Genomic DNA, 72,089 nt, shown 5'->3' on the forward strand with positions numbered 1-72,089 from the left:
GAGATTTACAAAGTCTTGAGTTCCTTCTTGACTGTGCTGCTGGAGGTGTGGAGTCTCATCACTGTCACTTCATGTGTTCTTGACACAGCCCTTTGTTAAAAACTGTTGATTTTCTGGATTAGGAAATAACTCCTTGTAGTCATGCTTGCTCTTTTAGCCAAAGGGAATTTGTAAACTATAATGAGTTGGACATCAACAGTAAAGTGGCTTAGTTACTGTAAAAGATCTGCCTCCTTCAAAAACGTTGACTCCTTCATGAAAAGTCTCTAATGCATTTCATGGCTCACCAGATCTAAGATAAGCTGAAACTAGAATGGGGAATAATGAACAGCAAGCAAACAAATCTCAAGCAAAGTTAAGATTCAGCAAAGGTATATGGCAAATTAACAGTGCAAACTATCAGTAGAATAAAACTTAGACAAGCAATAACACAAAGGTAAAACTGAGACTCCTGTGTAAGTTCAGGAGGTAATGAAGTTGTTTGGTTTAGATTTTCATTAAGAAACATGATCTGGGCACCTGGATGGCTCAGTCAGTTAAGCATCATGATCTCACGGTTTGTGGGCTTTGTGCTTACAGTGTGGATCCTGGTTGGGATTCTCTCTCTCTCCCTGCCTCTTTCTCTCTCAAAGTAAATAAATATTTTTTTTAAAAAAGAAGCAGGATCAATGTTGTCAAGGTAACCACTAAGGAATAAACATAGAGCATATAATTTCTAAATAATTTGGGGGGAGGGGTAAATAGGACAATGAAAAAAGCAAACTTTTTTAAAGTTTATTTATTTATTTTAAGAGAGAGGTGGGGAGGAGAACACAAGCCAGGGATGGGCAGAGAGAGAATCCCAAGCAGTCTCTGACCTGTCAGTGCAGAGCCCAATGCATGGCTCAATATCTTGAACTGTGAGATCATCACCAAAATCAAGAGTCAGATGCTTAACTAAGTGAGGCACCTAGGTGCACCAAAAAACCAAAGAATTATTTAATATTTTTTTTAAATGAAGACCAAAAGAAGTATCTTAACCATGTCTTTATTTCTGCATTTCTGATGCTGTGACATCTATGGCCCTGTTGTCTCTGGAGGGACTGCTTCTCTCAGAATTAGCTAATTCCTAGAAATAGTAAATCATTCACCCATAAACATGCTTTTCACAGGCAAATGAACCAATCTAGTGTCCATACCCCAGCCACTTTCATGAGTGGTTCTCACACTCTGGGCCACTGTCGTCTGCTCTAATAATCCCAGGGTCAGGTCCAGACAGATAGTGAGAGCCTCTGTACATCAAAGCCTGATGAAAATATTCAAATTAGTGAGTCCTAAACCTGCAGAAATCAAAGATTGAGAAAGAAATATTTTTAAAAAAATGTTTATTTATTTTGACAGAGAGAGAGAGAGAGAGTACAAATGGGGGGGAGGACAACAGAGAGAGGAAGAGAGAGAATCCCAAGCAGACTCCTCACTGTCAGTGCAGACCCCAACACAGGGCTCACGCTTACAAACCGTGAGAGCATGACCTGAGCCAAAATCAAGAGATGAATGCTCAACTAACTGAACCATCAAGGCGACCCTGAGAGATTGAGAAAAAAAAATCCAGAGAATACCAATAGAGGAGCAAGAATAAAAATCAAATGTGATTCCTCCTCAGAAACTATGCAAGAAAGAAGAGAATGAAGTGAAACATTTAAGGTATTGAGAGAGGGGAGAAAAACCCTACCAACCTAGAATTATGTATCCAGTGAAATTATCCTACAAAAAGAAAAGAGAAATAGACTGTCGCCAACAAGCAAAAATTGTGGGAATATATTGCAAATAGACATCCCTTGCAAAAATGTTAAATGTAAATGATAAATGTCAAAAATTTAGATCTATATAAAGAAAGGGAGAACATTAGAAAAGAAGCCAGTGTGAAATAAAATTTCTTGTTTTTCTTCTTTTAATCATTTATGTATATATTTAAATTTATTTATTTAAAATTTTCATGTTAACCACCTTTTGTTCATTATGACAAGTGCATTCCTTAATCCCTATCACCAATTTCACCCATCCTTCTAGCTTTCCCTTCTGGTAACCATCAGTGTGTTCTCTGTAGTTGAATCTGTTTCTTGATTTGACTCTCTCTAAAGTAATTATTGATACATATTTATTGACATTTTATTACTTGTTTTGTGATTGTGAAGATTTTCTTTGATCCTTTCATGGTTTGCTGGTTTTCTTTAGTGGTATATTTGGATATCTTTCTCTTTATTCTTTGCATATTTATTAATGGTTTTTGATTTGTGGTTTTATGCAAACCTGTGTGAACATAGGTTCATTGATTGTAATAAATGTACCACTCTGGGTCACCTGGGTGGCTCACTCGGTTGAGCATCCAACTTCGGCTCAGGTTGTGTTTCCTGGTTCACAAGTTCGAGCCCTGCATCAGGCTCTGTGCTAACAGCAGAGAGCCTGGAACCTGCTTCAGATTCTGTCTCCCTTTCTCTGCCCCTCCCCCACCCATGCTACATTTCTCTAACTCTCTCAAGATTAAAAAATAAACATTAAAAAATTAAAAAAAATAAATGTACCACTCTGTTGGGGAATGTTGAGAGTAGGGCACACTATGCATTTGTGGGGACATGGGAATATGAGAACTCCCTGTACTTCCTACTCAACTTTTATATGAACCTAAAAATTATCTAAAAATAGTATATATTTTTAAAAAGTTTATTTATTTATTTTGAGAGAGAGAGAGAGCACACACATGCAAGTAGGGGAGGAGCAGAGAGAACAGCAGAAAATCCCAAGCAGACTTCATCCCCAGTGCAGAACCTAATGTGGGGCTCAATTCCATGAATCATGAGATCATGACCTGAGCCAGAATTAAGAGTTGAACACTCAACCAACTGAGCCACACAGGAACTCCGAAAAATAGTCAGCTTTAAAAAAAAAAATCTTGCATAAGGTTTAATCAACTGCTAGCAACTTTTTCATATATTTATATATGACAGTGTGTATTAGTTATAGTTGTTCGAATAACAAAAGTAAGCAATACAAGAAGAAATAGAGTAGAAGAACCCAAAAGAATTGACTTTTGGATCTGAGCAAAATACGTTTTAATAATATGATGACATTAACTTATATTAATCTGGTGTTTGTAGTTTATAAAGGTGATCTCATTTACCTTATTTTATTACTCTCTGTGAGGTTCATGGCTAATAACATGTTTTCATCGTTTCATAGTAAGAAAACTGAGTTACTTGCCTAAAGTTGCAAAAATAGTAAGGAGTAGATTTTTTTTTAAATATCTGATATGTCCATTACTCCTTTACATACAAGATAGTAGAAAAAGACATGTTCTAAAAGTAAAAGACTGCAATCATTCCTGAGGTAATTTTGATACTGCAAAAAAATGATTTTACAAAATAGTCCATAATTTAAAAAATCTGTCACTAGATCTATAATCCATAATATAAAATGATTATTTGAAAGTTCTTGGTAGGAAAAGAATAATCATGTAATAAAATCAACCTTGAATTTAATTTTGTAGTCATATGACAGGAGCAAAATGGTAGCACAAAGAGTATTTAACAATGAGTTAAGAACTGACAATTCACAGTCTGACTCATTAATGTGCCATCTGGCATTCATTATATGCCTCAGTTTCTACTCTGTAAAATGACAGGTTGAGACTCAATGATCTCAAGCCCTAAAATTCTGATTCTGTGCTCATGGGGCCCTATATTTTAAAGCACATATGCCTCCTGTAAAGTGAAGTAAAGTGAATAAGCACACATAAATGGTACAATGATTAAATTCACTGAGAGCTAAAAGTCATAGCATATTAGCCTTACATACGAAAAACTCGCCTAATGAATCAAACTTGAAGGATCTGTCAGTGTGTAGTTGTTTGACAGAGAATAAGAACTGTGAAATTGCTGATTTTATCCTAATGATTTCTTGTTCCATGGGTCACACACAGGAAAAAGGGGGGTCAGTAAGTTTCTCATTAATACATATCAGCTTGTAAAAGAAAAAAAAAAGAGTATCTTTTGACATTGCAGTGAACTGTAATAGTCTTAATGAATATTACTGCTAAAGCACCCATGCAAATTAGCATTTCCTCTTATGCTTTAGCTTGAAAGAAATTAAATTTGGTCTAAATGAATTAAAAGAGTGGACCTAAGGGACATCTGATCATTTCTGTGTCTCAATTACTTTACCTTCAGTCAGATTTTCTTGAAAATGACTATTTGCTTTCAAACTCTGCTCTTCTGGCTGGATCCATCTCTGTACTTTATTTTGCAATTCAAGAAGCTGTGGACTGTGATTTCCACGTGTGATGCTCACTATGAAACACTGTACTTTCATGGGGATAATTTCAAAATCAGATTTATCTTGGATGTAGATATCTAGACCATTATTAAAAAGTGTTGCAATTACTTTCAGTATGATAGCAGTGTTTTAGTTTTAGGGAAACATAAGAGTCAATAGGAGTTGTCCAAAGATAATATACTATAAGACAATGCTTATTTAAGTACAATAATCAGATCATTTAAGATAAAAGCAAAATCATGTATTTCATATGGATATGTTATAAAACATGTGTTCTACAAATGTGAAATCCTATACACAGCAGAACACTTATAAAAACACATGTCAGGGTTCATGATTATGGTGAATTTTTGGCAATCGTGGACAGCGGTTGCCAACCAAATCAGTGAACACATGTAAAAGAAGATGATGTAAAACCAGTGTTTCTCAATCTTAGCAGTATTGACATTTTGGGCCACGTGTTTTGTTGTAAGGGGCTTACCTGTGCAATAGAGGATGTTTAGCAGCTTCCCTGACCCCTACCCATTGCATGACAGTAGTAAAACCATCACACCGAAGTTGTGAAAACCAAAAATGTCTCCAGACGTTGCCAAATGTCCCAAAGTGGGCAAATTCTCTCCCAGATGAAAATCAGTGACATAAACAAATATTCCAGAGAAATGAAGTAATCACCGCAGGAGGAGGTTTCTTGCATCTTATGTTTCACTCAGCTGGTGAGGTATGGCTAGTCTGATCTTGGTGGTGTCAATATCAGTAATGACTAAGAAAGAGTGAATTAGAATGGACTGTTATATTTGTGCCTGTTGTTGCTTGTTCTAAGCCCTAACATTATAAATGAGAGTGGTGGTTTTATTTATTTTGAATTTGCCTTTGTTTTGACACCACCTATAAAAAAAAGCATTGTGAAAAGATTTAGAATTTCAGACCAGTAACTCACTTGCATGCCTAACTGATTGGTGCAATATATAAGATAGAGTGGTTCATTGCACACTTAAGGAAGCATAACCTACATTGGAAGGGGGTGGGTGGAAAACATGTCACATTGTTACTCTGAAGGATAAATAGTATAAATCTTTCCTTACTAGGGTTTGCCAAGAGGAAAAATAAATGCATAGACCAAAGGAAGAGATAGCTGTCAATTACTGAGTTTTATAAGCCCTTGGCAATGTATCAAAATCTCATACCTTCACTAAACACTGGTTCCCTCCACTCTTGACATTAAATGTTAGAAGGCAGGCATCTTCATAGATACCCACCTACGTAACAGAAAAAAAAAGCAAACAAAGAAAAAGGATAGCTTATTAATTTTGTGGATGGAGAATTGTTTGCAGTAGGGTACCTGGGAGTATACATTGTGTCTAGACTTGTTTCACATTTTAATAAAGTAGTTCAGCTTCTCACGTAATAATTGATTTAAAAGAATATATGCAGAATGGAATATGTGAGTTTTCAGATGATACTTAGCTCATCTGAAGTAGTTACAAGCTGATGAAGATAAGCTGTGGAAAGAATTCATAAGGATATCACAGAGAGCCCAGAAACAGGCCCAACTACAGTTGAGTGTTATATTTAAGAGGAAATCTAAATAATTTTTGTGAAACAATTACTAGTTTTAACTCTAGAGAAGAACTAGAACTATAGTATTTAAATTGAAATTATTAGACTAATGATTTTGAAGACAGACATTAAAATAATATTTTAATAGAATAAAATATAGATGATAATACCAATACCAAAGCAATCATCAAAGACAGTGTTCTCCTTACTTCTGGATAAATTACAGTAAATCAAAACATGCAAGTGTATATTTGTTATAACTGCCCCTTAAAGAAGACATAATGATATTTTCAGTGGTTTTGCATCTCACAATAATATGATCAATAAATTTAAGAGTTGTATATAAGAATAGACTGCAAGTAAGCATTATTTCCACCTGCACAAAGGATGTAGTGCAGTTTATATAGTTTTCATATAAACTCATGGAAAATGTGATAAAGGTAGCCATGGACTTTTCAACAAAGCCTACAACAAAAAAATTAAGCAAGGAGAGGAGTTAAGATGGTGGAGAAGTAAGGCAACCCTGGGCTTTCCTCATCCCTCAAACACAGCTGTATTGAGGTGAGATCACTTGGAAAACCCAGGAAATTGATCGGTGGAATGCTGAAGGATCTCCACAGTTGGAGGGAGAAAACGTGTATGTGTGAGGTGTGTGAAAGTGAAGTGAGGTATAGAAAAATGTCGGTGCAGCAGAGAGGAGAAAACACTTTCTGTGGAGAGACAAAAGGGAGAGAGGGGTTGAAAGAATGTGGCATTGGTTTGCACAGGAGGAAAACCTATCTGGACCATGGACTGGGGTGTGAGAGGTACTGAGTGTCCCAGGGTTTTGGTTTTTTCTTTTTTTTTTTTTTTTACAAACAGCTTTTGGAGTTCAAACTCAGAGGGTTTGTAAGTGAGCTACTATCTCTGGAACTGAGCTGTGGCACACACTCCAGGGGAGGAGGGAACTCAAAGTGCATAGCGTGGTGTAGGGATCTCTGGGATGCATTGGGACAGAACATGCCCCTTCCTGGAGTACTTTTGAAAGAGGAAATATTGCCTTCCCAAGAACAAACAACTTTGCAGGTGCCAGCAAAAAGGCCTTTCATCAGCAGGGGACAGAGGCGCACCCACAGGGAATATAATCTTGCTGCTTTTAACGGTGCCACATGATAGATTCCATGCACTGTGCAGGCATTTTTCAGGGATAAAGGTCTTCAGGCAAAGCCTGGAGAGGCTCTACTGTGGAAAAGGACTGAGTCCACACAGTGCCATGTCCTTTAAGACTTTGAGTTTTAAATCCCAGCGCCTTGCCAAAGGAAAAAAAACTCAGGAGAGTTATGGCACAGGACAAGTTGACTGCCCTCACATATCTGTGGGAACTTCCTGAACAGCAGGGGGGTTGAGATCCCCAGTCTGGGGACAGGAGATTAGGGTGGTGCCATCTTCCCCAACACCCATACCTTGGGACTTCAGAGAGCAACACAGCGACCCCCAGTGGAGATAGGACCCACTTACACCAAGCCCTGCCTTCCTGTGCCTGGCGAGTGCTTATTTACTGGGGCAAGACTGACTCAGAGCCAGTGCACTAGGCCTTTCCTCTGGAACCAGCACACAGCCAGCACCCCCGATGCACTCAGTCCACTGAAAAATAGAATGCTTCAAAGTGACATCTGCAGTTCTGGTGGAAATAGGACCAGGCTTAATTCTTTTTTTCTTTTTTTGTATTGTTAAATCTTTTTTTTTTTTTTTTTTTTTTTTTCATTTGGAACCAAGCTCATAGTTTCTTGTTTGTTTGGTTTTTTTGTTTGTTTGTTTTTTCATTTCCTTTTCTCTTGTTTTTGGATCAGGCTTCTTTATTATTTTCTTTTTCTTTCTTTTTTCTTTCTTTATTATTTTCTTTTTCTTCTTTTATCCTTTCTTTCTTTCTTTTTTCTTTTCTTTTTTTTTTGAATCAGTCTTATAGTTTGTTGATTCTCTGGGTTTTTTGTTGTTCACTTTCTATTCTCTTTTGGGAGGGATCATGGGTTTTTTCTTTTTCCCCTTTATTCCAGGCTTATTTTTACAAACAAATCAAAGCACACATGTTTACAGGTCCAAACACTCACCACTGCAAGAAAGGAGGGGCTCTGCAGGGTTCTGACCAGTGGGAAAGAGTAGCTAAAACACAGCAGCAATTAATACTTACAGTTAATACAGCAGTTAATACTTACTCTCCTCAAACTGTTCCCATAAACAAAAACAAAAGGAAAGTGTCCAAACTCATTATATGAAGCTAGTATTACCATGTTTCAAAAACCAAAGACTCTACTAAAAAGGAGAACTATAGACCAGTTTCCCCAATGAACATGGATGCAAAAATTCTCAACAAAATATTACCAAATTGAATTCAACAGTACATTAAAAGAATTATTCACCATGATCAAGTGGGATTTATTCTTGGGCTGCAGAGCTGGTTCAATATTCACAAATCAATCAACATGATTCACCACATTAATAAAACAAAGGATAAGAACCATCTGATCCTCTCAATAGATGTAGAAAAAAACATTTTACAAAATACAGCATCCTTTCTTGATAAAAAATCCTCAAGAAAGTAGGGATAGAAGGAACATACCTCATCATAAAGGCCATATATGAAAGACCCACAGCTAATATCATCCTCAATGGGGAAAAACTGAGAGCTTTCCCCCTAAGGTCAGGAACACAACAGGGCTGTCCACTCTCACCACTGTTGTTCAACAAACTACTGGAAGTCCTAGCCTCAGCAATCAGGCAACAATAAGAAATAAAAGACATCCAACTTGACAAGGAGTAGTCAAATTTTAACTCTTCGCAAGTGACATGATACTGTACATGGAAAACCTGAAAGACTTCACCCAAGAACTGTTAGAACTGATACATGAATTCAGCAAAGTCACAAGATATAAAATCAATGTACATAAATGAGTTGTATTTCTATACACCAGTAATGAAGCAGCAGAAAGAGAAATCAAGGAAGTGATCCCATTTACAATTGTGCCAAAAAACCAAAAAATACCTAGGAATAAACCTAACCAAACAGGTAAAAGATCTGAATTTTGAAAACTATAGAAAGCTTATAAAATAAAATGAGAAGACAAAAAGAAATGGAAAAACATTGCACACTCATGGATTGGAAGAGAAAAATTGTTAAAAATAGAAAAAAATCTACATATTCATTGCAATCCCTATCACAATAACATCAGCATTCTTCAGACAGCTAGAACAAACAATTCAAAATTTGTATGGAACCAGAAAAGACCATGAATAGCCAAAGTAATGTTGAAAAAGAAAACCAAAGCTGGAGGCATCACAATTCCGGACTTCAAGCTATATTACAAAGCTGTAATCACCAAGACAGCAATTGTTCTGGCACAAAAACAGACACATATGTCAATGGAACAGAATAGAGAACCCAGAAATTCATACCACAAATACATGACCAACTAATCTACAAAGCAGAAAAGAATATCCAATGAAAAAAGGAGTCGCATCAGCACATAGTGCTGGGAAATCTGGGCAGCAACATGCAGAAGAATGAAACTAGACCAGTTTCTTACACTACACATAAAAATAAATTAAAAATGGAATTAAGACCTAAATGTGAGATAGGAAACCATCAAAATTCTGCAGGAGAAAATATGCATCAACCTCTTTGACCTTGGCTGCAGCAACTTCTTTTTTTTTTTTTTTTTAATTTTTTTTTTCAACGTTTATTTATTTTTGGGACAGAGAGAGACAGAGCATGAACGGGGGAAGGGCAGAGAGAGAGGGAGACACAGAATCGGAAACAGGCTCCAGGCTCTGAGCCATCAGCCCAGAGCCCGACGCGGGGCTCGAACACACGGACCGTGAGATCGTGACCTGGCTGAAGTCGGACGCTTAACCGACTGCGCCACCCAGGCGCCCCAACTGCAGCAACTTCTTACTAGACATATGTCCAGAGGCAAGGGAAACAAACACAAAAATGAACTATGAGAACCTTATCAAGATAAAAAGTTTCTGCACAGTGAATAAAACAATCAACAAAACTAAAAGGCAACCGATGGAATATGAGAAGATATTTGCAAATGGCATATCATATATAAAGAGTTAGTACCCAAAGTCTATAAAGAACTTAAAGAAGTCAACATTCAAAAAAACAAATAATCCAGTGAAGAAATGGGCAAAAGACATGAATAGACAATTTTCCAAAGAAGACATTAAGATGGCTGTCAGACACATGAAAAGATAGATGTTTAACATCACTCATCATAAAAGAAATGTAAGTTAAAACACCAATGAGATACCACCTCACACCTGTCAGAATAGCTAAAATAGAAAACTCAGGAAACAAGAGATCTTGGCAAGGATGTGCAGAAAGGGGAATACTTTTGCACTGTTGGTGGGAATGGAAACTGGTGCAACCACTCTGGAAACAGTATGTTAAATAAAATAAATTAAAAAATAAATATTTAATTAAATTTAATTTAATTTAAAAATAAATGCAGCCAATCTCATTATAGCTTGGATGTGAAAACAAAGAATAAGAACATCAGGTCTTACATTATACCCAACCTTTCATAGAACCTGCAAAATGCCCTAATATAATGTATATCAAACCTTTATTTATTCTTTTGTTTGTTTGTTTAACTGTCAATATAAGTTAGCTACATTTGGACTAGCCAAAAACATATTGAATTTTATATCAAGAAGGACAATTATGCCTTCCACATAGCAAGCATCTGATACTTATGAGACATAAATGACATAATAGACATGATAGGCATTATAAATTGTAAAATAATGCAAATAGGAGGTAACTTGTGATGGTGTTTGGGTCAGAACTTGATTGTGGTAGATTGTTCAGTAGCCATAAATTCTTCCTCTCCCTACATCCACACCTTTAAGAATTAACTCTTATACTGACTTTAAGTTTGGGTTTGTGACTTGCTTCAAGCAATGGGATAATATCAAACATAAGGCAAACAGAGACTTAAAATGCTTTTGGGGGGGGCTTGCCTCCTCTTGTTCTACTTAGAATCCTTCCACTTCCATAAAGAAAGAGCTAGTCTGTGGAAAGAAAATCTCTGAGCTTATCATCTCCATCACACCAGCAAACAACCAACAAGTGTAAAACATATGAGTGAAGCCATTCTAGACTTTGTCAACCTAAAAAGTGACCACAGACACATTCGCAGGTCTAGCAGAGATTATCCAAGTACCCAATTCTGAATGGCCCAGTTTATTCACATACTCATGAGCTGAAGAATTGTTTTAAGCTCTTAAATTTTGGCTGTTTTGCTTTACAGTAGAAGCTTATTTCTTAGCAGTTTTCTTCCTAAAAGTCAGATATATTTATAATAGATCCAGCCCTTTTGAATTTTACCTATGAAAAGAGTTGTACTTTCCTAAGAGCAACTCCCACCGGACTTTGGTGAGAAACACCTGAGAAGATAGGTGAGTGTTTTGCAATTTCAAGAAATATTTCATATGACAAAATGTCATAGATTCAGTTTTTCCTGTTCCTCCTCTCTAAATACAGCTAAATACTCTAGAAATAATTTTATAGACAGTCATAAAAGAACTGAAAGAAGATGTTGCCCTGGCAAGGAACCTCAAGACTAGAAGAACAAAACCACAGGTAATTTTCTAGATTTTCTTTTCATATATCATCTATCTTAGAGTGGGCACCACAGACGGCTGTGATCTGAAATTGCTAACTTGCATAGAAAACACGAAAAAAGAAAGAAGAAAAGCCTCCTCTCTATGGGCAAAGATTGGGAATGGGGACGCCTACCTACTCTGCCTCAGAGACACAAGCAGAGACTTCAGAGGACGAGCACTGGAACTAGACAGCTAAACAATAGGCCAGGGAAAGCACTCTCTTGTGAGTCCAGCATCCTTCTCCCAGTGGCCCACAGAAGTACTGTCCATTCCCAAGGTGACTCCAGCAAAATTCACTGGGAATTCAAACACAGTCAGAAGAATGAAGGAGACCAGATTAATGTTGCAAGAAATCAGAAAACAGAATTCTCATTAGGATACAGCCCAGAAAAGTAGGCAATAACCTGCTTGTTAAACCTTAACAGGGACTTTCTGCTAAAATAAAATATTTAAATAAGATGCAGGGTTTCTTAACATAGTATCAAGAATGTCCAAAATACAACCAAAAATCACGTGTTGTACCAGGAACCAGGAAAAACTTAGCTTGAATGAGAAAAGACTGTTGATGCCAATACTGAGATGAATTAGACATTGAAACTATCTGACATAAACTTTAAAGCAGCCATGTTTTCAATAAGTAATTAAAAATTCCCAACATAAGTGAATAAAAAGAAAAAAATACTAGCAATATTATTTGCTATTCTGAAAAATATCTATTCTAAAAATGATTTAAAAGAACGAAATGGGAATTATAGAACTGAAAATACAACCGAAATTGAAAATTCACTGGATAGACACAGTAGTAAAGTGAAGTTCAATGAGGATAGAATCAAGAACCTTGAGAACAGAACAGGGGAATTTACTTGATCTGAGCAATAGAGAGACAATAAATGAACCCCCATCCAGCAAAAGATAATGAACTGAACCTTAGGAAAATATGGTACAATGACAAAAGATGTAACGTCCATATTATTAGAGTCCTAGAAGAGAGAAGAAAGATCTTGGGCCTGAAAAGGCATTTGAAAAAAATATGGCTAAAAATTTCCCAAATCTGGTGGGACACCTAAGCCTATCTTTTCAAAAGCTTAGCATAACCAAACAGGTGAAACAAAGGAATCCAAGCAAGACACATCATAATTAAACTTCTGAAAAGTACAGACAGTGAAAGAAAAATTCTAAAGCAACCAAAGGGATATCAAATCAAATGACAGCCAAATTTTCATCTGAAACTATGGAGACTAGAATAAATGAGCATAACATTTTTCATGAGCAGAAAGAAGAGAATTGTCAGATGTGAATTCTATATCTAGAAGAAACTGTCTATCAGGAATGTATGAAAAACAAAGACATTTTCAGATATAGGGAAATTGAGAAAATGTGTTGGAAGCATAAATACCCTTAAAGAATGTCTAGAGGTGTGTGGGTGGCTCAGTTGGTTAAGAGGCCAACTCTTGGTTTTGTCTGAGATCATGATCTCAGTCATGAGTTCACGTCCCACATTAGGCTCTGTGCTCAAAACGTGGATCATGCCTAACATCTTTTGTCCCCTCTTTCTGCCCCTCCCCTACTCACACTCACTCTCTTTCAAAAATAAACATCAAAATATTTTGTTAATAAAAAATAACAAAAAAAGAATGTCTGAAGAAAACTTTCCAACATAAAAGAAATGATAACAGAAGTTATAAAACTTCATAATGTCAGAAGAAAAGAAGAATAATGAAATGATAAAAATAGGGGCACATATAATAAACTATTTTCCTGATGAGTCTCTTAAGTTATATTTGATGGAAGAAATAAAAATATAGAAACATTTGTTGTGTCATTCAATACACTGAGGAAATGATTAAAACAATCACATATATATAAGATATATATTATAATATTACATATAATATTGGAAGAGTAAAGGGGCCTAAAAGGAAGTAAGTTTTTAACACTCCACTTAAAGTGGTTAAATGAACATACCAATATACCATATTTTAATATTCAGAGCAACCACTAAAAAAATTGTACAAAGTGATACACTGAAAACTGCTATAAATAAATCAAGATAGAATTCTAAAAATTGTTCATGTAACACACTTGAAGAAATGAGAAATAGAGGAAAGAAAGAAGAAACAAATAAAACAAATCATAAAATGTCAGTAATGCAAGCATAATACAAATATATCTGGAATGCAATGAATTATGGAACAGAACCTGAATGTGGCCCATAACTTTTGAAATTCATGGACCAGACATTTCAATTAGCTTCCACTGTGTTTAAATTTGGTTCTATGATTTAATTTTTTGTGTGACAAATACACAGTATTACTAATTTTGGAAGAACACTCCCTTATTTAGCCATGGGTGAGAGATTCTTGACGGAAAACTTCATTAGGAAAACTTAATTTACTTTCAAATATATGGAAATGATTTGTGGCTCTCAGGTTTCAGGGTACTTACAAATGTAAGACTGCATACTTCGCTGATTTTAGGTTTAATTTTGTGAAAAATCATAAGGACACACAAGAAAATATGATAAAGTGGCAAATGGAGATTGACAATGAGACTTCATTTTTCACCCAATCAATTGGCATGCTTTTAAATGGTTGATAACCAGTGTCTAAGAGAGTTTGAGGATGGTTACTCTCTTTAACTGCTAATGAGAAAGTCAATCTATACAGTAATCCTGTAGGGGAATTTAGCACCATGTATTAAAATTTCAAACCTGAGTGTCCTGTGATCCAACATTGCTCCTGCTCATGTGCTCTAGAATAACAAACACCTGCAGTGTTCACTAATGTCCATTGTAGAATTTTTTATAAAAACAAACATTTTTTGAAACAACCTAAGTGTTCATTGATAAGGTGATGGAAATAGGAGCTGCCATGGCCACAGTTCCTCAGGCCAACCCAGAAAAGTAGTATTAGTGAACACAAGATCTTTTCATGAAGAATCTTTTTTGGAAGGAAATAAGACAGCAAATAGGGTATTGAGTCAAAGTACAGAAGAACAGACCAACTGAAGCTTAAGTGAAAGTGACAAGTTGCCAGAGAGACGGAATGTTTTAGAGCAAAGAGACCATAAGACACAGGTGCCCACCAGAGCCCTTTCAGGGTGCCTTACAGATACACCATCCTCTGTAGCGCATTATGGGGCAGCCTCCCAACAGACCAATTATATAAATTAATTGTAGACATCAGTCCTTATTTTTACAATGTACTTTCTCTGGAGATTACTAGGATTTTCATTCAAACCTAAATGTTCTGAAATTTCAGATATATACATATATATTTGGAACTAATTGGTTTGGATTTGTTTACGTTGTTTTGTTTGATTTGCTTTGCTTTGATTTTGGAAACCCTCCTCAACAATGAGTGTGCCTTTTATCTCTCACATCATTCTTTCCTTAGAGAAGTTCCTTTTTTATCTCTGTAAATATTGCCTGCTCTGTATTCATATTATTTTTTCTGAAGCTCCATTTAGATGACTTTTTCTGGAATATCTGGACCTATTACCCACGTCTTAAATTTTCTTTTGTGAACTGTTTTTTTTTTCTATTTTCTGTTTTCCAGCTTTCTCCTTTACAGCTATGTGTGTTTCATGCATTAGCCTGTTTCAACAAATTGGTTTTTATTTTTATAGCTTTTGTTGGTTCCTCCTTCTATCTATCTAATCTTATTATTGCATAAAATGTAGTCTCCCTTTAAAAACATTATTTTTAATTTTTCAAAATCTTGTCCTCTTTGTTTCCATATGTGTAAGTTTATCCCAATGGCATGGCCTCCCTGCAAGTGTTGAGATTGTGTATTCATCATAGTAGTTGCAATTTCCTCTTAGACTATATCTTTTATTCTTTGTCCAGCTCACCAGCTCCAGCCATGGTCTTTCCTTCTGTCACTTATCAGTGAGAATGGATAAGATACAGAACTAGACACTGACAGAACAGTTAGGACTCTGTAGTGATCTCATTCCTCTCAGGCATTCATTGCCAGATAACAAGGAACTGCCCTGAGTCTCTGATGTAAATTCACTCATCACTTCATCTTGGAAGCAGAATATTGGGTTTTCACTGCCTGTCCTAAGAGGCATTTGGCAGAGGTTAAACTGTCGGTTTGCTCCAGTGACCTAGGACATTGTCCATGGGTTTCCTCCCACTTTTTCTTAAAACCACAACTTTCCTTCTGAAATAGTGACATCCCTTGATCTTTCAGGGTGCAGTTTCCCTCTTCACTTTCTGTCAGTGGTTGCTCAAAATTCCCTTGTTCCATTTATTTTTTGAATATGACTTTTAGGAATGGGGTGCTATGGATTTTCCAGGTATGCTTAGTTTGCCACCCTGAAATGAATATCTATCATCTAATTTGTATTGATGTCTACAGGTCAAGAGCTAGGGCATCAGGGGTGTCAGCTTTTAACAGTGATGGCCATTTTAGGGACTTTTTTAAAAGCACTTAAAATGATGCATATGTATGTATTAAAATTTCAAATAAACATAACCTTTGACTCAGCAATTTAAAATCTGGGAATTTGACCAATATTGTTAATGATACCATTAAGTTAAGATTGTTAGTTAAGGACATTGATTACAGCATTTTTTGAAATAGCAAAATACTAAAAGCCATCTGGATGTCCTTCAGAACAGTTGACTACAACTGTTGGTATATTTTACTATGGTATATTATTATGCAGCTCTTCAAAAAATTGGGAAAACATACAAGCATTGACTTGCAGGTCTGACAGCAATTTACATTTAAGAGAAAATATCAGTGCTCACTTTGGCAGCACATACATGAAGTGAAAAATATCAAGTTATGAGTAGTCTATTGGAGACTTAATAAACGGACAATGCTAGACTGTGTGTGTGTGTGTGTGTGTGTATACACACACATATGTATGTGTATATATATATATGTATGTGTATGTGTATATGTGTGTGTGTGTATATATATATATATATATATATATATATATATAGAGAGAGAGAGAGAGAGAGAGAGAGACAGACTATATACAATAAGCAGGGGTGGGGGTGCTAACCCCATGTAATTGAAAACTCCCATATATCTTTTTGCTCCCCCAAAACTCAACTACTAATAGCCTACTGTTGACTGGAAGCCTTACTGATAAAATTAGCAGCCAAATAACATATTTTATAGCATGTTCTGAATAAATACCCTTTGCTTGCTCTCATTTGGTTGATTTTCATTTATTCCCACAGGTACAAAATACATTATTGTTTGTAAATATAAATTATGTAGCATATAAACAATTGTGTATGTTTAGATAAACAACAAAATTGGGGACATATGATTATAAGAGTGATTATATCAGTGATATAATTGAAATCACTAAAAAAAAGATGATATAATACATTAACCCACCCATGACGCACACAGCTTATTTCGTAAAGCAAATACATTCTGATAGTCATATTAAATGTAATGTTTTTCTATCTTTATAAATATTAGGTGCTCCATGTGACTTTTAGATTTATGACAGTTCTTTGTCAATGTGATTTCAAAACTAGAGAGTCCTTAAAATGACTAGAAAATAATTTTTTTGAACTGCAAATATTTAGAACAAAATTTTTTAATGCTTTCCTGCTGTTCTTTTCAATATTCACTCCATATTTTATTCTGAAGTTAGACTTGGACACACTCTAAAATGTACTTGAGTTTTATCTTAAGTATTGCTATATCCAAAGGAACAAAGAATTTTTCTTATCAGCCCCTTCCTGCTGGACTTCCTAATGCATTTGATTCCCTGCTATTAACCCAGGGGACCTATGTTCACGATCACTTTGTGCTTCTTAAGACCCTCCAGGTTTAGTCATGTATAGACATTCTCATAAAGATTATTATTATTTTTATACTAAACAGATGTTTGCCAATATCCCTATGGCTTGTGGCTAAAAGATGACTGGGAGATCAACCAGTCAAAACACTGGAGAATCTCAGCTATTCTCTGGAAACACTATTTGCTTGAGGGAGAAACCACCCCGAACTTTCAACAGTATCTTGTAGCCTTTTGTTAGGAGAGTGGAAAAGACTCATAGTTTAGTCAACCTGTAAGCCTAAGTCCCTTTAAAAGATTTTTCAACAGCTTTTGATAAATGAAAAATGTGTAATTATAGCACAATAGTTGCAGTCAAATAAAATAAAGTTCGATTCTTAGCCAGATATTTAAGGAAATTCATAAGTTCATCAGTTTTCCCAAACATTTTACTATCTACATGGGTAACAAAAAGTGCTTCATGTTGAAAGAATAAAAAAGGAGGAAATTGTTCTGTTTTAGCTTAAAGCTGTATGATTTTTTTCATCCCAAGAAAATTTTAATAACGTATATATACAAATTATTTATATGCCATTTTGACAAAAGATGATTTCTAATTACATTAAGTTTTTATCCCTCTGAGTTTAATTCACTACCTAATTACTCAAGGATCACTTGTTTTTATCAGAGGAAATAGGATTAATTGTATTTGGCCACAGAATTCTGGTAACTATTTATCCTCTTGTCAAAAAGCCCATGATTAAGTGATCTACATAAAATCTCACCATAATTTTTTTGCAGTGACTATGTTGGACTCCAATCACCAGAAATGCATATTTTAGGATCATATTTTTTTAGGACAGATTGTTTGGATTGACTACCATTTACGAAGATGGTGGGGATAGAAAAAGTACTTGTCTGAAATGAAGGTGTTGCATGCATTCTGAATTTATCTGGTTTTTGATTCCATTCCAATTTAATCTATGCATTCCTATGTCATTTATTGCCATGGTAACTGGATATTCATTTTAAAAATCACATCAAAATGTGAGTGAGGAAAGATGCAATATTTAACTGAATATAAGCTCTTAACCTGATGGAAAATGTTTTAGTGATGAGTGAATATTTAAGCAACTATCCTTGTCTGATATAAAAACTAATATATTTAAATTAGTAATTGCTGTTTTGTTCCCCATTCATAGAATTTAACATTATTCTAGTTTTTTATGTGATATTATTTTATTTTGACTTTACAAAGTAATATATGCCACTTAAAAAAAAAACTTGGAATTTTAACCAGAGAGGGGTCCATATGGCGTTGTTCTGGGTTCCCATCATAAGTTAAAGGGAAAGTTTCACAGTGTCTGGAGCCCTTGATACCAGGCAAATGAGGGAGGAGGATGTCCTCAAATTCCTTGCAGCAGAAACCTTGACACCAGTATTGACTTTGAAATGGAACAGTACATCTACAATAGGAAAGGTGATGGCATCTACATCATAAATCTCAAGAAAACCTGGGAGAGGCTTCAGCTGGCAGCTCATGCTATTGTTGTCATTGAAAACTGATGATTTCAGTTTCATATCTGATCTGTCAGTGTAATATTATCCAGGAATACTGGTCAGCGACCTACGTGAAGTTTGTTGCTCCCACTAGAGACATTCCTAATGCTGGCCACTTCACTCCTGGAAACTTCACTAACCAATCCAGGCAGCTTTCCAGAAGCCACAAGTTCCAGGGGATGCTGATCCCTGGACTGATTACCAGCACCTAACACAGGCATCTTATGCTGACCTGCCTACTGTCGATCTGTGCTGAGTGGACATTGCCATGTGGTACCACAAGAACACTCAGGAAGTCTGATGTGATGGGTCCTGGCCTGGGAATTTCTATGCATGTGTGGCACCATCTGTGGTGAATACCTGTGGGTGGTTGTGCCTGATCTCTGCTTCTATAGAGAAGCCATGGCTGAAAAGCCATGACTAAGGAGAGATTGAAGGATGAATAGACCACACCACCTCCTGAGTTTGTTGCTACTCACACTGTCTGAAGGTGTGCAGGTACCATTGGTGCCTTTCCAGCAGTTCCCTTTGGAGGACTGGTCCACAGCTTCCACTGCTCAGACCACAGTAGGAACAACCAGTAAGTAGTCTTATACTGTACTTGCTCAGACTCTTAAATAGAAAACAGAAATAAGGTTGATGGAAAACAAAGTTCCTTAAAAAAAAAAAAGCCTTGGAAAATACAGAATACATAAGGAATAAAAAGTACCCATACTTCCTGTATTCAAGAATAATTATTGCCATGATTTTGAAGTATTTTCTTCCAGCTTCAATAAACAAATAGCTTTATTCATTTAGGTTTTCTTATTAGACATGAAGAGCTTTTTAAGCAATAACAAAAAAGAGGATGTGATGAAAGCATTGTTGAGTAAAAAGAATAAATTAAGGTCTACATTATTTTATTGGAGAAAGGTTTTAAGAGTATGTATCAGGAAAACTATTGACTACAGGTGACTAATGGTTAACTGAGTGATTTTTATTTTAGGAGTTCATTTTTGTACATATCAAAGATATTGTGGGGATGCCTGGGTGGCTCAGTTGGTTGAGTGGTTAAGTGTCCGACTCTTGATTTTGGCTCAGGTCATGATCTCATGGTATGAAATCAAGCCCTGTATGGGGCTCCACTCTGGAGCCTGCTTAAGATTCTCTGTCTCCCTCTCCTTCCACCATTCCCCCACTTGTGTTCACACGTGCTCTGTCTCACAAACAACAGCAACAATAATAATAATAATAAATAAGAAACTGAGGTAGTCAGTAAAGTATTCATGCAACTGCTTCATGATATTATCATCTGGGACATTTATGTATTACCACTCTAGTATCCTTAATGGACCAACTTCTCCCCGCATGCTGCCAACATGGCTGCTAAAGCCCCTGGTTTGCTGTCTGGTTCAAGGAAAGAAAAAAATAGAAAGGACAGGGACCAGTGACATATGTTCCTCTTATCAGGAAAACTCAAGCTTTCCATGAAGTTCTCACAAAAGACTTCTTCTTTAATCTTGCTGACTGAAGTTAAATTTGTGTTTATATCTTTTTTAGTAGAAACCAATCATTCTTGAACAGTGTTCTGATTCCTCCACCATAATGAAGACAAAGAAAATGAATATTAAGTTTAAGTCTTGTTTGTTTGCTTTCTTGTTTCCAGTCCTTCTAGGGAAATGGGCAAGTGAGAAAAGGATTATGAATTGTATTAGTTTCCTAGGACTATGATAACAAAGTACCACTGGCTGGGTGGCTTAAACAGAAATTGAGCCTAGAAGTCCACAATCAAGGTGCCGACAGGGTTAATTCTTTCTTGGGGCTATGAGGGAAAGATCTGCTCCAGGCCTCTTTCCCTGACTTGTATATGGCCATCTTTTATCTGTCTCCTCACATCATCTTTTCTCTCTGCTTATTTCTGTGACTAGATTTTCCCTTTTTTTAAGGACGTCAGTCATATTAGGGCCCACCCTCATGACCTCACTTTAACTTTGTTAGCTCTGCAAAGAATGTATCTAAACAAGGTCACATTATGAAGTACTGAGGGTTAGGACTTCAGTATATGAACTTGAGGAGGAGACAGTTCAACCCTTCAACCCATCATAGGGGTGATTTACGTGGAATATGTGTGATTGGTTAGAGCTGTCTCCTTATAGAGACCACAGACTGCGAAGTGACTGAGCAATTCACACTGTTCACATATTCTCACATTGAGGGAAATTTGGGTCAAAGGGCTAAGGTGTCTGTAGCCCATTAAGTCAAAGTTGAATTGGCCTCCAGGTCTGTTATACCTTGGTATGACATCCAGTCTCAGCATGTACTAGTTCCTGTGGGGTCTCTGTGGGATGCCTTGGTATAGCTGATGGGATTGCTTCTTTAATGATCCAAAGAATACCTAGTTAGAAGAATTCAATAATTAATTGTAAATGCCTCATTTGAATACTTACTGATCAAGAAAATCATGTTGAACATCCTAATGGGCCTATTACGAGTTTTGAATATTGTCCAAAAGGGAATGCTATAGTTACCAGAGGTTGGGATAAGGAATTAAATAGGCAAATCTCTTTGTAATACAGGAAGTGTTCTCTTACCCTAAAAGAAAAAAAAAATATCATTCTCTAAATAAAATTAAACAACTTATACTGAGTGGTGTTATAGGCTTAAGTAATATGTGTATTTACATAATTATTTATACATAATAAAGTTTGTATCCTACTTAGGAAATTTATTCATTATCTATATCAAGTAAATTAAATATCACTGTCTAGAAAAACCATAACCATAAGTTTTGAAAATAATTTATTGGGGTGAAATTCACATAACATAAAATTTTAAAGTTACAGTTCAGTGACATCGAGTATATTCACATTGTTGTACAACTAACTACCATGTCTGTCTAGTTCCAGAATGTTTTCATCACTCCAGAGTAAAATACTTTATCCATTAAAATGTTTCTTCCAATGCCTCTTCTTCCAGAACTTGGCACCCGCCAAACTGTGTTCTATCTTTCTTGATTGACCTGTCCTGGATATTTCATACAAGTGGAATCATATGATATATGAACTTTGGTATCTGGTTTCTATCACGTAGCATAATGTTTTTGCAGTTCATGCATAAATGGTATTTGGGCTGTTTTCTTTTTTTATATATAATTTGAAAAACTGCTGTTAAGAGCATGTATGTACATGTATTTGTTGAGTAATTCTAGTTCTCTTGGGTATATACTTAAGAATAGAATTTTAAGGTCATATGATAATAATGTTTAACTTTTTAAGGAAATGCCAAACTGTATTACATAGTGACTAAAACATTTCACTTTCCCTCTAGCAATGTATGAGGTTTACCATTTGCTGACATCCTTGTCAATATTTGCTATTATCCATTATTATTATTAAATATTATTATATTGTTATTATCATTATTTTTGCCACCGTAGTAGATGTGGAGTGATACATCATTGTGGTTGTGATTTGCATTTCCTTGAAGACTGAAGATGTTGATCATCTTTTCATGTGCTTGCCAGCCATTTGTACATCATGTTTGCGAAATGTCTTTTCAGGTCCTTTGCCGCTATTTAACAGGGTTTTCTTTTGGTTGTTGAGTTGGGAGGGTTCTTTATTCTAGAAACTAGACTCTTATCGGATATATAATTGTAAATATTTTCTCCTATTACACAGGTTTTATTTTTACTTTTTTGATAATGTCCTGTGATGCATGAAAGTTTCAAATTTTGATGAAGTACATTTTATTTTTTTCTTTTGTTGCTTATGCTTTTGTTGTGTACATATTTTTTAATCACATACATACATTCACACACATGCAGTACTAGTAAGCAGGCAGTAATTATATATCCATAGGGTAATTTTTTAGAGTATTGGGATGAATATTCATAAGAGTATTACCAGTTTTTATTTTGCTTGAAAGTATTTTGACTTCATTAATTGTACAAAATACATGCCATTGTTACTTTGATGACATAGTTTTCATCGAAATGAAATAAAGTTACAAGGATATATACCATCTTTTCTGAGGTACATAATAACATAAAACGTAAGCTTTTGTCACATAGTCATTCATCAAACATTTTTAAAGTTACTATAATATGCTGTTTGAGACAATGGAGGCATACTATATTTGGGGGCTCCCGTATTCGGTGCATAGACATTTATAATTGTTAGCTCTTCCTGATGGATAGACCCTATAAATTATTATATAATGCCCTTCTTCATCTCTTGTTACAACCTTTAATTTAAAGTCTAGTTTGTCTGATATAAGTATGGCTACTTCAGCTTTCTTTTGACTTCCAGTAGCATGATAGATAGTTCTCCATCCCCTCACTTCAATCTGAAGGTGTCCTCAGGTCTAAAATGAGTCTCTTGTAGACAGCAAACATATGGATCTTGTTTTTTTTTATCCATTCTGATACCCTATGTCTTTTGGTTGGTGCATTTAGTCCATTTACATTCAGTGTTATTATAGAAAGATATGGGTTTAGAGTCGTTGTGATGCCTGTAGGTTTCATGCTGGTAGTGATGTCTCTGGTACATTGTCTCACAGGATCCCCCTTAGGATCTCTTGTAGGGCTGGTTTAGTGGTGACGAATTCCTTCAGTTTTTGTTTGTTTGGGAAAACCTTTAACTCTGCTTCTATTCTGAATGACGGACTTGCTGGATAAAGGATTCCCAGCTGCATATTTTTTCTGTTCATCACATTGAAGATTTCCTGCCATTCCTTTCTGGCCTGCCACGTTTCAGTAGATAGATCCGTCACTAGTCTTATCGGTCTCCCTTTATATGTTAAGAGTGTGTTTATCCCTAGCTGCTTTCAGAATTTTCTCTTCATCCTTGTATTTTGCTAGTTTTACTATGATATGTCATGCAGAAGATCGATTCAAGTTACGTCTGAAGAGAGTTCTCTGTGCTTCTTGGATTTCAATGCCTTTTTCCTTCCCCAGATCAGGGAAGTTCTCAGCTATGATTTGTTCAAGTACACCTTCAGCCCCTTTCTCTCTCTCTTCCTCCTCTGGAATTCCTATGATACGGATATTGTTCTGTTTGATTGCATCACTTAGTTCTCTGATTTTCCCCTCATACTCCTGGATTTTTTTTATCTCTCTTTTTCTCAGCTTCCTCTTTTTGCACATTTTATCTTCTAATTCACCTATTCTCTCCTCTGCCTCTTCAATCTGAGCTGTGGTCGCCTGCATTTTATTTTGCACCTCATTTATAACATTTTTTTAGCTCCTCCTGACTGTTTCTTAGTCCCTTGATCTCTGTAGCAATAGATTCTCTGCTCTCCTCTATACTTTTTTGAAGCCCAGCGATTAATTTTATGACTATTATTTTAAATTCATTTTCTGTTATATTGCTTAAATCGTTTTCAATCAGTTTGTTAGCTGTTGCTACTTCCTGGAGTTTCTTTTGAGGAGAATTCTTCCATTTCGTCATTTTGGCTAGTCCCTGCAGTGGCTCCAAACTGCAGGGCACTTCCCCTATGGTGTCCAGAGTAACTTGTGTTGGTGGGCGGGGCTGCAGTCAGACCCCAGCCCACCACTGGGGTTACAGTCAAACTGGTGTGTACCTTATCTTCCCCTCTCCCAGGGGCAGGACTCACTGTGTAGTGGTGTGGCCCCTGTCCAGGCTACTTGCACACTGCCAGGCTTGTGGTGCTGCTTCTATGGGATCTGGCATATTGGCTGCGGTGGATCCACAAGGTGCACAGGGGCGGGAAGGGCAGACTCAGCTCACTTTGCCTTTGGTGGTCTGCTTCGGGAGGGGCCCTGTGGCACCAGGAGGGAGGCAGACCCATAGGAGGGATGGATCCACAGAAGCACAGCATTGGGTGTTTGTGCGGTGCAAGCAAGTTCTGTGATGGGAACTGGTTCCCTTTGGGATTTTGGCTGGGGGATGGACGAGGGAGATGGTGCTTCCCATCACTTTGTTCCCCGTTGAGCTGAGCTCTGTCCTCCAGGGCTCAACACCTCTCCCTCCTGGTGTCCTCTCGCCCTCCCACTCTCCGAGCAGAGCTGCTGACTTTTAACATTCCAGGTGTTAAATCCCGCTGGCTGTCAGAACTCATGCAGTCCAGCCTTTCCGCTTTTGCAAGCCAGACTTGGGGGCTCTACCTTGCTGGGTGGGCTGCCCCTCCACCGCCCCGGATCCCTCCCGCCAGCCCATGTAGCGCGCACAGCCTCTCCGCCCTTCATACCCTCTTCCATGGACCTCTTGTCTATGCTTGACTCTGGAGAGTCCTATCTGCTAGTCTTCTGGTGGTTTGCTGGGTTATTTAGGCAGGTGTGGGAGAAATCTAAGTGATTGGCAGGATGAGGTGAGCCCAGCACTCTCCTATGCTGCCATCTGTCCATAGTACCTTCACCTTGATGCAATGGTGGCCTCCAAGTACACTGCAAACCAAGCTATCCCAGGGGTCACAGAACAGACAAGCTCAGAGACCAAATGGAGATTCTCAAATCACTCATCCCTCGTAAACAGTGCTAATACACCACAGAAGAGAACGCAAGTAAGAGGTCGGGTGATGGGCCCACACTGTACCACCTCATACAGACGTGGCACCTAACCTCAGAGTGGCTTCCAAGACACCTCTGTCGCCACAACATCCCTCACTGGGCCGACAATGCAGACCTACTAATGAAAAGACAGTCCACTGCCTTCATTGAGTTTACATTCTAGTGTATAAATCTAAATATATAAATAACTTCAAGTAGTCATGAATACTATGAAAAATAAAGCAGACTAATGACTTAGCAGGTAAACTATTTTAACTAGGGTAATCAGGGAAAGGCTACTGGAGATGTGACAGTTTAACTGAGATCTGAATTATAATTAGGGAGGAAATGCTAGGAGAGGAAGTTGCACATGCCAAATGTCATGAAGTGTAAATTAACATTGAGTTTTCCAGTGACAGGGAAAAAGCCGCTATGGCCCGTGGAGAATATGATGTTTACCTTGGGATAAGGCAATGCTAGACATAATTGTGTAGATAGCAAATATCTGTTGTCTGTTACATGATTTATTCAGTAACGGTAAATAGGACATGAAGCTGGGCACTAAATGCTGTAATATTTACCCAGGATGAAGGAGAAACATTGGGAAAGGGAACTGGATCAGAGAAGAGAGGTGTAAAAATAAAAAAGACATAACCTCTATCTGCATGGAATTGCATATTCTAGTAAGGATATTCTAAAAGCATAGCTAATCATAGTGTAAGACAGAGGAAAGGTCAACTAATTATGAAGAGCTGAATCAGGGAAGCTTATTAATCTTGAATTTGAAGTATATGTAGGATTTCTACACTGGTGGAAAAACGTTGAAATCAAAGGGAAACAAATACCCAGAGGCATGAATGAGCAAAGGGTGTTTGGGAAATGGAGTAGTGCCCTATAAATCAGAGATTATACAGAGAAATATGTAAAGATAAGGGTGTTAAAGTGGGAACTTACACCTGTTGCCTCTACACTAGAATGGAGTATTTCTTTTTTTTTTTTAATTTTTTTTTTCAACATTTATTTATTTTGGGGACAGAGAGAGACAGAGCATGAACGGGGAGGGGCAGAGAGAGAGGGAGACACAGAATCGGAAACAGGCTCCAGGCTCTGAGCCATCAGCCCAGAGCCCGACGCGGGGCTCGAACACACGGACCGCGAGATCGTGACCTGGCTGAAGTCGGACGCTTAACCGACTGCGCCACCCAGGCGCCCCTAGAATGAAGTATTTCAAAGAGGACAGAACACATTCTACCCTCTCTTTAATTTCAACCAGAACCTTAGTAGAAACTGTGTGTGTTCTGACCATACAGTGGGGAAAGCCATGCAGAAAGGTTTGTTATAACTCCATTTGAAATCTGATATAAAATAACCTTCAGTAATACTAACAAGATAAATATATATGCCAAGTATTATCAGCCATCTTGTTTTCTCTCCCAACTTCCTAAATTAAAATTCTAACTCTTATAAGAGGACCTCAGAATCTGACCTTATTTGCAGATAGGGTCTTTCAAGAAGGGATTAAGATACAGTGAGGTCCTATGGGTGGGCCCTAGACAATGTGAATGGTGTCTGTGTAGGAAGAGGAGATTAGACCACAGACATAAACAGAGCCACTTGAAGGCACAGGAGAAAATGGCCAAGTACAAGCCAAGGAGAGGGACCTCAGAAGAAGTCAACACTGCCAACAACTTGATGTCAGGTTTCTAGCCTCCAGAATTGTGAGAAAATAAATTTCTGTAATTTATTTAAGTCACCCAGTGTGTGGCACTTTGTTATGACAGTCCTAGGGAAAAACTAATCCACTGAGAAAAAACTTTTTGAATGATGATTATTCTCTGTACCACTGATATTAGATTTGAGCGGGTTAGAATGTCAAAAAGTTATGTAACTTGGCTGTCACATAAATCTTGACATAATAAAGAAAACATTTAATTTTTAACTAGAGTGAGCCTATAATCTTTTATCCTAACTGGGACATTTTTAAGAGTGTATTTGCTGCTATTAATAGTTACGATGAGACAATAGGTAGAAACCAGGTCAGATGTCTAAAAAATTGTATTTAAGGCTCCCTGAAAAAGCCAGCCGTTCTCTCTTCAGTGGATTTTTCTTTGACGTATTCTAGCTGGAAATGAAGATGTTTAATAAGCTTTTAACGGGATGTTACCAAGTCATACACTGCCTGTTTTATGAGTATCCATGGTAGAAATTTCTAATTTTAGTACTAAGAATAATTGTACTTCTCATGAGCAGTTAATTGGTTTGGTTTATCTTTTTGAGACTATGAACTGTGTGACTGGCTGTGTCTCCCTCTTCAAGTTAGGCTGCTAGAAAGCTTAGCCCAAATCTGTATGCTGACGCAGTGTAAAAATCCGCATCACAGGCCATTTTCTTAGTCTCATTTCATTTTCTGTTCTCGTTTTTGTTTTCCCTTTTTCTTTCCCTTATGTCTTTGCCTTGATCATATCTTGTTATGTTTCACATATCCGTGTAAGCTGCCTTAAATCTTCTGGAAGAAAGTTAGTTATATAAATCAATCAGCCACTCAAAAGATGACCTCCTTCTCTGCCACTGTTCAGACTTTGTTTTGATACCCGGAGCCAGTTACAAAACTCTGTGTCCAGATTCCCTCTTATTAGATCATTCTGTTTGTGCCCTAGATGTTGATAACTTCAGGGTTTCCAAGCCTGTGTGCAGTCATGTGGAGATTCCAAGGTTGGATAAAAATGTGAAAATACAGGGACCATCTGGAAGAAGCCCACATTAGTTTGTAATACCTGCATATGTTCCTCAGTTGAAGTAGAGGAAAAGTAATTTTCTTTCTCCAAAATAAAAACTAAACAATTACAAGATTTGGGGGGAGGTGGGGAAAAGAACATTTTCTAAACTACAACAACACTATAGGTTGTCTATAATTATAATGTGCCACTTTACTGAAATTACCCTAGATCAAAAAGAATAATTTTAGGTTTATTACATTGTACTCTGTGTGCCGTTACTAAATATGGAATTTCATATTGGTCTACTCCAAATATACAACTGTTGAAACATGGGGAAAAGGAGAGCAGTTTTTTGGCATGGTTTCAGCAGAATTCTTGCTGTGTTATTCTTCCTGGATACATTTTTTTAGCCATTTAATTGTAACACACCTGCCTCATTTCTCAAAGATACTTAGAAATTGTGTGTCCTACCTAGTGTGTTTGGATCTGAAAGGGACTGAATGAACAGCTGTATGTCTATTGCAAGTCTACCATGGAGAGCTCTCCTCTAATTATTACTTCAGCTAGACAAAGGAAGAGAAATAAACTCTGCTATACTCCTGTTTTCATTCAGCAATACATAGGTTTTGAGGCTTTCTTATAATCAGTTCATGAGGGAAATATGTGATGCTTGTCTCCCTGAATGTACAGTATACAATGAAGAATATGAACAGCAAAGAGGGTGTTATGGACCAAATTTGCACCCCCTTGCATTCATATGTTGACGCCCTTTCTCAGTGTAACTCTTTCTGAGATAGAGCTTTTAAGTAGGCAATTAGAGTTAAATGGGATCTTAAGTATGGCATTATAACCCAATACCTCTGGTGTCCATACAATAATAGGAAGAGACACCGGGAAGGTATACACAAAGGAAAGGCCATGTGAGGACCCAGAAATTCACTATCTGTGAGCCAAGGCGGGAGGCCTCAGGAGAAACCAGTCCTGCCAATTTCCTGATATTGGACTTCCAGGCTCCAGAACTGAGAAATAAATTTCTGTTGTTTAAGCCACACAGTTTGTGTTATTTTCTTATGGCAGCTCTACAGGGGAGGATAGATACTATATATGTGTATATATATCCATTTTGAGTTTATTTTTATGTAGGGTGTAAGAAAAGTGGTTCACTTTCATTCTTTTGCATGTGACTGTCCAAAAAATAAATATAAATATATACATAATGTTTTTGTCTAATGCTGCACAAATTATATTATATTTGAACTCTACTACAGACTAAGAGTAGTAGGCTACACATTCTTATATATATTCTATAAATGAGAAGATAGGAATAGAGGACTTAACCTCATATGAGTTAGTTATTGACTGGGAGCTATAAATGCACGAGCCATTCCTTTCTGGAATCCCTAGTGTGTATTTCTCATCTTCCAACACTTATTTTTCTATTAATATATTTTGAAGCATACATTCAAATACACATTCTTTTTCTACATAGAACATGATAGCTTTTATTTGGCCCCATGTAGTTTACCAGTTCACTTTTATACACAAGTGCAATATAGAAGCTTTGGCACTGGGAAAATATATTAGCTCCTATTTACTCTGCTTCAGAGTATTCTAACTAAAAATTATGCAGTGATTTTGTTTTAATTCCCACAAGATATGTTATAACTAAACTTAAGTGTGCATGGTGCAATCAGGACAGGAAAGTAAAAGTTGAAGAAGACAGTCAGTGCAATAGAGTAAATCAAAATGGCATAAGACATATGAGAACCCTCCAGTCACTATAAATGAGCACTAATTTACTTCTAGCATTCTGGTATGTTTGTATTAATTTAATCAAAACCAGTAGATAAACAGTTTTTGTAATGCTGTTTTGGATTACCAGCTACTTGCCAATGATTTGATAAGTTTTGACAATTTTCATTTTTTATAAAGATGCTTATAGAGTAATTTTTAATTGTATTGTAGAAAGAGATAATTTGGCCCAGACAGCAATGGAAACTCCACTTCCAGAGTAAGGAAGGGCTTTCCTGCCCAATTTATATATTGTTACTTACTTCTTACAGATTCACTTTTTAAACTGGATTATTTGGACTTTTTTGTTGTCGAGTAGTATAAGTTCTTCATTTATTTTGGATATTAACCACTTACTGGATATATCATTTCTAAATATCTTCTCCCATTTGGTGGTTTATCTTTTTGTTTTGTTGATGGTTTCCATTGCTGTGCAAAAGTTTTTTATTTTGGTGTAGTCCCAATAGTTTAATTTTGCTTCTGTTTCCCTTGCCAAAGAAGACTATGTAGAAAAATATTTCTATACCTGATGTCATAGATATCTTTTCTTTTAGGAACTTTATGGTTTCAGGTCTCACATTTAGGTCTTAATCCATTTTGAGTTTATTTTTGTGAGGGATGTAAGAAACTGGTTCACTTTCATTCTTTTGCATGTGGCTGTCCAAAAAACAGATTCATCCTTGATGAGGTTGAAGGTCTAGGTACAGGAACCAGATTTTTACCCTTTGACACTAGGAATTTTTAAGAGTCTCACGCCCTACTGACTGAGCTAGCCAGGCACACAGGAATTTTTAGAACCAAGTAAATATGTATTTTTCCTAGAAGGGTGAAATTAGAAAACTAGAAAATGGGAGGACGTACTGACACCTCCCTCTCCCACACCCCTATATCTAATCAATCAACAAATCTGGATGGTTTCCATTTGCGTTGCCAAGAAATCATTATTTTTTACATAGATTACTGCAATAGCCATGTATTCGTCTCCCTATTTCCTCCCTTGTGTTTACCTCAATTTATTACCAGATTGATTCTACATTAAAATGCAAATCTGGCCACCCCTTATCAAAACTTTTATTGGAATTCCCAGTGGTTTCTGGACAAACTGAAATCCTTAGCCTACTTGAATTTGCATGACCTGGCGCCCATCCTCCCTCATACAGAATTCTTTCCCCCTCTCTGTGATACAATCACAAAAATCTTTTTTCACATCTCCTAATTAACCTTGCTTCCTTCTGCTAGGAACCTTTTCACATTCAGTTCCTACTTTTAAAATGCCATTCACAGTCCCCTTCACCTAATTCACTTGAACTCTTAATTCACATCTGCATTCAATTATCATTCCCTTAGGGAAGGCCTCTATAATCTAAGTAGGTCAATTTCTTCCCATCATGTGCTTTCAAAGAACCTTGCTCTCCTCTGTCACACTGCTTTTCACAGCTGTGATTTACTTTATATGTATATTATGCGTGTTCATTTACCACTATAAATTTGTTAGTGGCCCGGACACTGTTTTTATATGCTATCCTATATCAGAACCTAACACAGTAACTAAAGCATGGTTGGTTCTCAGTCATTACATTGAAAGTTAATAAACTTTGTGACAATAAATTATATTTTTAAGAAGTTAATACATTTTATCTTTGTACATCTAATGACTCATTGAAAATTTATAACCCTTAGGGGCACCTGAGTGGTTCAGCAGTTAAGCGTCCAACTCTTGGTGTCAGCTGAGGTCATGATCTCATGGTTCATGAGTTTGAGCCCCACATCTGGCTCCACAGTGAAAGTGGGAAGTCTGCTTGGGATTCTCTCTCTACCCCCTCCCCCACTTGATCGGTCTCCCTATCTCTCTCTCTCTCTCTCTCTCTCTCTCAAAAATAAACAAATAAACATTAAAACATTTTTATAACCTTTGTTTTTCTTCCCTCCTGTGAGAACACAATTTTGTACATACAGTAGGCACACACAATCTTTTTGTGAAAATTTCAAGTGTAGCAGAGAAACATGGTAAGATCTTAATTTATGCCTTAGAAAATGTCAGTGGCATGATGTACTGTGCTACTTAGAAATGTCTTAGGGTATTTAGATCAATGTGTATTTCTTTTAAGCATTATCTTATTTGTCTTTTTGAGTCCCCACTTCAGTGGAGTTTAAATATTCACACAACAAAATTAATTAAAAGATGATCTTTTCAGAAAAAAGATCAAAGCTTGAATTTCATCAATAATCTCTTATGTCTTAATTACACATGAAGTTTCAAGGAACCTAAACATGCTTTAAGACCCATGTTGACCAATACAGCCCCATTTTCATGTTAGCAAATTTTATAGAAAAGATTTTTTTAAGGCCTTATCCACCTGGAAATGTATACTCTCATAGAGGACAGAAGGCCAAAAGAATATCATTTATAATAGAGACAATTTAAAAATAGATGAGCATGAGTTTGCAATGCCCTCCAGTTAATATATATTTTACTCGAGTTATATTTATTTGAACATGCTTAATCCACCTAGATTAGAATGCATTGTAGTCATTTAGATTGGCTAAGAATAAGTAGCACTGAGAAAGCTTTGAACGGACTTAGGTTTTGTAGAAAGTAAGTCAAACGGACTAATTTTATGGGTTCCACGTTCATTTTGCATAAGCTAGGTTGACTTGCATGGTTGTTTTGTTTGTTTGTTATGGTCTGTATCAGATACCTGCCTCTTACTATGCCGGAAGCCTTAGTTCCTCCTTATGTGTTATTTATATGGTCCATTTGTCATAATCACTTCTAAATCAACTCAAAAATTGTATACTCTTTTTTGTTTGACTTTGGGATAGTTTATTTTTCACCCCACTTACAGTGTTCATAAAATGGGTGTTTTATTCATACACTGTGGCAAACAGAATACATTACTATGGTGATACACCTTCCTAGAATTTCACCAGATAGTTAAAACTTACATACAAAACTTCACAATAACCCAACATTGTGATTTGTGTTTGAAATCAGGGCCAGAATTTCCCTGGTTTTCATTAGTGAAATATTCATTTCTCCATGTCCAGAGGAAAAATACATTTTCTCTTCAATGTAAAGCTCATGCTACTGAATTTAGCAATTACAGATAAGTCAGAGAGTTCATTATTTCTGCCCCACCTTGGGCTGAGTTGGGTTAACTTAATTGTGGCTATCTTTCCCCATGTTAACAGCAACACTGAAAATAATTTAATGCAGTCTGGGGCACTTTACCCATTCTGTGAACTCCAGATAAGCCCCAGATGAGCTACAGAAAGGAAGCAGTATATGATCAGGCAGGAAGTCTACATTTATTAGCAGCAAGTGCTAGCTTGCCCCTGGGTATCAGAACCCTTCTCTCATCCACTTCCAGCCTGTGTTAATATATATACCTGTAGTTCCAATGCATGTGTAATGGACATTTGTGTGACCAGAAAGCCCATTATTATTAATTCCTAAAGTTAACAATGTTTATATCTTTCCACTTATAAGCATTTGTCTATCCAAAAGGTAAACGTTATTATTATCATTTTATAAATAACCCAAATTGGTTAACTTTGACATTCTAGATGTTAGTTTCATGATTCTTAACCATGGAGCAACATAAACATCTAGGTGGGGAAGAGACCACCAACCTGATGATCCAGAGATGGGTTTTTTCCTGCTTGCTTTCTGAGTAGGAGAGCAGGTCCTTCAACACTCAAGATGCATTCCCAGTTCTCAGTCATCCCCAAACTCTGTCCATCTCTAACACTCTCTGTTTCTGTAGGGCGGGTTGAGATTTACGAAAGTATGACACGTAATTGATGTGTAATATGTCTTTAGGTCTGTAGGCTCTTTCTGTACCATCTAAGCCTTTGCTAATGCACTCTTTAATTCAGCCTTTTTTCAGAATATAACCAAGCTCTGTATCTCTTCTAATTGTTCCATTCGCCTTTCTTAATGTTACAGGTAAACCAACACTAAAGGAGTCATAGCTTTCTCTTCATTTTTTTCCCCATTGATCTTGGAGACAGTTGTCTCAGAGGTCAGGTTAACTTGTAAATTAGTTTGACAAACATTGTGTTTATAGGCCATCTAAAAGAAGCACCAATATCTCTACCTGGAGAACAGAATTGGGTCACCAGGTACATTAGTGCATCATAGGCAATTTTTCTTTCACATGATGGAAAAGGAGAAGAGAGAAAGAAGCACTAGAAATGCAAAACGTTCCATGATTAGTTTGTGTTCGTTCAGGAAAGGAAAATGTGCATCTCTGAAGTGATTAGTTGGTGAAACATTAGCTTTTAAAATCTGTAAATCATCGTGAATTTTTCACATTCTCCTTAGCTCGGCCACTTCAAAATGGTCATGTAAGTTAGATACTTTATAATATCTGGACATTCACGTAGAAATAATTCTCAAAGCTCACTACTGAGTGTGTCCCATGTTGTCATGTGCTTTGTCAGAGCCCTGAGTATCCTACCTACCCACGAAATAAGAGCAAGGAATTCCCCAATCCCATCACTGATTCACTATTGATTCAATCTTCTCAATATTCCAGTGCTAATGGGTTTAATAAAACAAACAAAAATCTTATAACCTTATTAGGGCAGCTTAGGGTAGATTCCAGGTTGGGGAGTTGTAAAATATTTTTGGATGTTTGATTTCTTTTCTGCCTAATAAATTTTACGGGTTCATTTTCCATTACCACTGAGGAGGATTAAGCCTGCTGGGCTAGTACTTCTTTGTACTCAGAGGGGAGGGAATGACCAGTTTAAAAACCTATTGGATTTTAATCTGTTTTTTTTTGTTTGTTTGTTTGTTTTACTTTTTAAAGTATTTATTTATTTTTGAGAGACAGACCCAGAGTGTGAGCAGGGGAGGGGCAAAGAGAGAGGGAGACACCGAATCCGAAGCAGGCTCCAGATTCTGAGCTGTCAGCACACAGCCCAATGTGGGCCTTGAACTCACGAACCATGACATCATGATCTGAGCCGACGTCAGACGCTCAACTGACTGAGCCACTGAGCCACCCTGGATTTTAATCTGTTAAAAAGAGAATCAAAAAGAAATAAGAGTGAAATAAAGCAGGAGCAATTTAACAACAGCTGAAATTTACAAAGGAAGGTACTGAATTCTGATAAACAAAAGGAATTCAGTGGTACTCCCTACTTAGTGCAATAAGTGGCCAGAAGTTGTAAAAAAGAATATATATATGACATATATACATATGTAATATGTCATATATATATATATTATATAATATGATTTAATGATATGATATGCATATTTAATTGCCAATCACTGAATGATAATAGCATTTAAACAAAATAATAAATAGAAAACCAGAATCAAAACTAATCATTTTTAAATACATACAAAAATAAAACTTCAGAAGAAAAGATTCGTTTAATATTCCCAGTGACTAGCTCAGTGCATGACACATAGAAAAGATGTAATTAACACATGAATTAATGAATAATTGAAAGAATGAATGTGATGTAAGCAAAAGAGATACTTGATTTAAAATTTTAATAAGTTAAGGGTGCCTGGCTGGCTTAGTTGGTAGAGCATATGACTCTTGATCTCAGGGTTGTGAGTTCAAGCCCCACATTCGACATAGGGTTTACTTATAAAAAAAGATTTAAGGGGTGCCTGGGTGGCTCAGTCAGTTAAGTGTTGACTCTTGATTCCAGCTCAGGACATGATCTCATGGTGAGTTTGAGCCTCACATCAGACTTTGTGCTGCTGGTGCTGAGCCTGCCTGGGATTCTCTTTTCTCTCCTCTCCACCCCTCCTCTGTTCACACTCTCTCGCAAAATAAATAAATAAATAAACTCCTAAAAATTAAAAAAAAAGATTTTAAAAAGATTAACAATTAATTAATTAATTAATTAATCAATCTTAGTAGGTTCTGTGTCTTAAGACCAAAAAAGAAAAACACCTGTTTATAATTCTTTTAAATATATACTGTTGTTCCTAAAGTTTTCTGCAATATACAGAAGGATTGTGATATTTGCAGTGGAAGGTCTGCATTTTATTCATTAATTGAAAAGAGCAGAGAAGAGGGGTTGTAAAAAGGAGTAAAGGTCAAAGTCAGATTATGAAGGTAGACATTAGGAAACTACCAGTCTGACTTTAAGCTCCTCAATTTCCATGTGCAGCAAGGTGGCCAGATGTTAGGCAAGGCTTCTGCTGCTTACTTCCTCTGAGATGTGCAATACTTTCCCTTCACAAAATCCACGCCAACTGGTGGTCAGAGTTAGTCAAATCAAAATAAAATCAGACCAAAACAAGTAAACAACTTAGGTTATTATGACAAGAATACTCTCTTCCATGAAAAAGTGATTACACACACTCAAGCCCTTCCTTTTATAAGATACGAACCTACTCAAGAAACGGAATTTCTCAAAACAGTTAATCAATCTCAGGCTCTGCGAAAATCCCTAACTGCCATTGTATCATGCACAGGTGAGGCTGCATGGCGGCTGGTTGGACGTTCTGATTCTACAACCATATTGCCTGCAGTCAAGTTCCTGTGAACTTGAATAATTTGGAAAAAAAATTATATAATATATATATAATTTTATATAATTGCATGGGTAGCATGCAACAAATATTGGAATTTATTGTTGTACTAAGTCAGCCTTCATGTGCAATAGCTTTTGAGTAGGTATCTCATTTTATATGTTGGTAGTACTTTTGCTTTCAAGCCCACTTTCACATGTACTGTTGCACTTGGGAAAGGGTGCATGGTGGTTACTAGTCTCACCTCAGTCAGCCCTGGTTTGAACTTTGAATCAATTTATTTGCATGACCTTGCGTGTGTCAGGATCTTACAACCTCAGATTTCTCACAAGTAAATTGGATTGTAATCATTTCTTCCCTTATACACTAATTATAAAGTAAATGAAAAACTCAGCACAATACTTGTATATATTGTGGGATGTGCTGAATAAACTTTTATTGTAGCTTTGTGTTAAACCTTACAGTCTCCATAGTTTCTACTCCCAAAATGATGCCTCTGCGTGAATACATCAATACCTCTGTAAGTCAAAATAAATAGTCAAAATAAATAAATAGTCAAAATAAATAAGTCAAAATAAATCTATTTTGAATTTAGCAGCTGTTCCCCATAAGCTTCTTCCTAAATTTTTATCTCCATTATCTTTCCAAACACCCATATTTTACAGGACTCTTAACATTGCGACTCTGCCATATTGGCTTTTACATAGATGGGCAAACAGAAATCAGAGAGATTATGTGGCTTGCCTGTGGGTGCACAATGGGTAAGAGACAGAGAAGCAAACTGATCACAGGTCTGATTCAAGAGCTTTTTTCTCCTCTACCACAGTTTCCTGCTCCTTTTCAAAGTTGCATAATTGCAGTAAGTCGTCTACCAAACACATCCTGTAACTGTGAGTGAATATCTGTGAAATTTACACATATTTTTCATCTCTTTTGCACAGCCGAAGTGTCCAATCTAACAAAATCTATCCTATGGTCTTGTAATAAAATATGCTTTAAAATAAGTATTGTATAACCATTCATTTTAAGGTATGAAGTAAACAGTCTGCTGGTACCTGCAGAGTAAATTGATGTTTTTCTTAATGCTAAGCTTTTGTTACTTTTCTCTGGTGAACTCAAAGGTTGCACTTTAATGCAATGATGCTAACCAAAATGTGTGAGTAAACAACAAAAGCAAAGCACGCTCCGAAGTGGTACACATAAAATCTCTCAAACTAGAATGCAATTACCTTCCCTCCAAATCTAAGCACTTCCCTCATGAATTTCTCTTCTATTTAAAGAGATAAGTTGCAGGGCACCTGGGTGACTCAGTCGCTTAAGCATCCGACTTCGGCTCAGGTCATGATCTCACGGTCCGTGAGTTCGAATCCTGTGTCAGGCTCTGTGCTGACCGCTCGGAGCCTGGAGCCTGTTTCGGATTCTGTGTCTCCCTCTCTCTCTGACCCTACCCCGTTCATGCTCTGTCTCTCTCTGTCTCAAAAATAAATAAACGTTCAAAAAATTTTTTTAATTAAAAAAGAAATAAATAAAGAGATAAGTTGCACTGATCTCTGAATTCCTCAATCATTTGGCGCATAGACAAAAAGCTGTGACATATACAACATCACCATCCATGTACACACACACATATATACACACACAGGAGACTCACAATATAATGCTTGGGAAACTAACTGAAAATAATTAACTGTATCACTCATGGTGGCTATTTATTGTTCCTTACAAAATCAATGTTTAAGCATTTAGGACAAAGCCCACTTTATCCAAGGACTGAATTAGTATTTTGAATTGCATGTTGAACTGACATTGTGCTGCTACTTGGATTTAATTAATTCACAGTTGGTTTTGGTTTTTTGTTTTTGTTTTTCAGTAAAGCATAAAGCTCCAAGGGTAAAAGCCTCCTGCAAAAAAAAAAAGAAAACAAAATACTGTTATGCGTATCTCAGATCTTGAATGTTATAGACAGAAAATTTTTGGTTTGAAAGATAGAATACCTACTCAGATATGAGAGTGGAACCAAAAGGATGATTTATTAAAGGGTCTCTTTTCTGTCTTTTCTCATTTCTTCTGAATTTGGTTTTTCAGAGATCAGTGTTGACCTCCTAAATACAGAAGACCTCATTTTCTTTTCTTTCTAGGCAGTGTTCCACACTGTTCACAAACATCTTTGTCGTGAAACCACCTCCTTTATACATTAATTCATTTAATAACATTTATCGAGGCATTCTACACCTCAAGCGCAATTTTAGGCATTGGGAGTATAACAGTGAGCCAAACAGGCCAAAACCTCTTCTATCACAATTTGCCTCCTCAAACCTCTTTAATGTGCTCACCTTCCAACATGGAACCTTTGGTCTTTTTGCTCAGAGCTGTCTACCAATTTTACTACATCTATACATTTTCTCATGCCTGTTTGCTGAAGACAGCCACAATATATTTATATGCCCATCATCCTCTCCATAGCCCATCCCACCCTAAAACTGATGCCACTTCTGGGACGCATCAGTTCATCGGTAACTCAGCAAATATAAACTTTTTCCCCTGTGGTGAACTTCCCCCAAAGTTTCCGTTTCCATTATCTTTCTAAATATTCATTATTTTTAAAAAAATGTTTTTAACGTTTATTTATTTTTGAGACAGAGAGAGACAGGGCATGAATGGGGGAGGGGCAGAGAGAGAGAGAGACACAGAATCGGAAGCAGGCTCCAGGCTCTGAGCCATCAGCCACAGCCTGACGCGGGGCTCGAACTCATGGACCACGAGATTGTGACCTGAGCTGAAGTCGGACGCTTAACTGACTGAGCCACCCAGGCGCCCCTCTAAATATTCATTATTAAGAGGGCTCTGACTGTTGCCTGCCATTTCTAATCGTCTTTCATTGTTCTGGTTCTACATCTGCATTAACTCTAGAATGCATTCTCATCTCTAGCCACAATTTCATCTTTATTAACACAGTAATTTCCTGAGTGGCTGTCCTGTCTATAAATGTTCATTTCTCCAGTCCAATCCATGCTCTTTCACACACTGGCTTATGACTGTGATCACTTCTGCAGACATTCTCAAAAGTTCAGTTGTTTCTTGTAACCTTCAAATAAATGGCCTTCCAATTAAGATTTTCTAAGATGGACTCCTTTCTAATTTTTCCTCTCAAATTTCATAGCCCACAGTCTAGCGATGAAACTACTTTTCTCTAATCCATGTAGAAGCCATGCATTCTCCCTCCTATCTTTAGTAACTTTATTGTTCCCGGCTGGAGTGCCATTTTGCCTACTGTCTATTGAAATTATCCTTGGATTCTCTAGAAAGTCATATTCTACCACAAAGATTTTCATTGTTTCCCTCATTCACAAGTCATATCTGTCTTCTTAGGCTGATAACACCAATGGAATCTTTACATTGAAAATTCAAATAATCTCTGTCTACTTAGAGTAGAAACATACACCTACACTTACAATATGATACATCTAATAGATTTGGAAAAATAGATGAGAAAAGGGTGTAAGAATGAAAGGGGAGGACTAGGATTATACCAAGTATTGGTAAGATTATACCAGGTATTCATTGCTTTTCACTCCTCATCAGGCTCTGATGCTATTTCTTGTATCTGAAATAGTGGTGAGATGTCCCAGTATATCTGGGACCAAATAAATTTGGGTGTCCTTTTAAACTTTTGTGCTGAAATTGCCAGGCCTCATGACCTGCTTTTAAAGTTTCTCAATAAATATACTTTCAGCCCCATTTCAGTGATACGTGGGTGTTACTTATGAGGAAAAGCCCTCCAAAGATCTGTTATTACATCCTATTTTTTTAATGTGGAAATAGCCTTACTGCTTTACATTTTAAAGCTATTTTCTGTTTATTATAAACATCTGAAAATACCTAAAATATGAAAGTAAAAATTATCTTTAATCCTACAGGCTACTGAAATTTCTGTGAATATTCCGTATATTTTTCTAGGATTTTTGTCCTACCTGTACATATACAAATAACGGTTTTAAATGGTAAATGAACATGATCCAAATTATAAGTAACTTATAAGAATAAATAATTTCTATAAATATAGAAAAAATTAACACAAGCTTTTGAAAAGGACATCCAAAATTCATTAAAGCATTGACTTTGTGATTCCTTTATCTTGATATATGTATCATGATACTTATTTTTGTCCTTTTTCTGTTTTGAATGATATACCATGCATTTATATTACCAATAGATGTTTCTAAAATAATTTAGAAATGCACCATTGTTAGACTACCTGAATTTTCTGTAAATAATGACCTAACAAACTTGTGGAAGAATACAGGGAAAGATTTTTCTTCTGTCCTATGAATGCAACCTTGCATCTTAAAGAAGAGGTGTAGAACAATGAAGGCTACATAAGAGAGTATGCGGAAAGGCCCTAGGATGTCACGTTTTAAGTGTGAAGAAGTAAAGATGTTCTCTTCTTTTCCTTCTTCCCTTCAATCAGATGCCCCCTGATTCCACGATATCCACAATAGTGGAATGTAGAAAATCAATTAAACATAAAAAAGTTTCATCCAAAATAAATGTATAAATGGTATATGCAGTCTAACAATGCATGCTAATGTAGACCCTGTCTTTTTCACCTAAAATATAGGAGGAGCATATTCTCATATCTATCTATCTATCTATCTATCTGTCTATCTATAAATCTATACCCTTATAATGATACCTTTATTATATATGAAAGGCTACAATTTAATTACTTATGAATTATGTTTTTATTCTTTTTTTATTTTGTTTTTCAAATTCACCCATTACTAACATTTCAGCCAACATCCTTGAACGCATGCTAAAAGTGAAGCTACTGCATAAACACTTATGCATGTTTTTACAATATTTGATAGTTATTTTTATCACAAACCAACTGACAATAATCTTGACATCTGGGAACGAATGCATTTTAATGTGTTTACTGACCATTTCAAGTATTTTTGTTCATTTACCTGTTTTATTTTTGTTTTTTTTAACCTTCCCTTTGATAATTGCTTATTCTAGTGCCTAGGTCATCTTCGTGCTGGTTGATTCTCTTTTTCTAGTTGATTTATAAAAGCTCTTTATAGAGTTATTACTGATGCACTTTATTGCATTTATATTTATCAGTTGAATCATAATTTGATTATAGCAGAGACATGGGTAAAAGCGTTACCATGTAAGCCCTTTAATTTTAAAGGAGTTATTTCTCTTAATCTCATTCTTGATGGTTTTACCCTTGATGCCATCCTTAGAAAGACCTTCCTACTAATAAATATAATTAAAGTGTTTACCTGTACTTCTATTATTTTCATGATTTCCTTGTTTAACCCACAGAGTATTCATTTGAGAAGACAGTGTGGGATAAGGATTTAAGCTTGTTTCTTTCTAAATGATTTGCCAATTGTCCCACATCATTATGCTCATTCGTTCTTTCTCTATCTGGTTTAAAATGCTGTATTTTATGGATTTTTTTTTGTTTACATTTTGTCTTTTGCCGTTGAGCTATGTTGCATATAGGGACATAGATACTGAAATATTTACTTATTAAATCCTAATAATAAATTTTAGTATCTGATAAGGCAAATCTATTTACCTCACCCTTGTCTGTCCTAAAATTATTTCTCCCAGATCAACTTTATAGTCATTTCGGTCTAGGATCAATCATGAGCTTTTCAGACTGAAAACTGCTTAGTTAGTACTCTAGAGTTAATCCATTTCACACAGTTACACATCAACCAAGACTATGAGACTGACCAAAATTCCATTTTGTTAATTTTCAATAAAAATTTACAGTCAGAAATATTGGAGTATCCGGCATTCTTTGATCAGCAGATTCTCTTCCTATTGTAAATCTGTTATTTTCAGTGAGAAATTCTCAGCTTACTCAGTCCATTAGCTTCATTCTCTCCTTTTAAATAATCCTACATGAGAAGGTAAGTTACAATTTAAAAAGTTCCTAGCAAACAGAGAATCAGAAGATGATGATGTAAATAAACAAAATGTTTAATTGCTTCAGAATTTCTGTGATGCATCAATTACACAATGTAGTTTGGCAATGGGACCTGAGTCCTTGTGGTTTATGGTCCAGTGTTCACTGAGTAGTAGACAAGGCATGGATGGACACGAGTGAGGTTAGCTGCAATAACTCACTTTTTTTAAATCTATGCTTCTTTACTTAACAAGTCTCATTCCGAGGAGCTTATTCACCAGACAGTCTGTCTGTCTATTTCAGGGAGTTTTTCTGTCTTTGTATAGCTTTTCTCAAATAAGATCTAGTCCCTTGCTACTCAAATATGACCTATAGACCAACAGCATCAGCATTACATAGGAGCTTGTTTTGAACACAAGCTCCCAGATCCTGCTTCAGACATACTGACACCAAACCTACTTGCCTCATCACCATATATCTGAAAAATACTGATTAGTCCTTTTTGAATTCATCTTAAGGTTTGGCATACAAACCAATAATCATAAAGCATTCATGGCAGCTTCATAAGAGCACCTTACGTGGCTTCCGTGTCATGGCTGTACTAAGTGCCATAGTAAGTGGACTGTTAATGAACTATAGATCACAGTGCCTCTTATTAGAGGGTCAAAATGCAAACCAGCTATCTGTACCCAGCAGTGAGTCATATACTCTAGTTACCTTACAAGTTTAAAGACTCTGTGTCAAGAAAACGATGAAAACACATTCACACTTGTTCAATGTTTGTAAACACCTCTTTTTTCTTTTTCCTCTAAAAATAGTTTACAAAGGATCTTTCATTTTGCATTTCTTGTCAAGCTTCTGAAGTTGTCATATTTCATCATACAGCTGTCCTGTGCTTGGCATGACTAATCCCACATGTGCAATAACACTGGTTTCAGGTTTAATAAATGCTTAAGTTCTTAAAAAAAAAAAAAAAGCATTGCTCAAGAAAGCTCTAGAAGGGAAAAAATGACATGATTCTTAAACAGTGTCTTGCTATAGGAAACTGTTATTTAGTGGATCAGGGACTTTGAAAGTCTGCCAAAGAATTCTTTGTATCTCTAATTCACTCGCTTGGCTTTCAGAAATGCTAACAACTATTGACTAGACTTTCACAGTACGTCAGTCTTTCCAAATGAGGAAAGCACAGGGAAAGTGGGCTGAACATGTTCTTTGCCGAGTGATGACTACAGGGTGTTTATTGAACATTTATGTTGTTAATCACTTTTTATTTCAAGTGAGTAAGTTCTTCTATGGTGTATGAACCAAAAGCCAAAGTTGCTTGAAGTGTTCAGGGGGCCAAAGAATGACGAATGCCTAGAGGTGGTCCACAGGTGGAGCTATTTCTATCCTTGCAAAGTAAAGCATATTATTTCAAAATGCTCAGGGACTATGATAGGCACCATGGATTTTTTTTGCAAAAACACAGGTCCAGAAATCAGAGACTTTTGCAAATCCTACGTTTTGAACTGCCAAAGCAAAACTAGCCCCATGGAAACATACTTGTTCTTTTATTATTGCCAGGGAATATGGCCTTGAAGAAATATTAGGGCTATCTATGACATCACAAAAGGGCTTTGGAGTAGATGGTAGACTATCCCTGTGGAAACAAGATCTTATTTAAGTTCCTTTACATTAGAGACCATATAAAATCTGTCTTAAACTCCATTGTACGTAGTACAGTTAATTTGTACACAGTAAATGTTTAAATAATTATTTGTTGAGGAAAGAGAAAAAAGGAATGATAGGAACGAGGAAGGAAAGTTGTTACAATGTTTTATTAAATAATTGTGAGGGAATGTGTCATTTCTGTTTCCCACACCCATTCACTGTTACAGACATGGTAAATGGTCTCAGTTACATTTAGTGCAGAGACCAGACCGGCCTGCAAAATTATAGGAAAACTTAATAATATCATGTGGCTCATTGAAAGATTTGGGCACTCACTGTCATTTCCTTACAACTTCAAAGAGTTATACCATGTTCTCCTTCATAGCCAGGATGAATAGTTGGACATGTTTTAAAATGATACAAATGAATCCCACATTTAAAATAACTGGAGGGATACCTGGTGGCTTAGTCAGTTGAGCACTGGACTTCAGTTCAGGTTAGGATCTCGCAGTTCATGACTTTGAGCCTCGTGTTAGGCTCTGTGCTGACAGCTCAGAGCCTGAAGCTTGCTTCGGATTCAGTGTTTCCCTCGCTTTCTTACCCTCCCCACTGATACATGTGCAATCTCTCTCTCTCTCTCTCTCTCTCTCTCTCTCTCTCTCTCTCTCACACACACACATACACACACACACACACACACACAAATGAACAGAAAATAAAAATAAAATAACTGGAAAATAAAACAATACATCTCTATGTAGCTCTAATCCTGAAAGAAGGCAGTTCAAATGTTGTATGACTGAAGGAATTTATCATTAGCAAGTAAATTAACCAAAGAAAGATATTAAACCACGTCCAATACAAGGAAGAAGAAACAACATATATGAAATACAGATTCTTGTCACATGGATACTCAGTACATCTAACATCTTTGAGACAGAAGTGATCATAATCAATGTTACATATAACTACTAAGTGGCTCAGTGTTTCCTTACCAATGTACAGATAAGCAAAGTTGTTACAGCTCCATTTCTCCTACATCATCTCGCCAGAATTAGACTTAAACTGTGCATAAAAGAATGACATCTACAGTAGTGAAAATTTGTGAATCATGTTTCAACTTTTAGTACCTATCCTATAGAATGCCAACCACATCCTAATATTGTGTTCTTCATTATAGATAGTCACATATATATGCCATGGTCTTCACAACCTTCAGGTGTTTTACCTACCTGTGTATGGTAGACAAAAATACCAGTTCCCACCAATGGTTTCAGATCTACTATACTGAAACCACATCCCCCAGCTGCATTGCTGCACCTTGTTCTGCAAAATGGACTGGGAATTTTGTATTATGTATATGCCAATAGGTATCTCTCCAGAGTCCTTTCTTTTTTTTTTAATATGAAATTTATTGTCAAATTGGTTTCCATACAACACCCAGTGCTCATCCCAACAGGTGCCCTCCTCAATACCCGTTACCCACCCACCCCACCCTCCCACCCCCCATAAATCCTCAGTTTGTTCTCAGTTTTTTGGAGTTTCTTATGTTTTGGTTCCCTCCCTCTCTAACCATTTTTTTTCCCTTCCCCTCCCCCATGGTCTTCTGTTAAGTTTCTCAGGATCCACATAAGAGTGGAAACATATGGTATCTTTTTCTCTGTATGGCTTATTTCACTTAGCATAACACTCTCCAGTTCCATCCATGTTGCTACAAAAGGCCATATTTCATTCTTTCTCATTGCCACGTAGTATTGCATTGTGTATATAAACCACAATTTCTTCATCCATTCATCAGTTGATGGACATTTAGACTCTTTCCATAATTTGGCTACTGTTGAAAGTGCTGCTATAAACATTGGAGTACCTGTGCCCCTAGGCACCAGCACTCCTGTATCCCTTGGGTAAACTCCTAGCAGTGATGTTGCTGGGTCATAAGGTAGATCTATTTTAAATTTTTTGAGAAACCTCCACACTGTTTTCCAGAGCGGCTGCACCAGTTTTCTTTACCACCAATAGTGCAAGAGAGTTCCTGTTCAGAGTCCTTTGTATCACAGGAAAAGTGAAAGCCTCATACACAATGGAGATGTGATAAGCCTGGAATTCTGAGGACCACATGGAAGAGACTTGCCCTGGAAAGTCACCTAGACCCACAGCAGACATTGAAAGAGATTTTGGTTGTGTGAACCACTGAAGTTTTCATATTTCTTGCCCTGGTACAACCTAGATTTTTCTGACTAAGTGTAGTGGTACTAATTTTTCCTTTAGTATGCTGTGTTCCGAGATGTAAACCAATACTTTACCAACTTCTTAAAACTGACCAGAATTTTGAGAATCGTCTGTCTTGATGGAACATAATTTTCCTGTCATGTTAAGTAAACTCTCATCCTTGACCTCTTTTATAGGTGCTTAACAATGACATTAACCCACCTAAATTGGAAGAATATTATGATGGGGGCAGTGGGGAATGTATCTGGTTCCTAACCTATGGCGTGTGATTATGCTGGCAATGTTAAGATATTTCAGTTAACATGCTTTCATGGGTTTCTTTCATTTGTCCAAGTAGGATTTTCAAATTCAACATTTCACTGATATTGTTCTAGCATAATTTGTGCTACCTACTTTCACTCTGCTGCAAAAATGGGTCACTCCCTAGGAACCCTAAGTTGGACCGTTGTTACAGCTTTTGATATTAGCAATTGGCTATTCCCTACTCCTGTGACACTATGACAGGTTTATTCGAGGATGATAAATTGAATGGGTTCATTCGTATTTTACACACAAATCCCCTAAATGTAAAAGTTAGCAATTCATTTTTTTGAATAGAGAGTGTGGCTTGGAGAGAATGTGTTTGCATATTTTTAAGGGTGTCTGGTATTTTAGATTCTCTCAGAGGACTTTCTGAACTAGATATTAGTGTTTACTATGTGAATTCTTTGGGTATTTTTGTTGTTGTTGTTGTTGTTGTTGTTGTTGTTGTTGTTATGTTTAAACACAGGTTAAAAGAAGTAGGATTCAAGTCTATCCTATTAGCAATTTCTGGTGACAACCCTCTCTCCTTTTTTCCTATGGCGGAATTTATATATATGGAATTTATATATATGGAATGCAGGGGTGAATACTGGAAAAGGTGTTCTTTGAAGAAGAATATGATGCTTATTATTGATCTGAACCAGATAGAATTGTCCTTAGAATCTTGCTCCCTCCAAACTCTGAAAGGCCATGTATTCCCAAGCAAGATCAGTTGACACAGATATTTATCCCTCCAGGACACCCTGTCTTCACAGCCTAAAGGTAGAACTGGCAGAATCTGGAAAGATAGGGCCCATGGTGTCTTTGTGCCTCACTGTTCCAGCTTCTAACATTGTTGGTGCCTCACAGGGAATAATAGGAGGGAAAAAAGATTTCATCAAGCTTTAGGTAAGGGGAGTATTTTTACAGTTCTAAGATGAGAGAGGTGGACTGAATTGAAAACACATCTCTTTAATGTTTAGCAAATTATCTTACTCTGAGGTTGGTGTTCACAGTGTTTTCTGTGTTTATCATCTAGTCTTGTGCTTGATCTCAAGCTCACTGTTCCCCAGGCTCCAAGCTTTGTACACGGAGGGAGGCAGAATAATGACCCCCCAATGATGTCCATAATCCTAATGCTGGAATGTGTGAATATGTCCTGCTAAAAGGCAAAAAGCACTGTGCAGGTATGATTAAATTAAGGACCTTGACGTGGGGAGAATATCCAAGGTGATCTGTTAGGGTCTAATATAATTACATAGATTTTTAAAATCACAGAACCTTCCTCAGCTGTGATCTAAAGAAGGTGTGACTGTGGAAAAATGTTCAAAGAGAGGCAACATTGGTAGCTTTGAATATGGAGGTTTGGGTCCACAAGAGAAGGAATGTACAAAAGGCAGATTCTCTTCTAGAGGCTCCAGAAAGGAACCAACCCTGTGACTTCTTGATTTTAACACACAGAGATCTGTAACAGACATCTAACATACAGAACTATAAGATAATGAAAGTATGCTATTTTCAGCCATAACTATGTTGTAGCTTATTATATGAGCAATAGAAAATTAGTGCATACACCAAAGGGTAGACAGCTTTGAGAGTTCTGGTTATTCTACCCTGAAAGAATAGTCCTTTGGATTATCTTTTCTTGCCAGTGTCACTTTCTAGGAGGTAAGATTGTATTTTTTTCTGATTCTAAAGCCCATGTTTGTTTATTTCTTTTGTTGTTGTTGTTTTGTTTGGTTTTCCCTATTTTAGCATTCTATGTCCAACATGGTACATGAAGTTAAGTATGAACTGGTTCTAAGAAATTATTCATTATCGTTCTGATGTTGCATATTTGTTCAGAGAGTAGAGCAATGCAATGTTTATACTAAGAGCAGGAAGTTTTTAATGTGGCAGACCTTTCTGGAATCCTGCTTCTCCCAGTTAGTGTCTGTACATCATCTAGCCAAGAATTCAACTTCTCTAAACTTCAGATTCCTCATCTGCATACTGAGAATAATATTAATTGTTACTTCAAAGGTTTAGTGTGAGAAGGAATGCATTAAGTATTTTTTTTAGAATTCATAACACACAGCACTTCATAATGGTAACTGTTTTATGATGATGGTTATTGTCATATGATTCGAGTCATGGGTCCTTCCTTCCCACAAGGGAAAGGAAGTGCCAGAAGCTCTCCCTTCTCTCCCTGGCTATTTAATTATATCCTTCTAACACTAATTTTGGAATTTGGACTGCACAACAGTTACACTTTTGCTGATTAGGCCAAGTTGTGTTTTAAAAATTAAATAAAAATGTAATTGTATGATTTACATCTGCAGTAGAAAACTGAACTTTAGTAAATACAGCACAAGAAAGAGAGAATGAACAGGTAGGCTTAGGAGCAAATCCCATTGTTTTTAATAAGTCCAAGCTGCAGGAAACTTTTCTTACAATTTGACTTCCATGTATGGAACAAGTTTTAAAAGCAAGGGTGGGGATGTCTTTGGATGAGTTTGTTAGGAGAGTTCACTTTATTTATTAATGCAATAAACCTGGGCTCTTATAAAAAATGAAAATATTTGGCATGCTGGCCCAAAGATCTTGACTTGGAATCCTGCCAACACCATGTAGAAACAGTATGATCTTAGCATAAATCACTGTTACAAATTGCAGTAACTCCATCTATCATTAGTGAAAATGCCTGTTTTACTCAAACATAGGGAGTGGTCTGGAGGATAAGATAATACAAAGACCATGACCTTTATGAAACATAAAGCAACCTTTAATTTCAAGTTTTGTTATGCGTAGAAATGGGGTCATATTTTTGGGTCTGAAAGAGACCCTTTAGCTCATCTAAATGTAATCTTTAATTCTACAAAGAAGTAGATCTAGACCTTCCATAAATCAACCAGATTTGGAGAGCAAGTCAATAACAGGATTGTATAAGGACATCTACATTTCTAGCAAAAAACACAATCTCAGCTTTGGGGTAAAAAACATATGATCATGCTAATACCTACAATAAAAGAATTTGATGAAATTCAAACCCATTCATGACAAAAACACTAAAAACAAAACAAAACACCCAACTAGAAGTTGAAGGTGTGATGCTTATTTTTTTTTGTGTCAACATGGCTCAGCCATGGTGACCAGATACTTGGTCACACATTATTCTGAATGTTTCTGTGAGGGTGCTTCTTAGATAAGATTAATTGACATTTAAAATATAAGTATTTAGAGGCCACACTGAGCCGGCTTTAGGCACTCCGCACGCCGGGTCTCCTCCTCTTCCTGTGGTGGTTAGCTATGGTGGCCGTGAAGACCCTGAACCCTAAGGCTGAGGTAGCCAGAGCCCAGGAGGCACTGGCGGTCAACATCAGTGTGGCCCAGGGACTGCAGGACATGCTGAGGACCAACTTGGGGCCTAAAGACACCATGAAGATGCTTGTTTCTGGTGCTGGAGACATCCAGCTTACTAAAGATGGCAATGTGCTGCTTCATGAAATGCAAATTCAACACCCAACAGCCTCCTTAATAGCCAAAGTAGCAACAGCCCAGGATGACATAACTGGTGATGGTACCACTTCCAATGTCCTAATCATTGGAGAACTACTGAAACAGGTGGATCTCTACATTTCTGAAGGTCTTCATCCCAGAATAATAACAGAAGGATTTGAAGCTGCAAAGGAAAAGGCACTTCAGTTTTTGGAACAAGTCAAAGTAAGCAAAGAAATGGACAGAGAAACACTTATAGATGTGGCCAGAACATCTCTATGTACTAAAGTGCATGCTGAACTTGCTGATGTCTTAACAGAGGCTGTGGTGGATTCCATTTTGGCTATCAAAAAAACAAGATGAACCTATTGACCTCTTCATGGTTGAGATTATGGAGATGAAACATAAATCTGAAACTGATACAAGCTTAATCAGAGGTCTTGTTTTAGACCATGGGGCGCGGCATCCTGATATGAAAAAAAGAGTAGAAGATGCATACATCCTCACATGCAATGTGTCATTAGAATATGAAAAAACAAGTGAATTCTGGCTTTTTTTACAAGAGTGCAGAAGAGAGAGAGAAGCTTGTAAAAGCTGAAAGAAAATTCATTGATGATAGAGTTAAAAAAATAATAGAACTGAAAAAGAAAGTCTGTGGTGATTCAGATAAAGGATTCGTGGTTATTAATCAAAAGGGAATTGACCCCTTTTCCTTAGATGCTCTTGCAAAAGAAGGCATAGTAGCTCTGCGAGGGCTAAAAGGAGAAATATGGAAAGGCTGACTCTTACTTGTGGTGGAGTAGGTCTAAATTCTTTTGATGACCTAAATCCTGATTGTTTGGGACATGCAGGACTTGTCTATGAATATACATTGGGAGAAGAGAAATTCACCTTTATTGAGAAATGTAACAACCCTCACTCTGTCACATTATTGGTCAAAGGACCAAATAAGCACACACTCACTCAAATCAAGATGCAATAAGAGATGGCTTGAGGGCTGTTAAAAATGCTATTGATGATGGCTGTGTAGTTCCAGGTGCTGGTGCAGTGGAAGTGGCAATGGCAGAAGCCTTGATTAAATATAAGCCCAGTGTAAAGGGCAGGGCCCAGCTTGGAGTGCAAGCATTTGCTGATGCATTGCTCATTGTTCCCAAGGTTCTTGCTCAGAATTCTGGTTTTGACCTTCAAGAAACACTAGTTAAAGTTCAAGCAGAACATTCAGAATCAGGTCAACTTGTAGGTGTGGACTTGAACACAGGTGAGCCAATGGTAGCTGCTGAAGTAGGCATACGGGGTAACTATTGTGTAAAGAAACAGCTTCTTCACTCCTGCACTGTGATTGCCACCAACATTCTCCTGGTTGATGAGATCATGCAAGCTGGAATGTCTTCTCTAAAAGGTTGAATTGAAGCTTCCCTTGTGTCATCTGTATCATGAAGACTACAGAGTGATCCTAAGAATATAGCCATGGAATTTTCGTCCAAGCTTCAAATGATTTTCAAAAGCATTTTCCTTTCCCATACGAAAAAGAGAACACTGACACTCAAATTTTGAAGTTCAGAAATTATAATTACAGTATTTTTTAAATTTCACTGCAGTGTACACCATTAAGCAGGCTGTTTTCACCCAATGAACAGGATGTTTTGCTTTAGCTTCCATGATCTAAAAGTACCATGTTAGACAAGTATGTTACCTACCTTGTTATTAAATGTTCCTCAAAAATCAAAATAAAATAAAATAAAATAAAATAAAATAAAATAAAATAAAATAAAATATAAGTATTTATGAGGTCAGAGGAGTCAAGGATGGAATGCAGACAGTGACCAAAAAAATCTAACAGTATTAAAAATGTGTAGAATTTTCTCACTGAAGAGGTTGGGAGAAAAGGTGCTGGTGTAAGCAAGTTTATACATGAGTGGAACCTGTAAGGCTAAAATTAAAAAGAACTGTGCATAAGCACTGTATTCTAGTTAGTAAAACTATTTTCCATGGGGTACAGTTGACAATTCTGAAACCACCATACACGTATACTACAGTTGAAAAATGACATACATTCAATGGTTGCTGGTGAGAGGTATTTTTTTTTCATTGTTAAAATCTCCGAACTGTCAGCACAGAGCCCATCACAGGGCTTGAACCCACAAACCGCGAGATCATGACCCAGGCTAAAGTTAGATGCTCACCCGACTGAGTCACCCAGGCACCCCAGTCTGTCCCTATCTTATGAGAACTTTTCTGTGGTATAATAAAGACTGATCATTGAATAATTAATGTTACAATTTATCAACATTAAGCTTGTGATTAATTCCCTTATTTGGGGACTAGAGCAGTAACCTATGTGTAGTTGACTGAAACTAAGAAAGATAAGTAGAAACCACAGAGGAACTGAACACTCAAAGAGAAGAGTTAAATTGAATAAAAGTATAAAATATGCAAAGATGCAATGCTAAGCATTTTAAGCATTACCTAGAGAATTCCAGGATACACAACCACAGAATATTCTTTCAGTAAGGGGACTAGTAACATGATATAGTTAAATAATAGAATACTTTAATTATCTAGAAATAATTTCAAACTGCCTATGGTAATATTGCCAGAAGTTCATAATAATGCAGAAATAATTCCACTAAAAAAAAACAAAACATCAAATTTGCACGAGGAAAATCCAAGATTGAAAAAATCACCTGGTTTTAGAGTTAATTTTTTTTCTAACACCTCCTGTAACTAATCTTTGCCAAATGAAGAAAGTATATATTTTATATATGCCTGCCATAAGTAGTTGAAAAGCAAAAGTACCTATAAAGTAACAAATATAGGAGTAGCCTTCCTTTTTAAAAATACATCGTCAGGTATAGTCTCACTTTCTTCTCAACAACCACATTTTGAGTCATATTTTCTCCTACTCCCATTTTACAGATCAGTAAATGGACCCTGAGGAAAGTTAAGATTCACTAGATCTCATTTCACAAATATTTATTGTGAAACTACTATGTGCTATGCACTGTGCTAGGAGAGCTCTGTGTCCATTGCTAAATAATCTTGATAGAGTCCCCACCACTGTACAGCTTACAGACCATGGGGAGAATTCAAGATGAAGATGGCACAGAGGGTCAGTGGCTTGTCTGACAAGTAAAACTCAACTCTAGGCTTCCTCAGTTTTATCATTTTGTAGATCACCGTGACAGATTAGTACCTGCCAAATGATGGCAGCTTTATGTCTCATGTGGTCTCCAGGGGAGGAATCTGCTTCTAAAGACTTAAACATGTGGGGATTTACCCTTCTGAAGGGCGACTGGCAAACTGAGGACTGTTGCCCAGAAAATGCTATTTTATTTTTTAATCTTTAAAAAATAGATTTTAAACTTTATTTACTTTGAGAAAGAGTGGGGGAGGGGCAGAGAGAGAGACAGAGAGAGGGAGAATCCCAGGCAGGCTCTATGCTCAGTGTGGACCCCAACACAGGGTTCAAACTCAAAAGCCATGAGATCATGACCTGAGCCAACATCAAGAGTCAGTCGCTTAACCCACTGAGCCACCCAAGTGCCCCCAGCAAATGCTATCTTATACTTTTATCTTTATCTTTCTTTCCTCCACCCATGGCATCCAGGCAGTGAGGGCAACGGTTTAGGTTTATTATTTACAGACAACTAACTTAGCCAGTCTTTACAAAAAAACAGACAGGTGAATGTGGTTACTGCAATCATTCCCTTAAATCCTAAAATGAGAATGAATACAAGCATTTACAAGAACACATTTTTTATAATGGTGTTTTGAAGCTCATTTTTCTTTTCTTCATTTTAAAGCATATATTGAAGTTATAGCAACTCATTTGATCTTTAAAATAAACATTTCGGGATAAAAGATTTTCTCTTGATAAAAAGTTGACCTTTGGAACAAATGTCTACATTTATAAAAGAAAGTAAGCTATTGACAGACTGCATGTATTTTAAGCACTCATTTAGCCTATCCATTATTCCAAATAACTGGTTTGATTTATTTCATTAATATTTGGCTGGTCACTTGGATCAAAATGGTTGAACTACTTCTGAGGTGCAAAGCCAGAAATGGTGTCATTGACTTATTCATGTTCACGAGTGTATGGTAAACAACTGAAAATGGGCTTCATGAACCTTTCACAAACCAGAGAATTAAGTGTCCACACGGGAGAAGTGGTTTGAAAATCAAAGCACAGCCAAGCAAAAAAATGTGTTTTGATTTTTAAGTGCAAAGTCCAAATTTGTTTTTAGTTTGCCTCTGAACCTCTTTCAGAGTTTTCCTCCTAAAACTCTTCCTTCCCCTGTGGGATCAAACAGAACAGTGTTTTGACATCTTAAGTCATTTCCATAACAACAGATTACAGAAACAAGACAAGCAGTCAAACAAGTAAAATGGTTTGAATTTGGAAAACTGTTGTGGATCTCTATAATGAATGACATGGAATTGTATCCTTCCTGTGGAGAGAAAAACTGTGGATCTTTTTGGCTGTTTTGATAATCTGTTGAAGGAAAACCACTAAGACTTTTAAATGTAATCTTATCAGGCTTTTCAAAATGTTGTTTCTTATATTTTGATACATTTTAATTTTTTTCACCTTTTCCTTCTTCCTTCCATTCCATTCCCTTGCATTTCCTGCTAAATTTGTCAGGTGGGATGTGAATGTTAAATTATCAGGATTGATGTGTCAATATCGCCAAGAGGAAAAGGAGCCAATACATCATCCTAGCAGTCATCGCCCCCATTAAAAAAAAATCTTCTATTGAAAACAGCTGTTTTATTATGCAAAAACTTTACTAAGATAACTGGCTATTTGCATTCTGTTTTGCTTTGTTTTCTGGGGTTTTTTGGTTGTTGATTGTTTTTAAGTTTTTATTTAAATCCAGTGAGTCAACATACAGTGTAATATTAGTTTCAGTTGTACAATATAGTGACTCAGCTCTCCGTACAACAGCCTTTATTCATCACAAGTGCACTCCTTAATCCCAATCACCTATTTAACCCCCCCCCCACCCCCCACTCACCTCCCTTCTGGTAACCGTCCCTTTGTTCTCTGTAGCATTTTTAAGATAAATTCAACGTAACCAAAGCATTAGGGAAAGTAAACGTTTGATTGAATTTATTGAAGAACCTTCAGTTTATTCACAATGGCTGTCACTGCTTGAGTGGGTAAGCAGCATTCAACACCTAATCTGAAATTTACACACTGATTATACTGACTACAAGGAGGATATTTCACCTTAATTACTTCACTGATAAAATAGAAATAATAATATCCTCTTCCAAAGATTACAGTGATATGCTTTTAAATCAAAAACTTAAGAATCCTGATTTGTAGCATTTATCATTTTCCATGGTGAGAGTATTATACCAAGTTCCCATTGTAACATTAATGAATAGGGACTTGGGAGGAGATGAACAGAATCAGATCTTAAGAGTCAGTATGAATCAGTTCCAACTCAAAAGGTTCTTAGAACTAATGAAATAAGACATTAAATCATAAACACCTCACACATTAATAAGTACTTAATAAATGGTTCTTATTGTTAACATAATAATTGGCTACATGTATAAAGGTAAGTAGTATATCTAGGCATCCCTGATCCAAAAAACAGAATGGAAGGTCTTGATAATAACTCAAGTTCTATACCATGCCTACCTATGAAATATTATGGGCTAGGTAATTTAGTCAACCCTAAGCCCAAAGTCGTATGTATTTCTCCTTTGAACACAGTGAAGGAGTTAAGTTGGATGGGTTTCAGATTCTCTCAGCTGATGTCCAAAGTAATGGTCCAGGACTATCAAAACCTACTGAGTTGAATAATTGCAAGTGGGGGAGCCAGAGCCATCAGAAAATTGAGGATATGATTCAATGGTTGATAGTGCACTTACTTATATCACTGTTAGCATGGCAGGCAATTCTTGCATGTAGAATCGGCATAATGTCAAAAAATATTGGCTAATCCAGGTTTATATACAGGTTATCATAAACCAGAGTTTTATTTTGGGAACAAATTAATATCCAAACAACTGTATATAGCTACAGTGTTTTTCCTCTCCATAGTATACTTGATAAATCATTTATCATGCCAGTGAAGATAAAGTAAAATTTACGTGCCCCATGAGTGTTGTTTTCTGTAGTAAATAATGCTGATTGAACTATGCATCAAAAAAAAATCAAGGTTTATAACCTCTTGGAATACATGCAACTTTCTCTGAATGAAAAATGGAAGGTTATAAATCATAGATAACCACATTGTGCAATAAAATATGTGAGACCTCCCTTACATTGGATGGAATTCTGTCCTATTTATTTGCTTGGTTGTATTTTGGCAACTGTAATCTTTATGGAGTAGCTGGTAAGGCCTTTCAGGAGGGACTCAGCTCCAGAAGTACATTAAGGATTTATTTTAGTCACCTCTAATTCTCTTCTACTTGGGGTGGAGGACTCATAAATATGGATCCCCCATATTTTGAATTGCTCAGTGATTTAAGCTGAGAAAAGGAAAAGCCAGCTCATATACCATTAAATTCCATAGAGTCTAATAAATCAGACTAAGGAAGCTAACATTAGGAAATAAGCTGATGATAGCACTCATTATTTTTGCTTTTGATTTCAATTGAGAAAAAATTGAATGCAAAAGCTAGTTTTGCTGAAAGTGTGTCCATGTTCCATAAACATACAGAATAAAGTATATATTCTAAGGAAAGAATATATTTTAATCCCTTTTTCTTAAGTTCATTTACTTAGAGAGAGAGAGAGAGAGAGAGAGAGAGAGAGAGAGAGAGAGAGACTCCCAAGCAGGCTCCACACTTGTCAATGTGGAGCCCCAGTGAGGGGCTCAAACTTATGAACAGCAAAACCATGACTTGAGCCGAAATCTAGAGTTGGATGCTTAGCCGACTGAGCCACCCAGTCTGTATTTTAATCTGTTAATCTTGCTTCTTGATTTTAATAGGCCAGACCAGAGTGGTTAGACAATTAGACACTCATTATGAGATATTTGCCAGATACTCAACATTGTACCAAAAAATCCTGAATCTCTACTTAGTGTATGCAGAGTAAGATGGTGGATAAGATATAATCCCAGATTTTATGGAGTACATAAGTGGATAAGGAAATAGGGGAGTACATCTAAAACAAAGCGGAATGGGCTAAATGGGTCTTAGGTAATAAGGAAGGCACTTGTTGTTTTGACCCCTGGGTGTAATATGTAAGTGATGAATCACTAATTCTATTCCTGAAACCAATATTATACTATATGTTAAATAACTAGAATTTAAATAAAAATTTGAAAAAAAAATAAAACAAGGCAGGGCACCTGGGCACCTCAAACTCATTTGTTTGAGCATCCAACTTCAGCTCGGGTGGTCATCTCATGACTCCTGAGTTTGAGCCCCGCATTGGGCTCTCTGCTCTCAACACAGAGCTGGCTTTAGATCATTTGTCCCTCTCCCACTCTGCCCCTCCCCCTCTCATGGTCTCCCTGTCTCTCTCAAAAATGTAATAAACATTAAAATAATTTTTTTAATAAAATAAGGCAGAAGACAAGCTTTGCAAGAAAGCTTCTGCCAGTGCTGTATTCCTGTTAAATGTCTGGCATGTCAGTAGGCTTTTCAAAGAGTTGGCTATTGGTGATACATGAAAAAGGAGATCGAAATTTAACAAATGAAAGTAGAGCAGGAGATCAATAAAGTTGGAGGAAACTCCTAACCAGGAGACATGAAGAGAATTTTATTTTTTTTTTGAGAGAGAGAAAGAGAAAGAAAGACAGAGCACATGCACACAAGCTAGGGAGGGGCACAGAAAGAGGAAGAGAGAATATTAAGCAGGCTCTAGGCCCAGTACAGAGCCAGATGCAGGGCTCAAACTCATGACCATGAGTTCAAGACCTGAGCCAAAATCAAGAGTCTAGCACTTAAGTGACTGAACCATCCAGGTGCCCCAAGAATTTTTTTTAAGTTTTAAGTGGCAATTTTAATATTTTTTTCCTTTGGAACTCTCTTGTTTCAGCCCTTTTTATTTATGACTTAATTCTCTATGGCCGGGGAGTTGTCAAAACTGCACATGATACACAACACAGAATGATACCCGACACTAGATTAGTAGATGCAGAATCAGAAAAGATCTTTGCAGGTTACAATAATGGCCTCAATATTCAAAAATGAATATTCAACAGGACAACAGGAGGATCCTGCATTTTGATTCAAGAATTCTGTTCCAGGGGTATGAAAAGAGAGAGTGTGGTTCAGTGAGTCCTCTGGCTGCCTCTCATGGCTCAGATCCAGAGCTCTTTCACTGGCTTCTGTGTCCTCGCCTTCCTTGCAGTTGATTTCAGACCCATAGCTCCCTCTATCCACTTCGTTCCTTGGGGGTTCTAACCCTTTCATGGTGTACCTGGTTGCTTCCCCACTGCCTCTATTCTGAAAACAAGCACTCTGGCCTCTTGTGTTTTTGTAACGAAAGTACTTCATGAAGGGAGTTGACAAAGAATAAGAAATTGTCCAGTCTTTGAATTCCAAACTACATCAGACCTAAAGGCTAGTTCAAGGTCTTGAATGCTGGGTTAATGAATCAATAAATAGAGAGTAGGAAACCAGTGGCATATGGTATGAATGGTATGGCTGAAAACAAAACCTAACAGTTTCCTCCACTAGCCCTCTTGCGCTTTCAGAAGTTTTTTTTATGATCCTTACTCTCTAATAAGTGGGTCACGCGATTCAAATGCCATAAAGAATGTAAGTAGATTCATTGTTCACTTGAGTGAAACTCTGGCACACAGTGTCTGTGGGAAGTAATGAGAACCTCCTTCCCCAATTATCGTTATTCTCCCCATGTGAAAAAGCTTTCTTTCTCCTTGCCTGGAGCCTATACTTCGGGTAGAGTTTCCAACAGCGTCAAACAGCACGGCATAATTCCATTACTCCTGGAACTATTCTTACATATTTATCCCTGCTGATATTTGTGATCTGGAAAAGGTAGTTTGAATACAGATGAGGCTATATGATATGAATATAGGTTCTCTTTGTTTTCTATCATTTGATCAAATTAAATTCTAGTTAAAATAACAAAACTCTCTTATAAAGTATCACACTGAACCACAAGTTTGGTCTGGTTATAATGTAGGGTGGATCATGTTGCCCATAAATACATATAAACTGTTCATTTATCTTATGCCTTCCTTGGTGCCTGACCCGGGGAATATCAAGTGAGATAAGATATATAAGAATTTTGCAAAATGTAAAGTCTTTCACCAGCATTAAGCTCCGTTAAGCTTAAGGTTTTCCCAGATTTTGAGATTCGGTGGCAAGTCTCTTATTTGTGTTAGTAAGCATATTCCATGTGAAAATTCCAGATGAAGAGAAATGGAAAAATTTTTATCATCCATTATGCATATGATTTCAGTGTTTGCCCATATAAATAAAAGTCTATGACTTTTACGAAAAGGTTCACACAGAAACACCACCGTGGCTCAGTTGGGTAAGTGTGACTTCAGCTCAGGTCATGATCTCAGTTTGTGAGTTGAAGACGCATATTAGGCTCTCTGCTGTCAGCAAGGAACCCACTTGGGACTCTCTGTCTCCCCCTCTCTGTCTGTCCCTCCCTTGCTCACATTCCCCCTATCTCTCTCAAAAATAAATAAACATTTAAATAATAAATAAATAAATAAATGGCTCACACAACCTGATTAGGTACAGAACTGGATTCTGACTTGTCTTTTCACAAAATTATAGGGTCCTTTTATTCCGAAACTTTCACCTGATTGATAGTGCAAAAGACTTTTTCTTGCCTCATCTGAGTTCAGATTCTATTGTGCCAGTTACCAAAACACCATATCAATGAGGGTACCTAGAAAATGGCCATTAATTAAGACTTCAAATTTTCACACTTCATTACAGACACTGGGTACTGATTTAATCTTGCAATTGGAACGTACCCCTCCGTTTGTAGTTCATAGGATTTTGTTTTCCCTCTGAGTATTTTTAGAACTTTATAGAGCTTTATAATACTTCCAACTTCTAGGGTGCAGTATTCCTAAGAAAAAATGATATTACTGGGTGAAGTTAAATTGTCTACGTTTTAATATAATGTTACCAAGACACTAACCTCACAGTCAGAATCATGTAATCTTGTTATTTGTAATACTATTCAGAGGAAAATAGCATTGTTTGTTTTTATCAGATGTGCTTTTTAAAATAAAAATAGCCAAATTCCATTTTGGACTATACCTCAAGTGATTTTTTTTTTCCTAGTTTGAATTGACTACTTACACTATGCTCATGTACATCTTCCAAACTTTAAAAAAATATTTTTTTAACATATATTTTTTGAGAGACAGAGAAAGACAGAGTATGAGCAGGGGTGGGGGGTGGTCAGAGAGAGAGGAAGTCATAGAATCTGAAGCAGGCTCTGTGCTGTCAGCACAGAGCCCAACGCAGAGCTCAAGCCCAAAAACCATGGGATCATGACTTGAGCCGAAGTCAGATTCTTAACCAACTAAGCCACCCAAGCGTCCTACATCTTTCAAACTTTTATTCTTAAGCTATAAATGAATGATTTTAATTTTAAAAGTGAATAAACCAGCAGGAAAGAGGAACATTTTTCTTTAAATATTAAAATACAAAATCTATAACATCAGATAATCAAATTAGAATGACAAATCATCTTCCATAAAGGTGTGGCAAAGATTTTTTAATTTGGTGGTGTTTCATAATAAAAAAAATGTTGGGATGACTAGAAATATGTAAATAGGTAGAAATAAATGTTTATATATAATGTATAAATAAATTGAGAAGAACAGGATATGATAAAATCATTTCTTATGGAAAATTGTTCATATGTACAATATATATCAAAGCTTAAATAATACATAAAGTAAATATTAAAATAAAATGAATATACAACTGTTTCCCAGGAAAAGGTAATCACAAACAAATGGCTATTATAAACATTATGTTATTTTTGAGAAGTAAAGGCTAAAATCATATTTTAATATAAAAAATATACATACAAAAAAGAAAAAAATTACCTAGGAGTCCACAGTTTCCCCATTTTCCATTGATTTGTTTGTTTCTTACTTAGTGACAGTCCTTGATAAATTCTAAATACAGTTGGGAGTGTCTCCAACTCTGTGATTTGAATTTTCACTCTCTTAATGTAATGGTTTGTTTCCTGAATGAATCTAAATTTGATTACGTCCAGTTTATCAATGTTGTTTTGGATGAGTTTGTGGCCCCCTGTTTGAGAAATATTTCCCTACTCTAACCAACGTATTTATCTAGAATGAGGCTGTACACTAGTCACATGTAAGTACTGACCCCTTGAAATAAGTCTAGTTCAAAGTGAGATATATACTAAGTGTAAAACACACACTGGATTTTGAGGACTTAGCACAAAATAAGTTAATATCTCAAAATAAATTAAAAATCTCAAATGATTTTTTATTAATCATTACATGTTAAAATAATATTTTGATTACTTTGGTTTAAATTAAATACATTGTTAAAACTAGATTTACCTGTTTCTTTTTATTATTTTTAAAAAATTTTTTAACATTTATTTTTGAGAGACAGAGCACGCTTGAGGGAGAAGCAGAGAGGGAGACAAAGAACCTGAAGCAGGCTCCAGGTTCTGAGCTGTCAGCACAGAGCCCGATGTGGGGCTCAAACCCATGAACCATGAGATCATGACCTGAGACAAAGTCAGAGGCTTGAGAAACTGAGCCACCCAGGCCCCCCTCTTTAAATGGTACTACTTATCACTTTAACTTACATATGTGGTACATTTGTGGCTCATGTTGCATTTCTATTGAACAGTGCTATTCTAGAAGATATTTCATTTTAGATTTTATATTTAGGTCTATTTACATTTAGAATTAATTTTTGAATGTGATATAAATTTCGAGATACATTTGTATTCATATACATCTCCAAATATACCAGCACCATTTATTGTAAAATCCATAGTTTCCTTTAGTGAATTGCAGTGTCACTTCCGATGTAAATTAAGCAATCACATTTGGGTATCCTTCTGGACTCTGTTCTGCTGGTCTTTTTGCTTGTCCATGCTCAATGAACACTGTTTTAATTATTGTAAATTTATACTGTATTTTAAAAGCTGGTAAATTAAGCCCTCCAGCTTTGTTCTTATTAAACACTGACTTGGCTATGACAAATCAATTACATTTCTATATAAATTATAGAAATGCATTGTTAATTTCTACAAGAAAATGCTGCCAGGATTTCAGTTGAAATTACATTGAAGCAATAGATCAAGTGTATCATGGCATTTCGATAATGTTGAATCTTAGGAATACATATAGTTTGTGTAATTTAATTTCACTCAATAATTAGCTGTATTTTGCAACACACATGTCTTACACATATTTTTCAGATATTTCTCTTTGTTTATTTGACATTTTTGGTTGCCTTTGTGGATGATATTTTAAATTTTCTTTTTTTAATTAAAGTATGTTTGATATATTAGTTTCAGGTGTACAACATAATTATTCAATATTTATATAGATTTGTAAATGATCACCACAATAAGTCTAGTTTGCATCCATCACCTTACACAGTTACAGTTGTTTATTTTTGCTTTTGTTGCTTTTGGTTTTGGTTTAAATTTCAGATTTAAATTTTCACTTTCTGTTCTCAATTGTTTATGTTGGTGTGTAGTTTAACAATTGATTTTTCAATTATTTCATAGACTTTATGTCCAAAAAACAGCAGATTTCTTACATTAACTTTAATAATTTGTGGAATAAATATGTTATTTCATCCCTGAAAAATGACAGTTTTGCTTCTGCCCCAAAATTTTGCACCATGTGGAAACTCCAATGCAATGTTGAATAGTAGTCATGAAAGTGGACATCTGTCGAGACTCTAAAGTTCTCTTTTGTCTAGCAAAAGAACGGATGCAGGATTAAAACGAAAGATGGCTAATGTCTGGGAAAAAGACAAGAGCCCCGAATAAGGGTCCTTGCCCCATATTCATATAGATCAGAAGACTTGCAAACATGATGGGCGTATACAAAGAAACAAACTAGGAACATTAACTTGTGGATGTGAGGGGGAAAAGGGAATTTTGAAGATATACAGTGTTAGGGGTTTGGGTCAATATAAAACAAAATCCAGGGCCCAGGCAGCTGGGTAGATGGTTGTTAACAGTAGACAGGAGGCGCCTTGCTTGTTTATTATCTTTGCCAGCCTAGGGGATAAGACAGATAGGGGGAATAACCTCAGGGTTAATAAGACACCTTTTCTTTTGTTAACCATCTCTGCTCCAGGCTGCTTTGCTTGCAGCACAGTGGTCCAAAGTCCAGTTCACCAATTTACCTAACCTGGCCTTATTCTCCTATGAAAGCAGCTTTCTGCTATAATACTAAACTTGGGGTGCTTTCACCCTGAATATCTAATCTTGTTATTCCTATGTTTTGGGCACCTTTGAGCCGATTCTATTTCAGGCCTTTGCTTCTCTCTATATATTTTTGGGGGTTCAGCACCCCCTCCCTATTTTAGGGTGCCTTTACACCTCCCTACTCTTGGCACCTTTGTGCCTCCCTATTCTTGGAGTGCCATCTTGTTACCCAAACTCCGGTGTGAGCATTTTATGACTTTGTGTTTCTTTATGCCTTGTGAACCCATTGGTGTAGGCCCGGGGGATTCCTAAGTTTATGTCCCACAGACATCTTTGTCTTACTCCTTGATCTCATGGAAATCAGGAGGAAATCATTCATTATTTCACTATTATGTGTGACGTTAAGTATAGCATTATTATAGCTACTGTTTAGCAAAGATGTTTACTTTCTCATCTTTTTCTTTACTTTTTTCTGTGATGTGGGGAATTATACTAGTGGATTTTTAAACAATCTTGCATTATTCATCTGTAAATTCTTAAACTTCATTATACTTGTTATATAATATTGGATACAATTAATCATGTCTTACTTAAGATATTTTCATCTTTATATATAAGAGATAGTGGTAGTTTTCCTTTGTTGTAATATATTTCTTAGATTTCTCTATATTTGTTCCCTTCCAAACATAAGCTGAGACTTTTTCCTTTTTCCTAATTTTTCAGAAATATATTTAAGATTAGTATTATTTCCTAATATATGAAAGAAATATACCAGATTTTGACACTTTTTTGATATGATTTTAGTGGATTAATGAATTGTATAGAATTGTCCATTTTTCTTCTTTACATGTCAGTTTTACACAGTTTTGATTTTCAGAAATTTATCTCTTCCATTTGATTTATGAAATGAGTTGACATAAAATTATAGTATGCTTTTGAAAAAGTTTTTTTTTTTTAATTTTCTATGTAAATCCAAGTTGTTTGACATGTAGTGTAATAATGGTTTCAGGAATAGAATTTAGTGTTTCATCACTTACATACATCACACAGTGCTCATCCCCAAAAATGCCCTCCTTAATGCCCATCACCCATTTAGCCCTTACCCCCAGCAAACACCCCTCCCTCCAGCCACCCTCAGTTCTCTGTATTTAAAGGTCTGTTATGGTTTGCCTCTTTCTCTATTTTCATCATATTTTTCCTTTTATTATTTTTTATTATTTGTAGAATCTGTAGTAATGCTGTCTTTTCATCCTTGATGTTTGTAATTTATTTTACTAAGTGTTTAGTAACTTTTCTTACAAACCAGTTTTTAGCTTTGGTGATTTTCTTCAGTCTATAGATACCTTCTATTTAATATATTTCTGCATTTATCATTGGTATGTGTTTTCTTCCATTTTCTGTATGTTTAATATCATATTTTTCTAGATTTTTATTTTTGAATCTTAAGTCATATATTTTCAACTTTTTAAAAACTCTAAACAATGCTTTAGCTGAATCCCTTAATTTTAATGTAAGATTTTTATTACTAATTACCTCAAAATATTTTGAAATTTCTGTTATGGTTTATTCTCTGATTAATGGATTATTTAGAATTTTGGTATTTAATTTCCAAATATTGGGGTTTTCCCACTTGTCTTTCTGTTATTTCTAATTTAATTCCATCAAGGTCAAAGAACATATCCTGTATTATATTAGGCCAACCTATTAAACACATTGGTCAACTGTTTTATATCCCTCTTAATTGATTTTTGACTGTTTTATTTGTACTGATGGTTAGTTGGTGACAATGTCTCTCCATTTGCATCTTATCGATTCTATGTTCATTTGGATAGATACTTTGAAGGCGTAGAATTTCAATGGGCTCTTCTTTTTTTCCTTTTCTTCGTTCAGCACTATAAACATACCATTATGTTGTCTTCTGGGTTCCATAATTTCTCTTGAAAAGTCATGTATTAATCTTATTGTTCTGACTTTGAAGATTGTGTTTCTTTTTCCTCTGGAAGCTTGTACTGTTTCATTTTCATCTGGTTTAACCTAAGATATGATTAATGTAGTTTTCTAACATTTCTGCTTCTGGTTCAGTGAGCCTCTTAGATCTATGGATTAGACTGGCATATTTTGTTAGATTTGAAAAATTCTAGATGTTATCTTTTTAAATATTTCTTTTGCTCTAGACTTTCTCCTTACATCTGAAACTCCAATGACACATGTATTGGACTTTTTTTTTTTTTTGGTCTTCTAAATGTTTCTTCTGTTTCTTCATACTTTTTTCTCTTCTCCACGTACTATAATTTGGATAATTGTAACATGTTTCAGTTCATTAATCCATTTTTATTATGTCCAGTGTCCTACTCAGTTCAATTAATGAGCCATTACTTTCAGACACTATATTTCTAACTTCTAGAATTATATTTTGATTATTTTTATAGATAAAAATTCTGTGTTTGAATTCCTAATTTTTTCACTTTGTCTATGTTTTCTATTCTTTTACTTACCCTATTAAATAGTTACTGTAAATTCCTTGGCTCTTGACTCCAATATCAGTTTCATTTGTATACATATTTTTGTGATTTGTGTTATTTCTTGATTATCAGCCACATTTACCTTACTCTTTTCATTTCTAGCAGTTTTGTTAAAAAATTTATGCCACATGCTTTATATACATGAATCATGGAAACTTCTTATATTATTTTTCACCAGTTAATGTGAATTCTGTCCTTTCTTAAGCAGATAAGAGGGGGGATGGTCACGTTAACCTAATCAAGGATTGAATTGGGTTGGAGCTGGGTTGCACTTTATTAAGATCTATCCACCACTGTATGTCTCTGTTCCTCAGACATAGCCTAGCTTTTGACTGAGAATCTTGCTTATCTCTCTCCTCAACTCTAAAAACTCAAGATTGCCTTCAGAGATTGTAGCTTAGTTCTTTATGTCCTAACCCAGGCACCATTAAAATATGTGAGCACTTCATCTGTGTGAAGTCTCTGCCTCCTACAAGAATTTTGTCTCCTAAGTACGGTGACAGAACAATAGATATTACTCTTCCTTTCTTTTTGTAGTTTCACCCTCCCAGAACTCAGCATATGTCTAACAGAGATAACTGACCTAATGTTTAGGGTTCTTTTAATTTTTAGTGTATCAAGCTAGTCTATTACTGGTTTCTCCTTTCCATGATAGATCTCTTTTCACAGACCAAGACTTGTCTTTAGCACAAGCTCAGAATCAGCAAATGCCCACAGATAAAAGTAGCTGGGGATTCTCAATTTGTGTGTGACTGTCTTCTCTCACGGAGAGTTGTGGTGGGCAGAATAATAAAACAGCTTCTAATATAACCCATTCCTGGTATATCTGCTCTGCATAGCCCTGAACCCATGAATATAATTGATTTTACTATTGGAACTAGCATGTTATATGGCATGATTTACTCTGAGAAAGGGAAATTATTTAGGTGGGCCTAATCTAATCACAGTAACCATTCAGAAACACAGGTTTTTTCTGACTAGTTGAAGAACAGGTGTTCATATAAACCACTCTGCACAAATTGAGGAAGGCAAGCCTCTATGTTGTAAAGTGCCAATGGGGAAGGTCTACCTGTAACCCTACCAAGGGTTAGAGAAACTGGGACTCCATTTGTACAACCACAATAAAATAAACTCTTCCAACAACAAGTGAAGTTGTGAAAGTATTTTGAGCCCCAAGCAACAACCTGATTTCAGTCTTTTAAGACCCCAAGCAAAGAGCCTTGCCATACTGGGCACAGACTTCTGAAATATAGAACTATGAGCTAATAAGCGGATGCTGTTTTAAACCACTAAATTTAAGTTGATATGTGTTACACAATAATAGTAAATTAATAAAGAAGTTTAGTCTTCCTTATTTATTAATTTCCTTAATACCTTTAAGAATATATATATTTCCATGGAGTCTGATTTGTTTTCTAGTTATTACAACTGTTGGCCTGTAATGTTGACTTGCTACTGCTTAATACTTTTCATCCCATGGTAGAAATCTGACTGCTTGTTTTTTCTTTTTCATTTTTTTTAATGTTTATTTTTGAGAGAGAGAGACAGAACATGAGTGGGGGAGGGGCAGAGAGAGAGGGAGACACAGAATCTGAAGCAGCCTCCAGGCTCTGAGCTGTCAACACAGAACCCAACTCAGAGCTCAAACTCACAAACAGCGAGATCATGACCTGAGCCGAAGTCAGATGCTCAACCGACTGAGCCACCCAGGCGCCCCCCAACTGTTTGTTTTTAAAGCATGTAAATAAGATGATCACTCACTCATACCCAACCCACCCCATATCCCACCTGTAAACTAAACTACAAAAAAAAGGGGGGGGGAAATTATGCAAAATTCTTAGCATATTTCTTAAAGGGTTTCCCATACTTATATAACTATAGATTAATGGATAAATGATTGAAAAATGGATTGATAAAAAAGCTAATAGAATGAAAGTGAAAGTTGTGGGAAATGATCAGGTGAATCAAGAGGTTTAAATTATAAATTATTACGATGGATCCAAACTAAATGATGAATTAATATCCAAGCTTATCATGCCAAGGCAAGTTAATGTGTTAGGTAAAAATTTCAGGTCATAAATAGATATCTTTGCTCATTTAATGAGTAGTTATAAAACTAGCATATACGATATTTTTGGAATCGATGTTTAAGAGAAGTAAAATAAGGCTTCTGAGGTTCTCTTGAGATAATATAAATAGCAGTGCTATCACAAAATTGAGCCTTGTAGATTCTTACCATTAACACCACAAGTGATATAGTTACCAAGTAGTACTAAAAGTCATTGCCACAATATATTGCTCTGTCAAGAAAATTTCGACAGCTTGGGTGAAAATGACATAAAATCCTTAACAAATTGATTTTTTTTAAGTTGTACTTCAATGAATAGTTGCCACGACTATATTAAAAATAAGTATGCCTATAATATATTATTCACTGCCTGAACTGGGGCAGATTTTGTTTTGTCTTTGACCTGCTAAATACCTAACTTATGTGCCCAAGACTTCACAGGGGGAAAGGGGACAGGTATTAGTTTTTATTAAAAATAATTGCGTTGTGCAATCAAGTCCTAGACTTGCCTATCCCAGAAAAGTAGTCTACCATTCACCAATATCTGTTGAGTTTTTACTCTGTGGCAGATAGTTGCTATTGCTAGGATTCAGAACTTGAAAGACATTTACACAGTCCTGATTTTGAGGAGGTTTTAATATGTGGTTGGTAATAGGCAACAAGTGATTACAGATAAGAATTATAGGTAAGGATATTATTAGAAAGAAAGGTCCAGGGTGTAATGAGAACCTGTAACAACATAAGATAACTGAATCTGAGAACAGATTTCCTGAAGAACTAAAATTTAATCTGGAATTTAAAAAGTAAGATGATATTATCATGACCAAGAGAAATGGTATAATCATGCCAGACAGAAGGAACATCATGCCAAAGTCTTAGTGGTCTTGATGTGGGGAGTAATGGTGAGACCTTCAAAAAACAGTAAGGGGGGCAGCATTGAGCATAATCAGGGACCAGGTCTTTCAGAGTTTATAATTCTGTTAAGTATCATATTGTGTGGTCCCCTAGTCTAGTGTTATTCAAAGTCTGATGCACATAACACTGTTGGTTTCTGAAATGTTAATAGCCCATCTACAAAGAAATACAGTAATGGGGAAGAGGGATTTAGAAACTTTTATAACAATGACACATTAATTTTATGTTTGTTGAATTTAATGAGAAATAATTGGATTTCTATTTCATATATAATATCTGTTTCTCTAGTCAATTTTTGATATTTATGAAATTAGTCTACAATGGATGATGTTTTTTAAAAAACGTTATTTTCGGGGCGCCTGGGTGGCGCAGTCGGTTAAGCGTCCGACTTCAGCCAGGTCACGATCTCGCGGTCCGGGAGTTCGAGCCCCGCGTCGGGCTCTGGGCTGATGGCTCAGAGCCTGGAGCCTGTTTCCGATTCTGTGTCTCCCTCTCTCTCTGCCCCTCGCCCGTTCATGCTCTGTCTCTCTCTGTCCCAAAAATAAATAAAAACGTTGAAAAAAAAAAAAAATTAAAAAAAAAAAAAAACGTTATTTTCACAAACGATTTGAGAAACATTGCCCAAAAGTAATTCTAATTGCCCTTAGGTGATGTTGACAATTGAATTAATCTAGCCAATGAATTGTAGCAAGGGGGAATAAAAATTCTTATGTTCAAAGTGCTTTACAATTTGTAAAACACTCCATTTTATAAAATATAAGTACATTTTTTGATGTTCATACATGCCGTGTGAGTTTGGCAGGATAGATAAGTGATCGAAGTCCACCCATCTGGTAAATGACAGACTGTGTCATCTTGCTTTTGTTGATGACTAACCTTAGGGCTTTATGAAGGAGATTTGTGCAATCTTGTCATCATAACATGGTTCTTGTTAATTTTCATCCATCCAAACTCTTCAAGAGCTGCTAACAAGTTGAAAATATAAGTGACTGGCGGTATCCCCTTCCTTTCTCAAGTTATTCACTTTCAGAGTACTAAAGATCTCAAATGTACTCTGGGGCTTTGCACAAGGAAAGGAGTAGAAAGGTAAATAATAATCAGCACCCAAATAATTGATAAGTGAAAGTATAAATTTGTCTTCTACTCCCTTTGGATCAAAAATCCTTCAGTCTTTCACTTATAGACAAAAGCATGTCCTTAATCAGCAAACAAGAGATTTAATCATTACCTGTTTTAATCCAATGCACCAATTATATTTTACATATCCAAGGATATGAAATTAGGGAATTTTCATTGATCATCAGTGTAGACGCCTTGATGTAAATCCTTTACACATTGCTTGATTAACAACTACAGAAATAAATTTTGTTTAGGGAATCCCTACAACACTTGAACTTCATCCCACAGTTAATACTGCATCCCCCTGGCATCTTGTTTACAAGAATGAAAAAAAAAAAGCCTGTTTACTAACTTAGAAAAACAAGCTATGAGCATAAAGAAACAAGTAGAATAGGACCCTCCTGAGAATTCATTCCAATTCACCAATGTTAAGGATGCAAAGTCCAAACCCAATCATATCTCCAAGTAGAAATACCTACTTTGGAAAGAACTACACAACACCTATATTATAGTACACTTGCTAAGAGTTCACTCTGTAGAATCAGATAGAGATGGTTCATCTTCTAGATCTATTACTAGCTAGACATGCAATCATAGAAAATTATTATTTTCCCCTAAACATTCATTTTATGATCATAAAATAGAAATAATAGTACCAACTCCCTGGTCTAAATAAAGTCATACATTTAAGGCACTTATAATACCTAACATAGAGAAATAGTTACAGTAATATTAACATTATTGAGGTAGGTGTCATTATCTGTTACTTCAGTAATTTTTTAATTCTAAGACATGTGTGTCACATTTTTGTATCTCTGAAATCAGGATGCATCTTACAGTCACTAGAATGTCATAGTTTAATTGACAGCTTTTTCTTAGTACTGCATAAAATGACCTATTATGACCCAAACTTTTACTATCTTTTATTTTTATTATTGTCGTTGTCATTGTTGTTAGTAGGCATAGTATTAGGAAACCACATGAATCCTTTTAGGCCATGGGGGTATTAGCTAGAACAGTATACTGCAAGCAGTATATTACTTAATAGCACTTTAGTTGCTTAAAACTTCAAATAAATGTGTCTTTGAATTTACAGCTCACATTTTATGTGCTAACTTTTACTGTGTATCACAAAGACTGGGGTCTATTTTCTTACCATGAATTAAGTAGCTTGACAATTATATAATGAGTCTTATTGCTGGATGCTATGAGGAATTCGAAATATAGGACAGGGTTTCTACCCTTAAGGAACATCTTAAAAGAGGCATATGTCTACATATGGCATATAAGCTAAAATAGTTTTATATTCACAATAGGTACTAAATCAGGAATTGTGAAAAATATCCAAAGAGGGTAAATGAAATTACATACATGGGTAAGCAACTTTGAAAAACTTTAAACAGAGGCTCTGAATGCTCATTAGAATCACATAATTTTAAAGATGCAACAGATTCAAGAATCCAACCAGTGCGTGGAAGTAATGTATAAGACATCTGGGCTAGTCAGCACACTTCCAGATGAGGACCCAGAGGCCAAGAGAACCAAGTGAGATTCACAATGCCATCTTACTTGCAATTGACAGACCAGGAGATTAACCCTCATCTTCTGATTCTGTTTCCAGAATAAATATATAATTTTATGAGCAATTGAGAAGAGCACAAAGGCCATTAATGTGCTAGATGTGCTAAATGTCATTCTGGAGGAGGTAGAAGGAAAGGTAGAGTCTATCTGTGCAGAATGTCTAACTAAAATTAAAGTGAATTTTATTACTGAAATGCAAAATATAAAGAGAATGGATAAAAGAAGAATGCTAAGAATTATCCACAGGACCTTTGAGTTCTGCCTCAAATTGGAGAAAGGAGGTGTCATTAGGTTAAAGCATGTGAAATTGCTGACTTTTTGTATGCTCCGTAAGGGTCATGAGACAGAATTGGCATTTCCAACACAGAGAAGAAGACATAGACTTAGAGAAAATGCCAAGACAGATAAATTTATCCCAAATGAAAGAACAAGATAAGCCCATGGCTAGAGATGTAAGTGATACAGATATAAGTAAAACACCTGATGGAGAATTTAAAGCAGCAAGCATAATAATATTCACTGAGCTTGAGAAAGAAAGGAAGAAAGAAAGGAAGACCTCAGTGAGACTCTTACCAAGAGTTAAAAAGAATCAATCAGAGATGAAGAAAACAATAAACAAGATTGGAAAAGGCTTGATG

At 36.2% G+C, this 72,089-nt stretch overlaps 1 protein-coding gene across 1 annotated transcript; it reads left to right on the top strand.

Moving 5' to 3' along the window:
- The first annotated feature begins 49,641 nt into the window (after positions 1 to 49,641).
- LOC122487449 (T-complex protein 1 subunit zeta-like) lies at positions 49,642 to 51,421 on the top strand. The gene is given in 5 exon segments (XM_043587959.1): positions 49,642 to 50,240; positions 50,242 to 50,429; positions 50,431 to 50,639; positions 50,642 to 50,860; positions 50,863 to 51,421. Coding segments are annotated over 5 exon segments (1,587 nt in total). The 5' UTR covers positions 49,642 to 49,703; the 3' UTR covers positions 51,297 to 51,421.
- Positions 51,422 to 72,089: the final 20,668 nt, after the last annotated feature.

This window comes from Prionailurus bengalensis, chromosome A2, assembly GCF_016509475.1.
Source record: "Prionailurus bengalensis isolate Pbe53 chromosome A2, Fcat_Pben_1.1_paternal_pri, whole genome shotgun sequence".
NCBI lineage: Eukaryota > Metazoa > Chordata > Mammalia > Carnivora > Felidae > Prionailurus > Prionailurus bengalensis.